General features: G+C 48.2%; 3 protein-coding genes and 11 non-coding genes across 14 annotated transcripts; 2 read left to right on the forward strand and 12 right to left on the reverse strand.

Annotated features, from left to right (window-relative positions):
* Nucleotides 1-2274: 2274 nt before the first annotated feature.
* LOC109765323 (probable esterase PIR7A) lies at nt 2275-3549 on the reverse strand. The gene is made up of 3 exons (XM_020324121.3): nt 2995-3549; nt 2756-2893; nt 2275-2678 (listed from the first exon to the last, which is right to left on the reverse strand). The coding sequence occupies exons 1-3, from the start codon at nt 3364-3366 to the stop codon at nt 2391-2393; spliced, it is 798 nt and encodes a 265-aa protein (XP_020179710.1). The 5' UTR covers nt 3367-3549; the 3' UTR covers nt 2275-2390.
* A 14123-nt stretch (nt 3550-17672) lies between these two features.
* On the reverse strand, nt 17673-17759 carry LOC120962256 (small nucleolar RNA SNOR75). The gene has a single exon (XR_005753097.1). It is a non-coding gene; the product is annotated as a small nucleolar RNA SNOR75 (small nucleolar RNA).
* Nucleotides 17760-17826: 67 nt separating this feature from the next.
* LOC120962257 (small nucleolar RNA SNOR75) lies at nt 17827-17913 on the reverse strand. The gene has a single exon (XR_005753098.1). It is a non-coding gene; the product is annotated as a small nucleolar RNA SNOR75 (small nucleolar RNA).
* A 527-nt stretch (nt 17914-18440) lies between these two features.
* Nucleotides 18441-18537, reverse strand: LOC120962188 (small nucleolar RNA Z103). Its single transcript, XR_005753036.1, has one exon. It is a non-coding gene; the product is annotated as a small nucleolar RNA Z103 (small nucleolar RNA).
* A 136-nt stretch (nt 18538-18673) lies between these two features.
* Nucleotides 18674-18760, reverse strand: LOC120962179 (small nucleolar RNA Z195/SNORD33/SNORD32 family). Its single transcript, XR_005753027.1, has one exon. It is a non-coding gene; the product is annotated as a small nucleolar RNA Z195/SNORD33/SNORD32 family (small nucleolar RNA).
* A 76-nt stretch (nt 18761-18836) lies between these two features.
* Nucleotides 18837-18903, reverse strand: LOC120962183 (small nucleolar RNA Z105). Its single transcript, XR_005753031.1, has one exon. It is a non-coding gene; the product is annotated as a small nucleolar RNA Z105 (small nucleolar RNA).
* Nucleotides 18904-18958: 55 nt separating this feature from the next.
* On the reverse strand, nt 18959-19045 carry LOC120962255 (small nucleolar RNA SNOR75). The gene has a single exon (XR_005753096.1). It is a non-coding gene; the product is annotated as a small nucleolar RNA SNOR75 (small nucleolar RNA).
* Nucleotides 19046-19176: 131 nt separating this feature from the next.
* LOC120962238 (small nucleolar RNA F1/F2/snoR5a) lies at nt 19177-19322 on the reverse strand. Its single transcript, XR_005753079.2, has one exon. It is a non-coding gene; the product is annotated as a small nucleolar RNA F1/F2/snoR5a (small nucleolar RNA).
* A 634-nt stretch (nt 19323-19956) lies between these two features.
* LOC120962242 (small nucleolar RNA snoR100) lies at nt 19957-20068 on the reverse strand. The gene has a single exon (XR_005753083.1). It is a non-coding gene; the product is annotated as a small nucleolar RNA snoR100 (small nucleolar RNA).
* A 113-nt stretch (nt 20069-20181) lies between these two features.
* On the reverse strand, nt 20182-20260 carry LOC120962225 (small nucleolar RNA Z155). Its single transcript, XR_005753067.1, has one exon. It is a non-coding gene; the product is annotated as a small nucleolar RNA Z155 (small nucleolar RNA).
* A 70-nt stretch (nt 20261-20330) lies between these two features.
* LOC120962224 (small nucleolar RNA Z155) lies at nt 20331-20410 on the reverse strand. Its single transcript, XR_005753066.1, has one exon. It is a non-coding gene; the product is annotated as a small nucleolar RNA Z155 (small nucleolar RNA).
* Nucleotides 20411-20496: 86 nt separating this feature from the next.
* On the reverse strand, nt 20497-20585 carry LOC120962199 (small nucleolar RNA R41). Its single transcript, XR_005753042.1, has one exon. It is a non-coding gene; the product is annotated as a small nucleolar RNA R41 (small nucleolar RNA).
* Nucleotides 20586-25618: 5033 nt separating this feature from the next.
* On the forward strand, nt 25619-27044 carry LOC109765322 (probable esterase PIR7A). Its single transcript, XM_020324120.4, has 3 exons — nt 25619-26152; nt 26222-26359; nt 26449-27044. The coding sequence occupies exons 1-3, from the start codon at nt 25775-25777 to the stop codon at nt 26734-26736; spliced, it is 804 nt and encodes a 267-aa protein (XP_020179709.1). The 5' UTR covers nt 25619-25774; the 3' UTR covers nt 26737-27044.
* Nucleotides 27045-35635: 8591 nt separating this feature from the next.
* Nucleotides 35636-39027, forward strand: LOC109765321 (uncharacterized). Its single transcript, XM_020324119.4, has 2 exons — nt 35636-36952; nt 38559-39027. The coding sequence occupies exons 1-2, from the start codon at nt 35685-35687 to the stop codon at nt 38569-38571; spliced, it is 1281 nt and encodes a 426-aa protein (XP_020179708.3). The 5' UTR covers nt 35636-35684; the 3' UTR covers nt 38572-39027.
* Nucleotides 39028-70298: the final 31271 nt, after the last annotated feature.

Below are 70298 nucleotides of genomic sequence, written 5' to 3' on the forward strand. Positions count from 1 at the left end.
CATTCTTGCTGAAAACACAGGGGTCCAAAGGCTTCAGGTGGCTTCGGACTGTCTCTCGGTGATTAAGAAAGTCCAACAACAAAGCATGGATAGATCCCTGATTGGTGCTATTGTTTTTTATATTAAGAGTAGAGCTACAAAATTTGCATCCCGTACTTTTAGACATGTTGTTCGTACTTGTAATGAGGCTGCTCATGTTCTTGCCAAATCGGCAGAACACGACTCTGGTTCATGTTGGCTGAATGAGTGTCCTGAGATGATTATGTCCATTATCTGTAATGAACAACTATGATATGAATGAAAAGGAGCTGCCCATTTCTCAAAAAAAACTTTGTTGTGACTGGCATGTGGGCCCCACAACAAGTTCACCCACACTTTAGTCGTACAAAGTTAGGTGAGTTTCTGTTAGTCAACTTTTATTTAAGGATTCCATGTACGTTCAAATAACAAGAGTAAAACTGGCCATACATGCAACATTTTAGGACATGTGTAACAGGACAATTACATAAGAAAATACCACCCAAAGTAAACAAAATACAGTGTAATCCTTAGATTTTCCTACCATTTTCACCTTCCTGCAAAGAATGCATGTTATGTGGAAGTTAGTAACTCCCATCGTAGAGCTCACTATAACTCGTTGGCTATGGATCTCGGTGGGATCACTTGCCAACAAATGCCAATCGCTCCATACAAATTTTGTTGCTAGATCTTTTGAATTGTCAGGGCTCTTTTTGCCCATTGCGAGATATAACTAGTTATCGCCTATTGTTAGGCCGGCCCAGTACTGTGGCCCATCTAGCTTGAGTTATTTTTCCTTTTATACTTTGTATTTTTCTTATCTTTTTCTGTTTTTTCAGCGTTTCTTCGCCGGTATTCTATGGCCTTTTCCTACTTCTTTTTCTGCTTCACTACACATGTCTACTTTTTTTCAATACACATTGTACATTTTTCGTATAGATGTGGAACATTTTTCCGACACACTTTGAACATTTTTTAAATAACAATTTACATTTTTTTCCAAATACTTGATTTGGGCATTCTTTCAAATACATGATAAAAAATTCAAATACACGTTGAACATATTCTAATGGCAATACCAGAACATGTTTTACATTGTATGCACTTTTTTGAAAAATATTATGAACATTTTTAAAACTTGTGATTATATTTATTTAATATATCATGTATATTTTATTCAATGGTGCTTAACATTTTTCTTCTACACTGCAGATAATTATTTACATCATATAAAAAAATAATAGAATGATAAAAAAATTAAACATGTGAAGACTTTTTGAAATGCCACGTACATTTTCTGAATTATGTGAACATTTTTTGTGACATTGTATAAACATTTTCTTTGATGTCACGAACAATTTTTCTAATGCTATGGACTTTTTTTACATTGCATGGACATTTTATAAATGAGTAGTTAACCTTTTTAAGATTTAAATAAATTACGTATCCATTTCAGAAATAAAAATAAAAGTAATAAACCCAAAAACGTGCGCTAGGAGCCAGCCCTCCCTCCTATGTCAAGGGGTTCTATCATCTCGCCATAAGCGAGACAAAGCCCCTACCCTTTTCAAATTCCTTTTCTTTTTGCATGTGTTGGAAACAAATTGCTGACCCGTTAAGATGTGTAGGATGAAACCGAGCCTTGCAAGGATCGTGACAAGGGATCGACTGGCAGAAATCCAACAGAGATGAAGAAATGTTCTCTGTCGACACAGCTTTTGAATCCGGTCTGCATGTAACGCAGGGAACCGGATCCTCTAACATTGAGAAGGAATGTCACGGTGCTACAGTGTTAGCCTAGTGTAAAATGAAGAAGGAAAGTTAGGGACTGTTAGTAGATAGTTAATAGGTTGTTTAGTGTTGGTATTTACTGTAGATATAAATAATTTAATTTTAATTTTATTTTACCATCAATTTGTTTGCATGTAATTACTATAAATATACACAGTAGATCATCAATTTGCAAATTAATTTATATCATTTTAGCCATAATCATATGAATAGAAAGAAGAAAAGTTAGGGTACTGTAGCTTCTCTAACATTCCTTCTCAATGTTAGAGGATCCGGTTCCGTAACGCAGACCTTTATAGATAAAGAACGGCGAATGGCTGTTTACGACAAACCTTGCGGCCAGAAGTGCACAACCACAATGCATCGCCTACTAACAAAAGAAGTGCTCCCTCCATTCTATATTGTAAGACGTTTTTTTTATTAGTATAGAGTCAAAAAATATCTTAAATTATGGGACGGAGGGAGTAGGAACAAACAGCAAAGTTTTTCTTAAACGGTGACAACGAACTCAACTCTCAGCGAACGAGAAATTCATGGGAAGATATTACGTTGTACAAGTCTCAACGGTGTGGACAATCAATTCATTCATACTTGTCGGCGATCCGGAGCAGGACACCACAGAGCTCCCTGGGTTTGGAGCACATGGCCATGTGGTCGGCTCCGGCGATCTCTTCGGCCTCCGTGCCGGGGCTCAGGTCGACCATCCAGCGCTGCATCTCCTCGGAGTTTGAAGCGTCAGCCATGGCCACCACGTACACCTTGTTCACCGACCCGTAGTTGGCGTCGGTGAGCATAGCCTCGTCCTTCATCGTCGGGTCATCCAAGAACTGGCAGCCCGGTCTCACCAGCATCGTAGCCAGCGTCTGATCCTGCATGCCGTACGTAAAAGCACTGTCAGCATCGTAAATAACATTTGTGACGGGAAAGAATGGACTCCTGCTATTACCTCAGCTGAGCTTCGATCGTACAGTTTTGCTGCCAGTAATTTTGGGCCAAACACGAGTGCAGGTCGAGGGCCCTGGCTCGTGTTCAGAACCATCCTCTTCATGTCCATGAAGAAATCGGGCTTGATCCGTCTCATGATCTAGCGAGAATCGATGGAAATCAGAGTCGTCACCATGATCGATCGCAGCTCCTCTGACTTCTGAGGTGTGTAAAATTTACTAGCACGGAGTAATTACCCACCTCCTCCGTGGTGACGCCCATGTGCCTGCCGACGCACGGCATGCACGCGGCCAGGAACACGGCCGCGGCGACCTTGCGCGGGAACCTCTCCATGGCGAGCGCGATGTTGAGCCCGCCGAGGCTGTGCCCGACCAGGACCAGCCTCTCGCCGGCCGGTGCCGCGGCCACGGCGTCGAGCAGCGGCCGCGAGTAGTCCTCGAAGGACGGCACCTCGTCCATGCGCGCCGGGTGCGCGCCGGACGCGGCCATGTCGAGCGCGGTGACCCGGTGCCCCGCGGCCCGGAGCATCGGCACCAGCTTGTACCAGCACCACGCGCCGTGGCCGAGGCCGTGGACGAGCATGAAGTGCTTGCCGCTGCTGCTCCCCTCCATCGGGTTTCACCTCAGGCAAGAGTTCGACTGGCTATGCCGCCGGCGGCGAGCGGCCTGCAGATATCTTTGCCGAGGGTATCTCACCAGCATCAGCATGGGCACATGGCAATCAGTTTCAGTCAAAGCGAAAGCAGATTTGGATACGGCAGCCGATGGAGTCATCAGTCCACCTTACAATTCTCTCCGCATTTCCTTCAAAAAATACTCCACTTTGTTTATAGATTGGCACGTGATGATGTTGTGGTGGCCTTTTTACGATCTTTTGCTTGAGAATATTTTGAAACTTTATGCTAAATGAATGCGCGAGTTTCAGAATTCGAGGTGTTTTCTTTACTCCTATAAAAATACGAGTTGGTGATGATGGTGTATCTGCCTTCGGGCTATATATACTGTCCGATTTGGAATATAAGGTTGAGATTGAGACTGAGACGTATTGTGCCCAACCAACCTCCAAAACACGAATACTCTAGAGGTTTCTCCTTTTCTCCGGGGAAACAGATTATTCTAGAACCCCTCCAAACCTCTAGACTATTCATGATATGTGCAATTATATACTGATTCATTGCAAGCGTGAGATTATTGACATTAACAATTTAACATGTATATATATGGACGTATTAAAAGGAGGAAATTCTAGAGTCACCGCCCTCCCACTTCTCAGGAAGATGACAGTTTTAAGTCACCGCCTTATTATGTCACAGTGGCTCAACTCAGTGACATCCATGACCGACACAAGAGGAGGGGGCTCGAAGTCCGGTGTTTGCTCCGTAATGAAGCATCAGTGACTAGATTATGCATACACCGTGCAACGTACGGGCTCTTTTGCTAGTCAATCCAAATGCAACAAATATGAAAGTGGGCCTTCCTTTGTCAATCTTCTCAAAATGGAAGCAAACGATTTGTCTCAGCCCGTTGAATCAAGATTGAATCACTGACATAACCACATAAACACAAACTTTTTTTTTGCGGGTGAAAAAATTGTATTGCTTACTCACAATGTCCTTACAATCCTCAATCACCAAGTAGATGACCATAGAAGGGCCTGAACCGATCCACGCTATGGTTCTGCCTTCAGTTCTATAAAAACTAGTCAGATAATCACTAGCCTTATTCTAACTACGATTTACATCAGTAATACAAGTTTTTCATAGACTTAACAAATACTTGATTTCCTTCACCAGAGATGCATAGACGGTTATGTCTTCTTCACGCTTCTGTATCATGCCAGCCGCCGTTAGCGAGTCCATCTCGATAATAATTGGTAAGTCACTTCTCTATACAGCAAGGGGTAGGCCTTCCATGCATGCACAAAGTTCCGCCTCCAACGCAAACAACTGTCTACATCCAGAAAAGATAACGACTCCTGCTTCATTACGGAAGATCATACCCGCGCCAGCTGAACCATCTTCTGTAAATGAGCCATCTGTATTCAGCTTGACCCAGCCGCGTCCCGGTGGAGTCCATGCAAGGGTGAGACCATAGGGCCAGCTCGACGCACCTTTGGTTCATATTGCAGAATCGACTTCCCTTTCCTAGGGTCAGTATGCATGTTTGACTTAATTCTAATGAGAGAGTCCAAGTAGCTCTGCAAGAACCTACATGATAAATCCATTGGTGGGATAGGTTTCATGTGCACAACTTCATTCCGGATGTACCAGCACCTCCAGAAAGTCATTAGTACCATACAAACTTGACACGCGCAACCAACAAAAGGCTCCAACGGAGCCGTCCAAACGTGCCACCAAATATCACCCCAACAATGCTAGGCTTACGGACTTTTGCTACGGACTATACTTAATTATCGACTCAATTCAAGTCATCGAGGATGACTTGTTAGAGTCGTGTCGAATGTTACTGTACAGGATAGGCTATAGTTGGGTTTGGAGTCATACGGTGTGTAGACAGAATATGGAATCGACACCGACACGCAGGGGAGCCGGTGGCCAGGGTGCGGTATTCCCCGGAGATGTAGTCATATCAAGCCGTAGTCAAGCCCCGGAGATGTAGTCATATCGGTGAACCTCGTTAACAAATCTCGGTGTCCTGGCTCATGTGATTGCTTGGTCCTCGATAGATCAATTATGCGCCTCAGATTTATTCTAACAAATGGTATCTAACATGACTAATAGTAGGGCCAGACAACACAGACGGCAGTTCCTGCCCTTTCTTTGAACACCAGTGAGGCGGAGATCTGGCCTTGGCCTCTTCCTCACCACGACAACATCCGATCCGACGACGGCGCTGAGCCGTTGATCTCGTCTGTGTTGGAAATATGCCCTAGAGGCAATAATAAATGGTTATTATTATATTTCTTTGTTCATGGTAATTGTCTATTATTCATGCTATAATTGTATTGTCCGGAAATCGTAATACATGTGTGAATACATAGACCACAACGTGTCCCTAGTAAGCCTCTAGTTGACTAGCTCGTTGATCAACAGATAGTCATGGTTTCCTGACTATGGACATTGGATGTCATTGATAACGGGATCACATTATTAGGAGAATGATGTGATGGACAAGACCCAATCCTAAGCATAGCATAAAAGATCGTGTAGTTTCGTTTGCTAGAGCTTTTCCAATGTCAAGTATCTTTTCCTTAGACCATGAGATCGTGCAACTCCCGGATACCGTAGGAGTGCTTTGGGTGTGCCAAACGTCACAACGTAACTGGGTGACTATAAAGGTGCACTACGGGTATCTCCGAAAGTGTCTGTTGGGTTGGCACGGTTCGAGACTGGGATTTGTCACTCCGTGTGACGGAGAGGTATCTCTGGGCCCACTCGGTAATGCATCATCATAATGAGCTCAATGTGACTAAGGCGTTGGTCACGGGATCATGCATTGCGGTACGAGTAAAGAGACTTGCCGGTAACGAGATTGAACAAGGTATTGGGATACCGACGATCGAATCTCGGGCAAGTAACATACCGATTGACAAAGGGAATTGCATACGGGATTGATTGAATCCTCGACACCGTGGTTCATCCGATGATATCATCGTGGAACATGTGGGAGCCAACATGGGTATCCAGATCCCGCTGTTGGTTATTGACCGGAGAGGCGTCTCGGTCATGTCTGCATGTCTCCCGAACCCGTAGGGTCTACACACTTAAGGTTCGGTGACGCTAGGGTTGTAGAGATATGTGTATGCGAAAACCCGAAAGTTGTTCGGAGTCCCGGATGAGATCCCGGACGTCAAGAGAAGTTCCGGAATGGTCCGGAGGTGAAAAATTATATATAGGAAGTCCAGTTTCGGCCACCGGGAAAGTTTCGGGGGTTACCGGTATTGTACCGGGACCACCGGAAGGGTCCCGGGGGTCCACCGGGTGGGGCCACCTATCCCGGAGGGCCCCGTGGGCTGAAAGTGGAAGGGAACCAGCCCTTAGTGGGCTGGGGCGCCCCCCTTGGGCCTTCCCCCATGCGCCTAGGGTTGGGAACCCTAGGGGGAGCTTCCCCCTTGCCTTGGGGGGCAAGGCACCCCTTTCCCCCCTTTGGCCGCCGCCCCCCCTTGGAGATCCCATCTCCCAGGGCCGGCGCCCCCCCAGGGGCCTATATAAAGGGGGGGAGGGAGGGCAGCACGCTACAGCCTTGGGCGCCTCCCTCCTCCCCTGCAACACCTCTCTCTCTCTCTCGCAGAAGCTCGGCGAAGCCCTGCCGGAGACCCGCTACATCCACCACCACGCCGTCGTGCTGTTGGATCTCCATCAACCTCTCCTTCCCCTTGCTGGATCAAGAAGGAGGAGACGTCGCTGCACCGTACGTGTGTTGAACGCGGAGGTGCCGTCCGTTCGGCACTCGGTCATCGGTGATTTGGATCACGGCGAGTACGACTCCGTCATCCACGTTCATTGGAACGCTTCCGCTCGCGATCTACAAGGGTATGTAGATGCACTCCTTTCCCCTCGTTGCTAGTAGACTCCATAGATGCATCTTGGTGAGCGTAGGAAAATTTTAAATTATGCTACGATTCCCAACAGTGGCATCATGAGCCAGGCCTATGCGTAGTTACTATGCACGAGTAGAACACAAAGTAGTTGTGGGCGTTGAGTTTGCCAATTCTTCTTGCCGCTACTAGTCTTTTCTTGTTTCGGCGGCATTGTAGGATGAAGCGGCCCGGACCGACCTTACACGTACTCTTACGTGAGACAGGTTCCACCGACTGACATGCACTAGTTGCATAAGGTGGCTAGCGGGTGTCTGTCTCTCCTACTTTAGTCGGAACGGATTCGATGAAAAGGGTCCTTATGAAGGGTAAATAGAAATTGGCAAATCACGTTGTGGTCATACGTAGGTAAGAAACGTTCTTGCTAGAAACCTACAAACCACGTAAAAACTTGCAACAACAATTAGAGGGCGTCTAACTTGTTTCTGCAGCAAGTGCTATGTGATGTGATATGGCCAGAAGATGTGATGAATGATATATGTGATGTATGAGATTGATCATATTCTTGTAATAGGAATCACGACTTGCATGTCGATGAGTATGACAACCGGCAGGAGCCATAGGAGTTGTCTTTATTATTTTGTATGACCTGCGTGTCATTGAATAACGCCATGTAATTTACTTTACTTTGTTGCTAAACGCGTTAGCCATAGAAGTAGAAGTAATCGTTGGCGTGACGACTTCATGAAGACACAATGATGGAGATCATGGTGTCATGCCGGTGACGAAGATGATCATGGTGCCCCGAAGATGGAGATCAAAGGAGCATAATGATACTGGCCATATCATGTCACTATTTGATTGCATGTGATGTTTACCATGTTTTTGCATCTTATTTGCTTAGAACAACGGTAGTAAGTAAGATGATCCCTTATAATAATTTCAAGAAAGTGTTCACCCTAACTGTGCACCGTTGTGAAGGTTCGTTGTTTCGAAGCACCACGTGATGATCGGGTGTGATAGATTCTAACGTTCGAATACAACGGGTGTTGACGAGCCTAGCATGTACAGACATGGCCTCGGAACACACGCAATACACTTAGGTTGACTTGACGAGCCTAGCATGTACAGACATGGCCTCGGAACACGGAGGACCGAAAGGTCGAGCATGAGTCGTATAGAAGATACGATCAACATGGAGATGTTCACCGATCTTGACTAGTCCGTCTCACGTGATGATCGGACACGGCCTAGTTAAACTCGGATCATGTTTCACTTAGACGACTAGAGGGATGTCTATCTGAGTGGGAGTTCATTGAATAATTTGATTAGATGAACTTAATTATCATGAACTTAGTCTAAAATCTTTACACTATAGATTGTAGATCAAATGGCCAACGTTGTCCTCAATTTCAACGCGTTCCTAGAGAAAACCAAGCTGAAAGATGATGGCAGCAACTATACGGACTGGGTCCGGAACCTGAGGCTCATCCTCATAGTAGCCAATAAAGATTATGTCTTAGAAGCACCGCTAGGTGAAGCACCAATCCCACAGAACCAAGACGTTATGAACGCTTGGCAGCAGCGTGCTGATGATTACTCCCTCGTTCAGTGCGGCATGCTTTACAGCTTAGAACCGGGTCTCCAAAAGCGTTTTGAGAAACATGGAGCATATGAGATGTTCGAGGAGCTGAAATTGGTTTTCCAAGCTCATGCCCGGGTCGAGAGATATGATGTCTCCGACAAGTTCTTCAGCTGTAAAATGGAGGAGAACAGTTCTGTTAGTGAGCACATACTCAGAATGTCTGGGTTGCATAACCGCTTGTCTCAGCTGGGAGTTAATCTTCCGGATGACGCGGTCATTGACAGAATCCTCCAGTCGCTTCCACCAAGCTACAAGAGCTTTGTGATGAACTACAATATGCAGGGGATGGAAAAGACCATTCCCGAGGTATATTCAATGCTGAAATCAGCGGAAGGGGAGATCAGAAAAGAACATCAAGTGTTGATGGTGAATAAAACCACTAAGTTCAAGAAGGGCAAGGGTAAGAAGAACTTCAAGAAGGACGGCAAGGGAGTTGCCGCGCCCGGTAAACCAGTTACTGGGAAGAAGTCAAAGAATGGACCCAAGCCCGGGACTGAGTGCTTTTATTGCAAGGGAAGTGGTCACTGGAAGCGGAACTGCCCCAAATATTTAGCGGACAAGAAGAAGGCCGGCGACACCAAAGGTATATGTGATATACATGTAATTGATGTGTACCTTACCAGTACTCGTAGTAGCTCCTGGGTATTTGATACCGGTGCGGTTGCTCATATTTGTAACTCAAAGCAGGAACTGCGGAATAAACGGAGACTGGCGAAGGACGAGGTGACGATGCGTGTCGGGAATGGTTCCAAGGTCGATGTGATCGCCGTCGGCACGCTACCTCTGCATCTACCCATGGGATTAGTTTTAAACCTCAATAATTGTTATTTAGTGCCAGCTTTGAGCATGAACATTGTATCTGGATCTCGTTTAATTCGAGATGGCTACTCATTTAAATCCGAGAATAATGGTTGTTCTATTTATTTGAGAGATATGTTTTATGGTCATGCCCCGCTGGTCAATGGTTTATTCTTGATGAATCTCGAACGTGATGTTACACATGTTCATAGTGTGAATACCAAAAGATGTAAAGTTGATAACGATAGTCCCACATATCTGTGGCACTGCCGCCTTGGTCACATTGGTGTCAAGCGCATGAAGAAGCTCCATGTAGATGGACTTTTGGAGTCTCTTGATTACGAATCATTTGACACGTGCGAACCATGCCTCATGGGTAAGATGACCAAGACTCCGTTCTCCGGAACAATGGAGCGAGCAACCAACTTATTGGAAATCATACATACCGATGTGTGTGGTCCAATGAGTGTTGAGGCTCGCGGAGGATATCGTTATGTTCTCACTCTCACTGATGATTTAAGTAGATATGGGTATGTCTACCTAATGAAACACAAGTCTGAAACCTTTGAAAAGTTCAAGGAATTTCAGAGTGAGGTTGAGAATCAACGTGACAGGAGAATAAAATTCTTACGATCAGATCGTGGTGGAGAATATTTAAGTCACGAGTTTGGTGCACACTTAAGGAAATGTGGAATAGTTTCACAACTCACGCCGCCTGGAACACCTCAGAGAAATGGTGTGTCCGAACGTCGTAATCGCACTCTATTGGATATGGTGCGATCTATGATGTCTCTTACCGATTTACCGCTCTCATTTTGGGGCTATGCTTTAGAGACTGCCGCATTCACTTTAAATAGGGCTCCATCGAAATCCGTTGAGACGACACCGTATGAATTATGGTTTGGGAAGAAACCTAAGCTGTCGTTTCTAAAAGTTTGGGGATGCGATGCTTATGTCAAGAAACTTCAACCTGAAAAGCTCGAACCCAAGTCGGAAAAATGCGTCTTCGTAGGATACCCTAAGGAAACTATTGGGTATACCTTCTACCTCAGATCCGAAGGAAAGATCTTCGTTGCCAAGAACGGGTCCTTTCTGGAGAAGGAGTTTCTCTCGAAAGAATTGAGTGGGAGGAAAGTGGAACTTGATGAGGTGATAGTCACCCCTTCCGAACCGGAAAGTAGCGCAGCGCGGGAAAATGTTCCTGTGGTGCCTACACCGACTGGGGAGGAAGTTAATGATGATGATCATGAAGCTTCAGATCAAGTTACTGAACTTCGTAGGTCCACAAGGACACGTTCCGCACCAGAGTGGTACGGCAACCCTGTCCTGGAAATCATGTTGTTAGACAACGGTGAACCTTCGAACTATGAAGAAGCGATGGCGGGCCCGGATTCCAATAAATGGCTAGAAGCCATGAAATCCGAGATAGAATCCATGTATGAAAACAAAGTATGGACTTTGACTGACTTGCCCGATGAGCGGCGAGCCATAGAAAACAAATGGATCTTTAAGAAGAAGACGGACGCGGATGGTAATGTGACCATCTACAAAGCTCGATTGTCGCTAAGGGTTATCGACAAGTTCAAGGGGTTGACTACGATGAGACTTTCTCACCCGTAGCAAAGCTGAAGTCCGTCCGAATCATGTCAGCAATTGCCGCATACTATGATTATGAGATATGGCAGATGGACGTCAAAACGGCATTCCTTAACGGCTTCCTTAAGGAAGAGTTGTATATGATGCAGCCGGAAGGTTTTGTCGATCGTAAGAATGCTAACAAAGTATGCAAGCTCCAACGCTCAATCTATGGGCTGGTGCAAGCATCTCGGAGTTCGAACATTCGCTTTGATGAGATGATCAAAGCGTTTGGGTTTACACAGACTTATGGAGAAGCCTGTGTTTACAAGAAAGTGAGTGGGAGCTCTGTAGCATTTCTCATATTATATGTGGATGACATACTATTGATGGGAAATGATATAGAATTCTTGGAAAATATAAAGGCCTATTTGAATAAGTGTTTTTCAATGAAGGACCTTGGAGAAGCTGCTTATATATTAGGCATCAAGATCTATAGAGATAGATCAAGATGCCTCATTGGTCTTTCACAGAGTACATACCTTGACAAGATATTGAAGAAGTTCAGTATGGATCAGTCCAAGAAGGGGTTCTTGCCTGTATTGCAAGGTGTGCAATTGAGCACGGCTCAATGCCCGACCACGGCGGAAGATATAGAAAAGATGAGTGTCATCCCCTATGCCTCGGCCATAGGGTATATAATGTATGCCATGTTGTGTACCAGACCTGATGTAAACCTTGCGTAAGTTTGGTAGGAAGGTACCAAAGTAATCCCGGCATGGAACACTGGACAGCGGTCAAGAATATCCTAAAGTACCTGAAAAGGACTAAGGATATGTTTCTCGTTTATGGAGGTGACGAAGAGCTCGTCGTAAAGGGTTACGTCGACGCTAGCTTCGACACAGATCTGGATGACTCGAAGTCACAGACCGGATACGTGTATATTTTGAATGGAGGAGCAGTAAGCTGGTGCAGTTGCAAGCAAAGCGTCGTGATGGGATCTACATGTGAAGCGGAGTACATGGCAGCCTCGGAGGCAGCACAGGAAGCAGTCTGGATGAAGGAGTTCATTACCGACCTAGGGGTGATTCCCAATGCGTCGGGCCCGATGACTCTCTTCTGTGACAACACTGGAGCTATTCCCCTTGCGAAGGAGCCCAGGTTTCACAGGAAGACCAGGCATATCAAGCGTCGCTTCAACTCCATTCGTGAAAGTGTTCAAAATGGAGACATAGATATTTGTAAAGTACATACGGACCTAAATGTAGCAGATCCGTTGACTAAACCTCTCCCTAGGGCAAAACATGATCAACACCAGGACGCAATGGGTGTTCGATTCATCACAATGTAACTAGATTATTGACTCTAGTGCAAGTGGGAGACTGTTGGAAATATGCCCTAGAGGCAATAATAAATGGTTATTGTTATATTTCTTTTTCATGGTAATTGTCTATTATTCATGCTATAATTGTATTGTCCGGAAATCGTAATACATGTGTGAATACATAGACCACAACGTGTCCCTAGTAAGCCTCTAGTTGACTAGCTCGTTGATCAACAGATAGTCATGGTTTCCTGACTATGGACATTGGATGTCATTGATAACGGGATCACATTATTAGGAGAATGATGTGATGGACAAGACCCAATCCTAAGCATAGCATAAAAGATCGTGTAGTTTCGTTTGCTAGAGCTTTTCCAATGTCAAGTATCTTTTCCTTAGACCATGAGATCGTGCAACTCCCGGATACCGTAGGAGTGCTTTGGGATTTGTCACTCCGTGTGACGGAGAGGTATCTCTGGGCCCACTCGGTAATGCATCATCATAATGAGCTCAATGTGACTAAGGCGTTGGTCACGGGATCATGCATTGCGGTACGAGTAAAGAGACTTGCCGGTAACGAGATTGAACAAGGTATTGGGATACCGACGATCGAATCTCGGGCAAGTAACATACCGATTGACAAAGGGAATTGCATACGGGATTGATTGAATCCTCGACACCGTGGTTCATCCGATGATATCATCGTGGAACATGTGGGAGCCAACATGGGTATCCAGATCCCGCTGTTGGTTATTGACCGAGAGGCGTCTCGGTCATGTCTGCATGTCTCCCGAACCCGTAGGGTCTACACACTTAAGGTTCGGTGACGCTAGGGTTGTAGAGATATGTGTATGCGGAAACCCGAAAGTTTTTCGGAGTCCCGGATGAGATCCCGGACGTCACGAGAGGTTCCGGAATGGTCCGGAGGTGAAAAATTATATATAGGAAGTCCAGTTTCGGCCACCGGGAAAGTTTCGGGGGTTACCGGTATTGTACCGGGACCACCGGAAGGGTCCCGGGGGTCCACCGGGTGGGGCCACCTATCCCGAAGGGCCCCGTGGGCTGAAAGTGGAAGGGAACCAGCCCTTAGTGGGCTGGGGCGCCCCCCTTGGGCCTTCCCCCATGCGCCTAGGGTTGGGAACCCTAGGGGGAGCTTCCCCCTTGCATTGGGGGGCAAGGCACCCCTTTCCCCCCTTTGGCCGCCGCCCCCCCTTGGAGATCCCATCTCCCAGGGCCGGCGCCCCCCCCCCCCAGGGGCCTATATAAAGGGGGAGGGAGGGCAGCACGCTACAGCCTTGGGCGCCTCCCTCCTCCCCTGCAACACCTCTCTCTCTCTCGCAGAAGCTCGGCGAAGCCCTGCCGAAGACCCGCTACATCCACCACCACGCCGTCGTGCTGTTGGATCTCCATCAACCTCTCCTTCCCCTTGCTGGATCAAGAAGGAGGAGACGTCGCCGCACCGTACGTGTGTTGAACGCGGAGGTGCCGTCCGTTCGGCACTCGGTCATCGGTGATTTGGATCACGGCGAGTACGACTCCGTCATCCACGTTCATTGGAACGCTTTCGCTCGCGATCTACAAGGGTATGTAGATGCACTCATTTCCCTTCGTTGCTAGTAGACTCCATAGATGCATCTTGGTGAGCGTAGGAAAATTTTAAATTATGCTACGATTCCCAACAGTCTGCTTGCCTTTTGTTCAGACCGATAGGCCCATGGGCTATGTTTCTTGTGTACGACGGTTGTCGTCTCTCATGGCGACACTGACAAGTGGGGCAAATTGATGTTGGCACCATGCTGCAAATTTGGCGTTCTTCCCCAGCAACGATGGCAGAATGGTGTTATTCCCCAGAAAAATATTGGTAGTTCTATTTGCTTCCGATCCAAAATAATCTCAACAAGTTTAGTTTCAAAGATCAATGAGCGTTAGAGATATATAATTAATCTTAACATGTAGAATAACATGGAGATATATAACATCATAGTTTATTCTAGAATACAAGGTACTCTACAGATGTACATTACTAATGTAATGAATAATAATGGTGTTGCAAACTTGATCCTCAAGTGAAAAACTTGAATTGTATAGAGCTCAAATTAAATGAGATCTTGTATCAAATTGCAAGATAATTTAGCGAAGTGAATTAATATTTTGCGAGAGAAAATTGATCTCAACCGCAATTATTTTGCGAGAAAAAAAATATTCTCAATCGCAAATCAATATTGTTGTGCGAGAAAACTTAATCTCAATCGCAATGCAGAACATGTTATAGGAACTGCTAGAGAGCAAATACGATGAACATGTCCCATTTTCACAGAGTATATCTGAAATCATCATTTACATATTGTAAAGGTGATATGGAGATATCTGACGGTCTCCAATGCACAGCCTGTGGCCTGATTTGATGGTCAATGCAAACACATAGCCACTTGTGCGGGGTTAGTGCATAACCAGAGGGCTACAATGAAAAAAAACTTCAAAGAGATAAGGTTTCCCATCGTTGTCCTGTGTGTGGCCTGTAAATCGTACACAAATCAATCGATTCAGTTAGCCACCGCCGCCGCTTCCGGGAGATCCAGCCATCGATGCCTTCGCCTCGCGCGCGGTGCTGAGTTGCCTCGCGCCGGAGTTCGTCGGCGTACGCTAAACGACGCCACGGGCACCGCGCCGCGTGCCGTGGGGGTCCGCGTCAACCTAGGCCGAGGGCCATGGCTACGCGAGGAGGACCGGGCCGAGGCCGTACTCGACGTCCCGCTCCGCGTAGCCGCGCACCAGCCGGCCGGAGGAACGAGCGCAGGTCGAGGGTCGCCACCGCCGTAGTCTGGCGGTGGAAACGACACCGTTCGCGCACACAGTCAGCTAAAGGGAGAGCCCGCTCCATCTTCGCCACGGGCAGGACCGTGGCTGCAGGAACTCCACGCGGATGCCAGGAGCCGCGTCGGGCGCTGGCTGCCTCGCCTCCATCACCCGTCTTCGTCGTCGCCAGGACGTAGAAGATGCGGGTGCGCCGCTGTCGAGGATCCGCTGTGGGCTCCGCGTGCCGGGAGGTCGAGGCCGGGTTGATTCCCGCTATAGGCGCCGAGTCTCCGGTCGGGAGGCGCTTGCCACGCCGCCGTGCCTTGCGTAGCAGGCCGGGGTCGCAGATGCGCTGCGGTCGGCCGTGACGGAGAGGGCCGCTTATGCGGCCACTGTGGACGGCGTCTGGGAGAAGGGGAAGGAGAGGGTGAGACCAAACCATGCGCTGGAGGATGCCGCGGTCGAGCGCCGGCACCTGGGCTCCATCGCCTCGTCACCGGAAGATGTCTCGCCGCGAGCGCTCAATGGAACGATTCCGGTTCCTGCTTCCGCTTACGGTTGCATCGCCTGCCTGTAGCCATCGGCGACGAAAATAACATCCGTAACCGCCGGGATGGCCTAATCTCTCGTGGCCTTCTGCTCTCGCCAGAGCGTGCTGATAACGTGTTTTGAATGAATCAACCATCTTCTTTATTACTCCCTCCGTTCCTAAATATTTGTCTTTCTATAAATTTCAAATGGTCACCACATACGAATGTATATAGACATATTTTAGAATGTAGATTCACTCATTTTGTTTCATATGTAGTCATCATTTGAAACTTCTAAAAAGACAAATATTTAGGAATGGAGGGAGTAGATGCCATCTGCTATTTATACAAGGGAAAAGACACCACTGAAAAAGGTGCCTGTTCAGAGGAGGTGCCTGTTCGGAGGGAACCGACGCGGCAGTTTTACAACGGCTGCGGTTAGTACAAGCAGCAGGGATTAATCCCATAATTAACACATGGTTAATTAATTCTAACATTATTATCTAGGAATAGAGGTTCATCAGCACAATGGTGGGATTGATCTCTGTCAGGCTGGTTATGCTGCTAAGATACTTGACAGAGCTGACATGACTGGTTGCAACTCCTGCCCTGTGCCTATGGAGCCCAGATTTGAGCAAGATCAGTTCTGCACAACCAGTTGATACAACTGAATTGAGAAGCCTAGTGCTGCGTTACCTCATTCACACAAGGCCGGATCTCACATTCTCAGTTGGGTTTGTGTCAAGGTTGATGGAGGCACCTACCATGGAACACTTGGCAACAGTGAAGCATATCCTGCGCTATATTGCAGGAACTCTGAATTGGGGAGTGCACTATTCCCGTGGCGCGGTTGATGCTCCCTTTGACAGCGATCTTGGTGGATGCATTGATACGCGCAGAAGCACCACAGGCCTCATGTTCTTCTTTGAAAGCAACCTTGTGAGCTGGCAATCAAAGAAGCAAATCATTGTGACCCTCTACTCGTGTGAGGCTGAATATGTTGCTGCAACAACAGCAGCCTGTCAAGGTGTGTGGCAGGCACGCCTCCTCAATGAGATCAAGGTAGAAGCAGTGAGAAAAGTGGTGCTCAATATGGACAACAAATCGGCAATGTCACTTTGCAAGAACCCTGTTTTCCACAAGCGAAGCAAACACATTGAGAACTGAAGAGCAGATGGCTGACTTGCTTACCAAAGCCCGTGGCAGACTCCAGGAGCAGTGAGCAAAGATCGGTATGGTGGAGGTTACAAAGATGCACAAGTCTTAGGGAGTGAATGTTGAATAATCCTTGTGCATTTTTTTCTATTTTCTAGTCGCTTATCTCTGTATTCTGCACTGTAGCTCGTCATGCTGTTATCGTTGACAGTTGCAAGTTGGTTCAGTTTTTTTTGGTAGACAGTTTTAGATAAGATTAGTATTCCTGGTCATCGCCTAACAATCCAGGACCGATTCCTGTGGACACACGATGCCGCTCGTGGATTGGCGCGAGACTCACGGATCATGGGGCTTCACACGTTTGCTTGTAATTCTGAATAAGAGAAGAGAACAATGAGAAAAGTTGCAGACAGTACGCAACGCAAAAAACACTGTGTCATCGTCATCGTCTCTGTGTTCATCCATTGATCGCGTGTGTGATTCAGATCCTGTGATAACACGATGTACCACCACCACAGACTAATACCACACAATCCCTGCAGGACACCGATGTAACAACATCACAAAGTAAAATAAATCGGAAAAAAATAGCACATGTTCTCCCAGACAAATGCCTCGATTGTCCACATGGTCTACTAGAATGGATTACATCAGACTCGTCATCTGTTTTCATCATCACAGAGAACAAAGACCCTAGAATTCAGAAAGGCAGAAGAGTGAAAGAAAAAGTGTTAGAATAAATCGTAACATGTTCTCTCAGACAAATGCCTCATTTTGTCCCCATGGTTTAATGGAATGGAATGAATCGGTCATCTAATCAGTGTGGTCATCACTGAGAACAAAAGAAGCAAATGATTGATGTAAACGGGGGTATAGTAACAGGAAGCTCCTGGTATAAGAGCAGCCAGTGTCGCAAAAACCCGTTTCCTTCTCACTGTCTGCCAATCTAACGAGAAACAAGGCCATGAAACAGATACCTCATGGCATCCCTAATACCCCTATCCAAACAAAATTCACTTCACTGCTAAGATATGTATGGACAAGTTGAATGCAAAAGCCATCTCCAAGAATGGCTTGTGCCAGAATCTTAGCCCAAAGATACCTTTCGGCAACGTACAGCGCTGAATTACACTATTAAACAGTGCACCAGAGACTCTAATTTATTGCCTTCAGAAGTTTCAGATTGAAAATGAAAAACAAGAAACAGAAACTACAGAGCATTATTTATTTGGAGAAGTGAAACCTGCCTGGCATTCAAAATAATACTAACTGGATTTGTGGCGTCGATTGGAGTAATTCTTCAATAGTGCATGGCATTCAAAATATTCACCAGAAGACAACAATAAAATATCAAATGGCGAAACCATGGATCAGATTTCTGGCTTGGAATCCTGAGATGGGATTACATTTGCGCATAGTATAATCATAGTCGATCATTTGGGGAAAGGATCCTCACATCCAATTACGTTCTGAAAATTGAAACAAATAGAACCAGGGAGATAAAACACAAGGAAAAAAGCAATGTGGACTTCTGGCTAAATGCTACCAGAGCTGAAAGTTTAATCATATAAAAATAACTAACCTACGGAAATAACAAAGGGCGATCAGATGGTAGTGCATGATGTAAATTGATCATCACAGTGAATGCAGAAATGTGGTATGGTTATGATATCATCACTTCACCCATTAAGTCAAATATAGCAAACAAAAATGGTAATAGTTTTTTTAGACATGACAGAATGCACTATGCACATTAGACATTCAGAATGAGTAGGAGGAATTTATCATCAAATAGATCAGACACCAATTGTCTTCCTCATAATGTCAGCAATAATCATTTTAAAAGAAAAAAAAAAGAAAAAACAACAAACAAAGTAATTAAGATCTCTCAGACAAATGCCTCGATTGTCCACATGGTTTAATAGAATGGATTACATCAGACTCGTCATCTGTTTTCATCATCACAGAGAACCAAGAATTACAAAAAAGAATAGTGAGTAGACAAACAAAAACAAGAGTGCAGATGCAGAACTAACAAGTGTTGATCATCACTGATGGACAAAACACTGAAGCCAGCTGCAGAAAGAACAACCCAGTTGATAGGTGTAAACGGGGGTATAGTAACAGAAAGCTCCTGGTACTAGAGCAGCCAGTGTCGCAAAAACCCGTTTCCTTCTCACCGTCTGCCAATCTAACGAGAAACAAGTCCATGAAAAAAGACCAAGCATCAGATACCTCATGGCATCACTAATACACCTATACAAACAAAATTCATTTCGTTGCTAAGATATGTATGGACAAGTTGAATGCAAGAGCCACCTAGAAAAATGGCTTCCGCCAGAATCGTGGCCCAAGTTTACTATCGGCAACGTACAGCGCTGAATTACGCTAAGAGAAGCGCACCAGAGACTCTAATTTATTGCCTTACTAAGTTCTAAATTGAATATTGAATCTAATAAAAAAACAAGAATCCTGCAACTAGATTGATGCTAAGTTGAAGATATCGTCCTACTGTAACTACATCTGTACTGTCAAGTGGAGTAATTCTTCAGTTATGGCATTGTGAGTTGATGTACCAAAAAAGTGAGCACAAGAAAGAGGCATTACTACAATTGGCACAACAAACCAAGTCAATATAGGTGGGCTTACTGACCATTCACACAGAGATTGCTGCCATGGCGGTGGCTGCGGTGTGTAACTGGCTAATTAGCCACCGAGCCAAGGCGTACAGAGGTCACTTGACAAACAGTTTGGGCCATTGACGAGGCCTATCTATCTACAGAGGTAATTAACCAAATCCAACAGACTACTGAGAAATCAACTACCGACAGATTAATCAAGGTAATTACTGACAACTAAACGAAGTTTGTGGGGTAAATGGTAGTGTGGGTCAAATCCAGGCCCGCGAGATCAAAGCCCGAAGGCGTCAGGGCGAGCAGACATGCAGACCAATTCAGTCGATCTCCGTGCACATTACCATGCTTCCTTCCTTTTCTCATCCAGAGCATCGGCTTGTTGTGCACGGATGCAAGAAAGTAACCAGAGAAGTTCAACCTAAGGAGAAAAGATCGAGAGAAACGAAATAACAGATCGATTGAGATTCTAGAGTTGATCAGATAATTGTAGTCTGTAATTTGGTCAACACTAAATGTGATTTTCTGTGAAAGATTATCATCACATCAACATTTAAATCTACTTTTCCCAATCCGCCACGAAAAACAGAAGATGAAACGCAGAAACCAAGATAATCAGGTGAGTTGATCAGATAATTGTAGTCTGTAATTTTGGTCAACACTAAAAACGATTTTCTAACAAAGATTATCATCCCATCAACTTGAATCTGGTTTTCCAGAATACCTCGCAAAATAAGATGGAACGCAAAAATCAAGAAATAGAAACGGAGAAGAAACTGCGCAGATCTTGGAAGGCTCAGAAGTTTGAATTGGTTTCTCTGCAGGGGGGTCGAGATCCCTCAGAAAATGGGTAGGTGTTTTGATCATCACAGCCTAGGAACAGATCAAGCAAAAACCAGAAATGAGAGGAAGAACGGAAGATTTCAGATCGGACAAACGCCGGCGAACCAGCCGCCGATTGGCGAACAAACCTGGGAGCTGGAGGCGGAGGTAGGGGAAACGGGGGCGTGCGGTATATAAGGGGGTCCGACGGCTAGGGTTTCGGGAAGCAGGATAACCTCGGCTTGTTGGGTTCATTGGGCCGGACTGGTTATTGTACTGGGCCAGCGAAGTTCGGGAATAGGGCCAGGCCATTGAATAGACTGGACCAAATAGGACCGCTTGCCCACTAACCATTGTCCTCTCTTTTCTTTTTTGATGATGCAAAAAAAGAGTCTTTTCTTTGCATACAGGTCGGTTCACCCCTCAAATGCCCGCATGTCATCGTGAGTAAATGATACTCCCTCTGTTTTTATTTACTCTGCATATTATAGTTGACTGAAGTTAAATGACCAAGTTTATAGAAGAGAATATAAATATTTATCATTACAAATTTATATGATGTGAAAGTAATAAGTTCAATAATGAATCTAATGGTATTGATTTGTTATTGTACATGTTAATATTTTTGTCAATAAACTTCGCCAAAGTTTACAAAGCTTGACTTTGATCAAAGCTAATATGCGAAGTAAATAAAAACAGAGGGAGTATGTTAGTTGCACTAAGGCACACAGCACTCCGTAGCGCTCGAAGATGAGTATGAGTCAAGGAGGATTTGCTCGCTCCCAGAGTTGTAGGGTTCGGATATGGCACTATCCTTCTCCTCCTCCATATGACGGGCACGCCGATCGTTTGTCGCAGTCTGGCCGCTGCACCTAGGGCATCCGATGCATCCGAGGCGGTGCACAGTGTCGTCATTGACTTTGTACTCGAAGTCGGACGTCGTCGGGACGAGGACCCACTACAGGAGTTCCACACCGGCCTAGGAACGTACGGGGCATAGCGTATGTACCGCCAGCCACTACTCGCGAGCTCCGGGAGCCACCACGGTCGAGCACCTTGAGCCGTCATCTCCTACTTGGGCGGGCACAATGGACTCCCAGCAGAACGACTCGGACGACAGAGCTCGGACGATTTCCTCCCGAAACAAGCGGAGAGCTAGGTGGACGACAAACCCATCCTCATCCCCGCACGTGACGAGGTCCCAGACGACGGATCCAGAGTTGTTGGACTCGGATTTCATTGCCCCCCATGCTGAACAAGACTGAAGATCGAAGATGAGCTGTGATTGGATCGGAGCAGAGCGGACCGGACCGGCAGTGGAGTGGAGTAGCACGTGGTCGTGCCTGGGCCAGATCCAACGACGAGGTGGATGTGTCCGGGCGCGCCATGGCCTCCCCACATCCGCTCCAAATATGGGTAGGGTTTGTGGGGTGTCAGACAACCCATACGTATAGGAGTGGTTTGAGGTGTGCGGCTGGGTCGGGTTTCTATGATTGGACCGTCCACTCGGACGTGTAGGGGTGATTTGAGGGGTCCAATTGTAGATGCTCTAACCCGTGATGGATTGTGAGTCGGTAAGAGTCTTTATGTCCAAGAGTGCACGATACTCCCCTTTTTGTTTCAATGACATGTGATTAAGGACAAATTTCCTCTGAATCTGAAGTGCATGTTATATTGATATTCATCAAGGAACATAGCAGACATGTGATTAAGGACGCCGAATATGAAGTTCATGTCATATTTGATATTCATCAAGGAAAACATTAGTCGAAGCTTGTAGATCCATTCCAATAAGACAGATATAACGATCGATATATCATTTCTGAGGTCTACCAATATAGATATAATATATCATTTTCACACACACCATCAGCTGTAGAAAGTAATATTGACCAATATGGCCGATATTTGACCAGATGTCCATTGATATAGTCTGATAAGTAGATGACAATCATTATTTTTCGAGTAGATGCAAAAATAAGATTATCATTTACAACTTTATCATAGTATCAAAAGTTGTGCATCATGTTTTTTATAAACACATATCTAATGTATTGATTTTAAATCTAAGATTAAGAATTCAGTGGATCTTCCTTAAAAAGTTTATTAATTATTAACAAGTTAATAAACTTGAAATCTATTTTTTTACGATGGAGCATTGGCATGATGCATTTTTTAACTAGAAGGGTGTGCTTTTAACAAGAGTAACGGAAAAAACGGATATGTTTTCTCTTATATAACTACATATCATTTGATATATCACCCTATATCCGACATCCAATATGTCGAAACCGAACCGGCGCGAACCTAATATCCAATTTTTGACCCTTGCACTACTCCAAGGAAACTAAAATGATATGTTTTTAACAAGAGTAATGGAAAGTTGCATGAGTGCATGTTTTCTCCATCATTATTTGTGACCCAATTGTCATGACCAAACAAATGTCGAAGAGAGATGTCGCTAATAGATATGCACTATGTTGAATCTAACATTTCATCACTGATTTGTGATATTATTTTATTGCTATCATTGTATCTTCTCTGTGGATTTGAGCACTCAAATCTGTTTGTAATATTTGTCAAAACGTACGTTGCACATGTATGCTAACTAGCTGACATAAAGTTGTCTTGTTGCATGTGGCTGGCTTGGATTAGCGTGGGCTTGTAGTAGCTGTAATATTGATGTCACATGTGGACAGCTCCATAATGGAGCTTTTTCTTGGTGGTGTGTGTTGACTCTGTCTTGCCATGAAAATATGTCGAGTTAGTGGTGTCTTTGGTATTTGGTTGCAATCTTCATTTTCTTGTAGCTGTTCTTCCAAGTTTTCCCTTCAGTTGGGTGACAATCGATTTAATGGGCAAGACACCATACATAGGAAAGTGGGAAAAGTCTATATTTGTGCAGAAGCGGGACTCATGATTTTAATCTAAGAGTAAGAATTTTCTGCATCTTTTTAAATAGTTTATTAATTAACAAGTTAATAATCTTTAAATCCTTTTTTTCATGATGGAGCATTGGCATGATGCATGTTTTAAACTAAACAATAGGATATGTTTTTTATCAAGACTAATGAAAAGAATCCAGATATGTTTTATATCCTATCATATATCACCTGATATCCAACATCCAGAATGTTGAAACCAAACCGATATGAACCTTCTCTCCGATATTTTGAACCTTATAGTAGTCGGTACAAATGAACGACAACTTTACATAAATGAGTCTTAAATATAAAACACACTGGACCTTTTTAGTGATCTTCCTCCTTGCATAAAGTCGCCTTGTTGCGTTTGGCTGGCTTAGATTCCGTGGGCTTGTGGTAGACACATAATAGTGATGGCACATGTGGACAGCTCCATGGAGTTTTTTTCTTGGTGGTGTGTGTCTACTCTGTCTTGCCATGGAAATATGTCGAGTGAGTGCTGTTTTTGGTGTTCGGTTGCAATCTTCATTTTCTTGTAGTTTTTCTTCTAAGTTTTATCTTCAGTTAGTTGACAATGGATTTAATGGCCAAGACACCCTACATACAAACGAAAGTGGGAACAGTCTATATTTGTACTGTAGTGGTTCTCATTACTTTAGTCTAAGAGTAAGAATTTTCTGCATCTTTTTTAATTAGTTTATTAATTAATGAGTTAATAATCTTTAAATCCATTTCTTTATGATGGATCATTGACATGATGCATGTTTTTAACTAAACAACAAGATATGTTTTTTATCAAGAGTAATGAAAAGAATCTAGATATGTTTTATATCCTATCATATATCGCCCGATATCCAACATCTAGTATGTTTAAACCAAACCGATACAAACCTCATTTCGGATAGTTTGAACCTTGTAGTAGCCGGTACAAATGAATGACACTTTTACATAAATGAGTTATAAATTTATAAAACACACCGGATCTTTTTAGCGATCTTCCTTCATGCATAAAGTAGCCTTGTTGCGGCTTGGATTCCGTGGGCCTGTGGTAGACACATAATAGTGATGGCACATGTGGACAACTCCATGGAGTTTTTTCTTGGTCGTGTGTGTCTACTCTGTCTTGCCATGGAAATATGTGAGTGAGTGGTGTTTTTGGTGTTCGGTTGCAATCTTTCATTTTCTTGTAGTTTTTTCTTATAAGTTTTACCTTCAGTTAGTTGACAATAGATTTAATGGGCAAGACACCATACATACATACGAAAGTGGGAACAATCTATATTTGTACTGTAGTGGTTCTCATTACTTTAGTCTAAGAGTAAGAATTTTCAGCATCTTTTTAATTAGTTTATTAATTAACACATTAATAATCTTTAAATCCATTTTTTATGATGGAGCATTGGCATGATGCATGTTTTTAACTAAACAACAGGATATTTTTTATATCAAGAGTAATGAAAAGAATCCAGATATGTTTTATATCCTATCATATATCACCCGATATCCAACATCTAGTATGCTGAAACCAAACCGATACAAACCTTATTTCGGATAGTTTGAACCTTGTAGTAGTCGATACAAATGAATGACACTTTTACATAAATGAGTTTTAAATTTATAAAACACACTGGACCATTTTAGTGATCTTCCTCCTTGCATAAAGTCGCCTTGTTGCGTGTGGCTGGCTTGGATTCCGTGGACTTGTGGTACACACATGATATTGATGGCGCATGTGGACAGCTCCATCGAGCTTTTTCTTGGTGGTGTGTGTCTACTCTGTCTTGCCATGGGAATATGTCGAGTGAGTGGCGTCTTTGGTGTTCGGTTGTAATCTTCCGTTTCTTATAGTTTTTCTTCTAAGTTTTTCCTTCAGTTGGTTGACAATAGATTTAATGGGCAAGACAAATCGCTTGCCGCGGTTTGAAATGAAAAATGCCGGATAAAGTTACGCGTTCATATTTTTGCAGTTGGTTGAAAACACCTCAAATTCTGAAAACATCACAAGAAGACAATTGTATTATCATGTGTCAGTTTATAAAAAGAAAATACTCCGTTTCTTTCAAGGGATATGATCAAAATTGTGAGGTGGACATGAGCGGGGCTGACCACTGATGTCCACTACTCACTGCTGTCCACTTAAACCTGCTTGGACTTTTACTGGAAAGACGACGCTTCACTCAGGTTGGCATGACACGAAACCACTATTGGCACGTGCCCGTGCCAGTGAGATACTAGTACACGAAGCCGCAGCCACGAGCCGCACAGCGGACAGCGCCGGCAACGTAGCGGTCTCTCTCGTTCTCATCGGAGGTGAAATCCAATGGAGGGGAGCGGCGGCGGAGGCGGCGATCACTTCATCCTCGTCCACGGCCTCGGCCACGGCGCGTGGTGCTGGTACAAGCTGGTGCCGATGCTGCGCGCCGCGGGGCACCGCGTCACCGCGCTGGACATGGCGGCGTCGGGCGCGCACCCGGCGCGCATGGACGAGGTGCCGTCCTTCGAGGAGTACTCGCGGCCGCTGCTCGACGCCGTGGCTGCGGCGCCCGTCGGCGAGAGGCTGGTCCTGGTCGGGCACAGCCTCGGCGGGCTCAACATCGCGCTCGCCATGGAGAGGCTCCCGCGCAAGGTCGCCGCGGCCGTGTTCCTCGACGCGTGCATGCCGTGCGTCGGCCGGCACATGGGCGTCACCATGGAGGAGGTAAGCAAACCTCGAGTTGTTTCATGGACACCAATCGACACCTGGCTAATTTCTGGTGACTCTTCCCAGTTCTCCAGAAGAACCACGCCGGATTTTTTCATGGACAGCGAGAGGATGGTTCTGGAGACGAGTGAGGGACCTCGACCTGCACTCGTGTTCGGCCCCAAATTATTGGCAGCAAAACTGTACGATCGAAGCTCAGCTGAGGTAACAACAAGAACTCAATCATTTTCGTCATTATGTTCAAGCCTTGTACTACGACGCTGACACTGGTTTTGTGGCCGGCCGGCACGCAGGACCTGACACTGGCTACGATGCTGGTGAGGCCCGGCCGCCAGTTCGTGGACGACCCGATGGTGAAGGACGAGACGCTGCTCACCGACGCCAACTACGGGTCGGTGAAGAAGGTGTACGTGGTGGCCATGGAGGACGCTGTCTTCTCCGAGGAGATGCAGCGCTGGATGGTCGACCTGAGCCCCGGCACGGAGGCCGAGGAGATCGCCGGAGCTGATCACATGGCCATGTTCTCCAAGCCCAGGGAGCTCTGCGATGTTCTGCTCAGGATCGCCAGCAAGCATGCCTGAGAATCAACGAGTACTCAAGAATCAACTGACGGGCACATAATCAATCAATAATCGTGACAGACAATTCGTGTGTTGTGGTAGTGTGCAACTGTATATCCAGCCTTGAGGCTTGCGTGTGTCTGACCGAATTTCAAGGGAAAAGTTCAGGCTACAACCTGTTCCGCAACTCCGCCGGCGAGTCCGGTCCGAGGTTGCGGAGCGAGGGCGAGCGTCGTAGACGAAGTAGTCGAAAACACGCGAAAGTAAATGACACAGAGAGATGGAGGAGACCAGCTTTTTTTAATCAATGATCAGGGATTACAATGATAGCTCCTCGTTGCTTTATATATGGACCAGGGGTCAAGGGATAAGTACCCACTTAACAGAAAAGAGGGGAAACGGGAGGGCCAGCCCGTGCGTTTTGCACGCGGCCGCCGCCACCGCCCGGTTTCCCAACACTCCCCCTTGGGTAATTATCCGTATATCCATGCCTCAAAACTCCGAAAAACCCAGTGGGAAAAAAAGTGGAGAAAGAGCACACAGTATACGTTGTTGTATTGCACGAATTGCCTCGTCAAAAACCTCGTGTGAGAAACATCAGGAAAACTCACTCAAGGGAAAAAGAGTACAATCCACTCAACCATCAAGTTGAGTACTCGACCATCAGGATTGAGATTTTAGCGACGAGTTTGTGAAGTTTCTCCCCCTGAACCTTGCATCTCTCTAAGTCTCATCATACCGATTCCACGCACACACCTCTCTAAGGTTGATGCCGGTAATGATTTAGTGAACATATCAGCAAGATTGTCACATGACTTAGTATGCAAAACTCTCACCTCGTTCAATTGTTGCAGCTCATGTGCATAGAAGAACTTGGGACTAATATGCTTTGTGAGGTTACTCTTCACATAACCCATCTGGACTTGTGCAACACAAGCAGCATTATCTTCATAGATAATGGTAGGGGTTTGTACGGTGTTCAGCCCACATGTCTGCTGAATGTGGCCGATCATCCGCCGAAGCGATACACACTCTTTTGACGCTTCGAATAGTGCCATGATTTCCGAGTGGTTCGTGGAAGTCGACACAAGTGTTTGCTTGGACGATTTCCAGGAAAACGCAGTTCCACCACAAAGGAAAACATATCCAGTCTGCGATTTGCAATCATGCGGGTCCGACAGGTACCCAGCATCGGCATAGCCTATAATAGATAGGTCTTGATTCCTCTTATAAAATAGACCAAGATCTTTGGTCCCTTGCAGGTAACGGAAGACGTCCTTGACACCTTTCCAATGTCTTTTGGTAGGTTCAGAACTGTACCGAGCAAGCAAACTGACGACGAACGCAATGTCTGGCCGTGTACAATTTGCGAGGTACATGAGTGCTCCAACTGCACTCAGGTAAGGAACCTCTGGTCCCAGAGTTTCCTCCCCCTCTTCCTTTGGCCTGAACGGGTCCTTGTCTGGCTGTAAAGATCTTCCGACCATCGGGGTCTTAGAAGGATATGCCTTATCAAATCCAAATCTTACCAACACCTTCTGGGTGTAGGCCGACTGGTGCACTAGAATCCCATCAGGGGAATGTTCAAGTTGCAGACCTAGACAGAACTTGGTTTTACCCAAATCCTTCATCTCGAATTCCGACATCAGGTAGGAACTCGCTTCCTCAATATCCTCTGGTGTACCGATTATGTTTAAATCGTCCACGTACACCGAGATTATACAGAATCCATCTTGGGATCGCCGTATAAAAACACATGGGCAATCTTTATTGCTCGTGTAGCCCTTCTCATGAAGGAAATCACTTAAGCGATTGTACCACATTCTACCAGACTGTCTGAGTCCGTACAGTGCCTTTTGAAGTTGAACACTGTATAGACCCCTATTTGCTCTATCATGGTTCGGAAGAGGGATACCTTCTGGAACCTTCATGTATATGTTCGAATCCAAGTTACCATATAGGTAAGCAGTGACAACATCCATTAGTTTCATTTTCAAGCCCATGTTTACTGCCATCGAGATCAAGTATCTAAAGGTAACTCCATCCATGACTGGGGAATAAGTCTCCTCAAAATCGACACCTGGTCGTTGAGTGAACCCTTGAGCAACGGGCCTTGTTTTTCACCGTACTACCTTATTATTTTCATCTCTCTTTCGAACAAAAACCCACCTATGGCCATCAGGGCGAATGTGGGGAGGAGTTCGACAAACTGGTCCGAACACCTTCCTTTTGTTGAGAGATAATAATTCGGCAGTAATTGCCTGCTGCCAATCTTTCCAATCCGACCTTTTCTTGCAATCAGCGAGCGTGTTAGGCTCAGGGTTAAGATCTATGATTGAGGCAATTTTCGTAGCAAAGTTGATGTCGACAATCACCGTTGCTCGGTTCAGGGACTCCCCCGTATAAATATAATTTATGGCCATTTCGTCATGGAGCGCATCTGGCGCAAACACTTGCTCTACCAAATTTCCCATTATGGGAGCAAGGTCCTTTAGATTTCCCGCGCCGATGTGTGCGCTCACATCTCCGCTGGGTGTTTCCCCTATGGGAAAGTTTAAGTCCGGAATTTCGTGCACTGAATTTTCCGTACTTGTGCCAGGTCTCGACTGGCTCCCCGTTTCAATTTGGGGTACTTTGGCGACAGGCTGTGATAAATCTCTCTTATCCTTTTTCGTCGGGCGTCCCCGAGTACTTGGGATTTGAGAAGCCGGATTTCTCGTCCTTTTAGGCCTTTGGACGGGAGCGGGCATACCATCATTTTTCTTCGGTATTTCAACCCTTTCCGGTGCATTGCGCGCGTGCACATGCGATTTTGTCACAGTCTTTAAGTCACTAAAGTGGTCGGGCAATTGATTTGCTAAAGACTGCAAATCTATTATCTTTTGGACTTCTCTCTCAGTCTCAGCAGTGCGCGGGTCATGAGCGTGGATCCCCGTGGCTTGCCACGTGATTTCTCGACTTTTAGCATCAAGGGGTTGATTCTCTCCCCCTAAAGTCGGGAAAAGATCCTCGTCAAAAATGCAATCAGCAAAACGAGCCGTGTGACAGTCACCTGTCATGGGGTCCAGATACCTGATTATGGACACAGTCTCATAACCAACGTATATCCCCGACTTACGGAGCGGGCCCATCGCCGATCGCTGAGGGGGTGGTATTGGTACATATACCTGGCAACCGAACCTACGAAGGTGGGAAATTTTCGGTGCCGACCCTTGCGCAAGTTGAATAGGAGAGTGGATGTTGTAGGCCGACGGTCGAAAGTTGATGAGATTAGCCGCGTGTAACACCGCGTGGCCCCAACATGTAGTTGGTAAATTACAACCCTGAAGGAGCGGTCTGGCAATGAATTTAATTCTTTTAATCAATGCCTCGGCAAGTCCATTTTGTGTATGAACATGTGGTACCGAGTGCTCAACTTTGATTCCCATTGCCATGCAATAATCATCGAACGCCTTTGAGGTAAATTCTCCGGCGTTGTCCATTCGAATAGACTTTATACGATAATCCGGGAAATTATTCCTCATTTGTATGATCTGTGAGATCAATTTTGCAAAGGCATGGTTCCTTGTTGACAGCAGGCAAACATTGGACCATTTAGAGGAAGCATCAATGAGCACCATGAAGTACCGAAACGGCCCCGTGAGGGGCTGAATTGGACCGCATATGTCCCCTTGGATACGTTCCAAGAACGCGGGGATTTCATCCCTCACCTTGAGGGGCGATGGCCTAATGACTAACTTCCCCTTAGCGCATGCGGAGCACACGAAATCATCAGGATTCGGGAAGTTCTTCACGTCAACATTATGGCCATGCGAGTTGTTAATTATATTTCTCATCATCCTAAGTCCGGGGTGGCCTAACCTATCGTGCCAGAGGCAGAAGAGTTCAGAGCTTCTAAAGACGGTCTTGAGGGTAGTGTACACGGGCGGTGCTACTATCTTAGTGTAGTATAGCCCTGTGTCAAACGAAGGAAGCCTTTCGATAACATGTTTACCACCTGCATCCCGCTTTGTGATGAGTAGGCACTCCTTGCCGTTTTCATCATCGGTCTCAACATGGAAACCATTAGCGCGGATGTCTCTAAAGCTCAAAAGAGTACGAGTCGACTCCGGGTACAACAACGCATCATTAATGATCAAAGTTGTTCCCATGGGGAGTATAATAGTGGCTCGTCCGGAGCCAACTATGTGAGAACCGCAGCCGGCGATTGTCATAATACTTCCCGGAGATTTTTTAATGGACTCAAAGTACTTAGTTTCTCGTAAAATGATATGAGTGGTGGCGCTATCGGCAAGGCACGTTTCCTCCATTCGGGCGCCACACGCGTTCTAAAATATGACATCTAATTAATGTAATGAGGAAGAAAATACATTAAAAATAAATGCACACATCTCAGAACATAACATGCTATCATGTATAAATAATGGAATAAATGAATAAATGTCATCCAATCGCCAAAGTAAAGAATAAGTTTATGCTCTCATAGAGCTTACAACCAAATCGAATTTATTCAATTTTATTGTATCAAAGCACGGAATCATGATAACCAAAAGAGGTATGCTAAGTGGACTCGGTGAAGAAGCCATTCACTTCCGCCGCAATCTCCATACTAGTGAGCTGATCCTCCTCAGAAATCATCTTGGAGGCAGCATCAATGTCTAGTGGCGGCGCCGCCGAGGCGGCCATGTGGTCAACCTCCATGGCGACTTGGGCGTCGGTAGAGACTGCCAAAGCTGCCGCGATGGGCACCACGGGGGTCGCCTCTATGGGCGCAGCAGGGGCAGTAGCAATCATCACGAGTGCCGCCATGGGCGCCGGTGGAGCTCCCTCCTGAACCAAGGCGAGGTGCGTCTCACGCGCCTTCCGAGCCTTATATGCATCAACGACCTCCTGTGGTGCGCGACACTGGCGGGAGAAATGCTCCACCGAGCCACAACGGAAGCAGTCCTGAGGCCTTTGCCCTCCCTTGCCCAGCTTGTTCTGCTTAGCCGGGGCGGGGGGTGAGGGCCCTTCTTCTTGCCCTTCCGGCCCCTCTTCTTCTGTTGAGGCTTGCGGACTTTGAGAGCGTTCACCTCCTGGCGAGAACTCCCCCCAAGTGGTTGCGCGACAAAGTTCTTTTTGAGAACCTCGTCCTGCGCCTCCGCCACCTGGAGGACGTCAATCAACTCTGAATACCTCGTGTAGTTCCCCTGGCGGTAGTTCCATGAGGACTGGACCGCGTCGGGGTGGAAGGTGGATAGGGTTTTCTCAATCTTCTGGGAGTCGGTAATCTCAGTACCACACAACCGAAGAGTCGTACAAATCCGGTGCAGAGCCGAATTGTACTCCCCAACCGTCTTGAAGTCCGCAAACCTCAGACGGATCCACTCTGCCTCTGCACGTGGCTTCACAGTGTACTTCAGCCGCTCAAACCGCTGCTTAAGAGCGGTCCAAAGGCCAGAAGCACTGCGCTCAGCCATATACTCATCTTTCAGAGTAGGTGACAGGTGATGACGGAGAAAGTGCAGAGCCTGCGCATTCTCAGTTTCGAACTTGGGATCAGTGACGGCTAGCTGGGCCCCCTTACCGATCGCCCTCAGGAGGGTTTTGCCCTGGAGAAAGATCTCGCAGTCCGAGGACCATGACAGGTAGTTCAGGCCTGTCTGGGCCAACTCAGGAAACTCCTTGTGGACAATTCCGGCCATCTGCGATTTATGCAAAAATCATGAGATTACAGCGGGTAATCTTTTGCACAAAGCGATGTTGATAAACTTATGCAATAAAATGACGTTCCAATATTTAAAACATGCTATTATATGACTTACTAAATGATTAAGACTGCTAAACAATTAATCTACAGCAGTAAAATCATACAATAATATCATGTTACAAAAGATAGCATGTTAAGCGCATCTAGTATGTGAAAACTAGCCCAAAAAAATGAATTCCCGAGGTATTTTTAAGCCCAAATACGCATTTTCAGCGAAAACAGACAGTTCCAGGGACTTATACGCAAAATATTACAGCAGGAATATAGTCGCATAAATTTACGGTACTGCGGGGGCTAAAATATAAATAACCGCGCGCGCGCTCTCTGGCCTGGTCCTAGTTCGGCTGCAGGCCGAAAAATGGGCCGTCGGCCCGTGTAGCCAGCCCCACCGCCCTCCTCTTTTTTTTTCTTTTTTTATGGAGGAAATGTGAGGCCCGTTGCACATAGCCCGCTGGGCCGGCCCGCTTGCCAGCTCAGGGTCGCTAGGGTTTCCAACCCTAGCGCCCGAGCGGCGGCGGCCTCGACAGGGCCCGTGCGACGGCGGCCTCGATAGGGCGCGTGCGACGGCGGCCTCGACAGGGCCCGTGCGACGGCGGCCTCGACGGGGCACGTGCGACGGCGGCCTCGACAGGCCCGAGCTGCGGTGGCCTTGATGGGGCGGGGCGGCGTGGCCCGGCCAGTGGCGCGGCGCGGCCACGACGCGGGGCGCGCGGCGGCGCGGTCAGCGGGACGCGCGGCCTCGGCGCGGCCAGCGGGGCGCGGCCAGGGCGCGGCCGGCACGGCACGGCCAGCACGGCGCGGCTACGGCCACGGGCTCGCAGCGCGCGCGACCACGGCCACGGCGGGCGGTGCGCTGCCACGGCTACGGCCAGCACGGCGGCGCCGGCGACCAGCGGGGTCGCGGCCAGCAGGGCGGCGCGTGCAGCAGGCACGCGGGCGCGGCGACGGCAGTCGAGCGCTTGGCGACGGGGACGTCGTCATCTGCCTCGGGATGGCAAGATCGTGCGTCTTCGGGACGTCACGACGCGTGTACGTCGGGTACAACGCGGCGGTACCATGATCATCTGGATCACGATCTGTACCGACTCCCGTATAGTGTAGTCAACAAGTCTCTCGTGAGCCAAAAACATCGACATTGGTCGGCGACGTGTTCGTCCGCTCGGTTTTTGGGAGAGAAATCCACACCATAGGTAGATGTATCCGAAAAATAATCTAATCGCAAAAACGGAATCGTAGTAATGAGAGGAATCCATTTTTGCAAAGAGTGGGGATCGGATCTTATACCTCCGCGGGATCGACGAAAGCCTGCGTGATGCAGGCTTGACGCAGGCTTGACGGAGAGTTGATGGAGCGAAGCGTGCTGATAACGTGTTCCGCAACTCCGCCGGCGAGTCCGGTCCGAGGTTGCGGAGCGAGGGCGAGCGTTGTAGACGAAGTAGTCGAAAACACGCGAAAGTAAATGACATAGAGAGATGGAGGAGACCAGCTTTTTTTAATCAATGATCAGGGATTACAATGATAGCTCCTCGTTGCTTTATATATGGACCAGGGGTCAAGGGATAAGTACCCACTTAACAGAAAAGAGGGGAAACGGGAGGGGCCAGCCCGTGCGTTTTGCACGCGGCCGCCGCCACCCCTCCGGGTGGCCCGGTTTCCCAACACTCCCCCTTGGGTAATTATCCGTATATCCATGCCTCAAAACTCCGAAAAACCCAGTGGGAAAAAAAGTGGAGAAAGAGCACACAGTATACGTTGTTGTATTGCACGAATTGCCATGGATTTTGATAGAATGGGGATAGAGGCTGGTCGATGGAGAGGGGGGGATGGATGATTTGGCCCACTTTCAAGGGGTTGGATGATTTGCATTTTGATTGTCTCAATGACAGTGGCCCCGGGCCCCATCCGGTAGCCTCTCAGGAGGCAAATGATCCAATGGAGAAGTAAAGTGGGGCAAAAGTGCTCTCGACTCACGAGGCGTGTGTGTCCAAGGTGCTCGTCCACTCCTCGTGAGTCAAGAGCACTAACCTGTCTAGCAGACCCTCACCGCGCGCAGTGTTTGATTTGAGACTAAGCTTGACTAAGTTTGTCATATCTAAGGCTGGGCAAGTTTGATCAGTAAAGGGCAAGAGTGTTAGTTCAGGGACCGTACCCCCTTCACGCCACCTCCCCAGGGCGATGCCGGGGGTAAAACCCTCGCAGCGTTGGCCGAGGTGGCGGCGGGCCCGGTGCCGCAGGGGCTCGGGCGGGCGGTTCGCGGTGGGTTCTCCAGGGCGGCAGCCTTGGCTATGCGGCGGCGGCCCTCGCCTCCATGGCCGGCAGGGTGTGTGCTCCGGTGTGCGTCCCGTCCAGATTTGTCACAGCGTAGCCGTTGGCCGGCCGGTGGCACGTGGAGGGGCCGGTGAGGGCTGGCTGTAGGCCCTATATTAGCGTTCCATAGATAACATATGTCTTCATGGCGTGCTTCGCACGGATCCAAACAAATTGTGGGGCCAAGGTGGCATGACTACCAGTGAAAATCATGTCGAGTTCGGTCATGATGACGTCTTTGACATCATTTCCTTGTTGAGGCATCGTCGTTGCAGTCTGCGTCACCTCGCTCGGGTTGTTCTGAGGGAAACCCTAGATCTGGGTCTGCCGGATCGAACGATGACATCGCCTTTGGTGAGGTTCTTGCTCCTAGAGGCATCATTTTGGAGCAGGTGTTGCCTTGAGGGACAAGAGATGGGGCGGTGTTGCATCTAACGCATCTACGACGACATGTCTCGATGGCGTGGCGTAGTGGGGTCACAACGATGTACTCGTGTTGATGGGCGCACTAGAGCGTGGCGATGTCTGGCCTCGTGGTGGGTTTGACGATAGAAGGGTCTGCCAAGGTTAATGCATTGATCTCTCCTGAAGATGGGCGATGGAAGATGGCGGCGGCGGTTTTAAAAGCATGCACATACTGCGCGCGGTGAGGGTCTGCTAGACAGGTTAGTGCTCTTGACTCACGAGGAGTGGACGAGCACCTGGGACACGCACGCCTCGTGAGTCGAGAGCACTTTTGCCCCACTTTACTTCTCCATTGGATCATTTGCCTCCTGAGAGGCTACCGGATGGGGCCCGGGGCCACTGTCATTGAGACAATCAAAATGCAAATCATCCAACCCCTTGAAAGTGGGCCAAATCATCCACCCCCCCTCTCCATCGACCAGCCTCTATCCCCATTCTATCAAAATCCATGGAAACCTCCACGCAGAATGTAAGGAGCGGCGGAACAATGGAGGGCGAGGCGCAGCCGCCGCCGGCGTGCGTGTCCAAGGTGCTCGACGAGGACAACCTCCTCCGAGAGATCATCGTCCGCGTCGGCTTCCCCACCAGCCTCGTCCGCGCCGCCGGCGTCTGCACGCGCTGGCTCAGCCACGCCTCCGACCGCGCGCTCCTGCGCCGTTTCCGCGAGCTCCACCCGCCCAGGCTCCTCGGCTTCTACCTCGCGAAGAGGGAGCGTCCGGGCGGCGCGCGCTTCTTCCCGGTGCTGCCCCTGCCCCCGGATCTCGCCGCCGTCGTCCGCCGCGCAAGCTTCAGCCTTGACGCCCACGAGGGCGCACGCCGCTCCGCAGGCTTCAGCCCCGACACCCACTCGGACGGACGGTCCGATGTGGTGGGCTGCTGGAACGGCAGCGTCCTCACCAGCTCGCAGGGGCAGAATTACGCCCACGGCCGATCCGAGATTATGTTTCAAGTGCACAGCCCGCTATGCTCCGGCTCTGAGAAAGGTGCGGCCATCATCCCAGCATTACACCTCAAAGTCCAGGATGGAATCTGCAGGCTTATTAGACAACTCTTCTTCAGAGAAGAAGGGGATGGCTTGTCCTACTTTTATGTCACCGTGGAGTGTACCAGGTATCATGAAGATTCTAAGGTGCATGTGTATATGCTGCAAAATGGTGATGATGCCTGGCGCAAGCATCTTACCTTGGCCTCCGACCTCCTTCTGTATCCACGCAAAAGCCCTAAAGGCGTGCTTGTTGACAGCAAAATCTATCTGCCGACCGACAATGAAATTGTTGTCCTGGATTTGATGTCCTCAAGCTTATCGACAATTCAGCTCCCACAAGGGGTGGGTTTTAGTCCAATAGGCACCACCATGTTGTCACGGGCTGATGATGCTTCTGGTGTCTATCTCATCCATATCAAGGACCTTCAACTTAGCATCTGGCTCCACAATGGGGACAACTGGTTGCTGGTGGACAAAATGTGCTTGTGTGAAATATCTGATAATTTGCTTGACGATGAGCCTACTGATGATATCCTGATAAACCATGTGGGGGACTATAATGAGTTTGTGTTCTTGGAGATGGGTCGATGCGCACTCTACTTGGATGTCAAACGCAGGACGCTGCGTAAAGTGTACGAGATGACAACAGAGGAGCAACAATTGGGTGATATCTATCCTCTTATGATGAGCTGGCTTCCCAGTTTCCCTGCGCTCATGGATAATCCTACAAGGTTTGCCTTTTGCGCTCTTCATGATCTATATATAGTGTCCTTGTAGAGTTTACTCAATTTTGCAATTCGCATCGTGCATCTCACTGTTTGGTACTTACTATAGTTGTGGGATGGTGATACATATGTGATTGATTCCTTAGGCCTTTTTTAGCAATACTAGTCACGCAGCGTTAGAGAATGCTTGTTTTTAGATGGTTTAAAATCACTTCCTTATTAATTTCTTGGCCCATCTAACAATACTAGAGGCGACACTAGTGAAAGCTTGCTGTAAGATGATCTGGAATCACATGTGTACTGAGGATCATTACAAGGTGTCTACTTGTGGTTAACTGGTCATAGTAGGAGACCGTTGCGTGTGGACGGCAGTGCGTAATGGGCTGGTTGTGAAGGCTACGGTGGATAGGTAAGATAAATGAGAGAAGTAGAACTTATGGATGGATGCATATTTTATTTCCTTTTTAAGTCGCTAAAAGATTATTGAATATTTCTCTTGGGTACAAGCTCAGTTGCATTTTACTTCCCTATTACTACTACCACTTGGATTACTATATATATCCAAATCCAACTATCACCCAATATATTGTCATCCTTAGTTGGTTTTAATGAAACTAGTAACATTTCTGTGGGCTCTATATTAAAGTATTGTTATTGTTTGCTGGACATATACTAAAGTATCAGACTACGACAAACCACTCCATGGAATACTTGCTTTTGTTAAACCTTGTGTTGGCATCAAACATCATGCTTCCAACTTGGTCTTCCCTTTATAGTCTCATAATAGCAATTTGTAGTGGTGCTAAAAAGTGACTTGTTTGTTGTTTTTCTCATGGATCTCTCATTCTGTTTGTATAATTCTATCACAGTTTTCTGAACTATCCGTGCAAAGTTGCAAATTGGACCTACCAAAGTATGAAACATCATGTATAAGAGGATTAAAAGCTGAAAGATTCCTAGCCTTGGTAATCTGTTATCATGTTGACCACTGTTTTCTTGCCCATAAATAGTGATAAGCCCATCAAGCCTGATATGCTAGCTTCCAATTTCTTAAATATAATCATGGTGTAACTTTTTACACCCTATCAATTTTGAACCTCAAGCTATGTATGAGCTTGATAATACTTTTTTTTTTGCAATGTTGCCTAGTGGACCATATATTCTTTTACTCGAATACAAGTGGTAGATTTGACACACGTACTCTTCGTCTTGTTTATGATTGATTCAGATATACAGTGGAATTTCCTTTTATATGACATTGCTGGTCCAAGATAAAATTGGCTACTTTATGTTTATGTGGCACTCCTCCTTCTATAATCAGAGTTTTGGTTTGTTGGAATACACACTATAAAATGGAAACATGTCAGGTTGGGATATTAAAAGCATTTAACCTCTATTGCTGTAGCTTTTGGAAATAAAAAGTAAAAAACTATATCGCTTTACCAAATTTATCGCCTTAAATTTCTGAATGCACTTAACATTTAACTGTCGTTGAGGTAGCCACTTGTCTTGTTAGTCCATGGGATATTGTGATGCTTAAGGTGGCAAACCAAATGTATCCTGGTGCTTAATTACCTCCATCTGGATCCTTGCTCTGTTTTCTCTGAAACAGGAATGCAACGTGAAGAACAAGGATATAAGGATGCTTTTGGATGGCCTGTGACAAGTTCGCCATCAATGAAGAGCACAGTGCTGCATTTCCACGGCAGCAGTTCTAACTGTGTTCATTTTATCGCCATCAACGAAGAGCACAGTGCTGCATTTCCTCGTAGCAGTTCCTACTGTGTTCATTTCCTGCATCGCCTGGTCTGTTTGTGTTGTTGGTGTCTTCTGTGGTTCCACTGCTTACTGCTCATGGCAGCCTTGTGTGGTTATGCTGCTTGCAACTTATGCCATCTGCAGAAATTGTGTAGTTCTACTGCTGTAAAAATCTTTCGGGCAAGTGTCAGTCTTCTTTTGTATGTTGAGCAGCTGAGCATCTGGTTAAGTGTCTTATTTTACACCATTGCAGAATTTGTTTCAGTTATCGATGTGTACCTTACTCTGTCGTATTACTGGAAGACAAACATGTTGGTGGGGGATCTTACATTGCATCACTGGAATCAATATTATTACAAATTATATTTCGTTATGAACTACTCCCTCCGTTCCTAAATATAAGTCTTTGTAGAGATTCCACTAGGTGGACTACATACGGAGCAAAATGAATGAATCTCCACTTAAAATGCATCTATATGCATCCGTATGTGGTTCATAGTGGAAGCTCTACAAAGACTTACATTTAGGAATGGAGGGAGTAGTTGATTCAGAGCTGGTGTCTCCAAAGGATTTCAGCAATAACATGACAAGCAATCGGCTGCAATCTGCGATGAGCCAAAAATTATATGAAAAAATGGAAATAAAAAATAGTCACAAAAGTATCCAAAAAAAAGATGGTTTTAAATATATATTTTTTGTATTGTTACTCTTTTTTCGAGAAAACGCAAAGATCTTTGCGTTTCATTGCATTGAAGAGAAGGGATAGTACAATCCTCCTAGGAGGCTGGGGTTACAAAGATTGTGCTCTCGATCAGTGGACGTCCCAGGATGTGGGCAGGACTACCCTGAGCCCCTTTGCCCCGGCTTGTGCCCAGCATTTGGCTTCCGTTTTAATCCTATCCACTAATGCTTCTATCAATGGCCGCGTGTTTTCGAAGACGCATTCATTGCGCTGCTTCCAGATCATCCAAGGGACTAGCATGGCTATGGATTGCAGTCCTTTGCGCAGCGCGTGCGGTGTCTCTCCCTTCGTTCGCTGCCACCAGTCTGTAAGTGATGGCTCATTGTGTGGTGGCTGTACTGGGATGCGCGTCCAGTCCAGGGTGGCGTGCCAGGCTTGCTGCGCGAAAGGGCAGGTCAGGAGCAGGTGCTGGATGGTCTCCGGCTCTTGATCGCAGAGGAGGCATCTGGGGTGGTGTTGCAGGCCGCGACGGGCCAGCCGCTCTGCTGTCCAGCACCGGTCCTGGCTGGCTAGCCAATGGAAGAATCTGACTCTGGGTGGTGCCCAGCTCTTCCATGTCAGCTTCCATGAGGGGCATCTTGTGGATCCATGAAAGGTCGCAGCGTAGCAGGACTGCGCCGTGTAAGTGCCGCTGGCCGTCCACCTCCAGAGCATTTGGTCAGGTACATTCGTGAGAGTGATGCGCTGCACGGCCTGCCAAAGCCTCAGGTATTGCCCAATTTCATGTATCCCAAGCACCCCCTGGATGTCGCGTGCCCAAGCATTGTCTGTTAGGGCCTCCGCCACCGTTCTCGCTTTGCGCCTCCGTTTGGGTATGCACTGGTAAAGCGCAGGGGCGATCTCGCGGATGGCTTGCCCCTGGAGCCAGCGGTCGTCCCAGAACCGGGCCGTCCATCCGTCACCGAGGATCATGGTGGTGGAGGCAAAGAACAGCGCGCGCTCCTCTGGGGTGAACTGCAAGTCAAGCCCTTGCCATGCGCGGTTGTCGTCCGTGCGAGTGTACCATAGCCATCGCAACCTCAGAGCCAGGCCAGCGCGCTCCAGCTCCCGTATCCCAGGCCGCCATATTCCAGTGGACGACAAACATGGCGCCAGTTAACATGGCAGTGCCCACCGTTGGCAGTTGCGCGTCCGGCCCATAGGAAGCCCCATTGTATCTTCTCCAGCTGCCTCAGGGTCTTCTTGGGGGGGGGGGGGGGGGGGGGGGGGGGGGCGAATGCGAGCAGTTGGTGAACCGGGATGGCCTCGAGTACCGCTTTGACCAATACGAGCCGTCCAGCCTTGTTCATGAGCCATGCTTTCCAAGTTGGAAGACTGGCTGCCACCGAATCTACGAGGGGTTGTAGTTGGGCGGCCGTGGGACGACGCAACATGAGCGGGATGCCGAGGTAAGTGATGGGCAGGTCGGCCGTCCTGCATTCGACATGGGCGATCGCCGCGGCCGCGTCGGGGTCGCCATGGAGGATGGTGGCCGAGCTCTTGGGGTAGTTCACCCGGAGGCCGCTAGCTTCACCAAAGAGTGTAAGTATGCCCTTGACGGCCTCCATGTCTCCAGGTGTGGCGTGACAGAAGAGCATCACATCGTCGGCGTATAAGGAGATGGCCGGAATGGCTCGTCGGGGGTGCAGCTGTTGCAGGATGCCGGACTCGTGTGCGCGGCGGATGAGGTGTCCGAGGGTGTCCACGGCGAGCACGAAGAGTTGTGGCGACACGGGGTCGCCCTGTCTCAGTCTGCATCGGTGCCAAATCGGCGGCCCTGGCTCGCCGTTTAGCATGATCCTGGTGCTCGAGGTCGAGAGCAGTATCGCAAGGCACTCCCGGAACCGAGGCCCAAACCCATACCGGTCAAGCACTTCGAAGAGGAAGGACCAAGATAGGGAGTCTGACCAGGACAAAATTGTCGTGGAGGCTCCGACCTGGGATGAATGCGTTCTGGTTGCAACTGACCAGGTCGCCCAACCATGGCGCGAGGCGTAGCGAGAGTACTTTCGTGAAGATTTTGGCCACGAGGTGTATCAGGCATATCGGCGCGGAGCTGACAGGCATCGGCGCGCTTCGGGAGCAGGGTCAACAGGGCCTGGTTAAGCTTGCTGAAGGCGCAGCAGAAAGAGTTGCTGGAAGACGTCCAGGAAGTCCTGTTTGACCGTACTCCAACATTCCCGCAAGAACTCAGCTGTGAATCCGTCGGGCCCAGGCGCCTTGCGTGGCGGGAGGCTTTTGACAGCGTTCCCTATCTCGTCAGGGCTGAATGGGGCGTCGAGGCTAGTCAGGTCGCAAGGCTCTATGAGCTGCGATAGATCCAGCGAGTGGCCACGGGTGAGGGCCGAGCCCAGCAGCTCGTCAAAATGAGAGAAAGCAGCCTGCGCCATCCCCTCCTGATCCGCGATCACGTGCCCATCCACGGTGAGGCTGTGGATGTGGTTCTTCTGCCAGTGGAAAGAGCACTGTCGATGGAAGAATGTCGTGTTGGCGTCTCCATCCTTGAGTGTGGTGATACGTGCCCGCTGCCTCGCAATCATGCGCTCCAACGACGCTAGCCCAAGGTATGATATTTTCAGCTGCCTCCGCAACCAGTCCTCGGGGGGCGAGAGCACCCGATCCTCCTGGGCCTTGTCAAATCGCGAGATCAGCTCACGGGATATGGCCATCTTGTCGCGAATGTTCCCCTTTGACCTCGCGCTCCAGCTGGTCAGCTTGCGGGCAGTGGCCTGGAGGCGGAGAACCAAGCGCCGGAAAGGATCCGGGTCTTGCACCGATCCCCAGGCCGTAACCACCGTATAGTGGAACCCTTCCAACCACAGCCAAAAATCCTCGAAGTGGAAGCGTCGGTGAGAGGCGTGCGTGGGCGAGCAGTCGAGGAGGAGGGGCCAGTGGTCCGACACGACTGCGGCAAGGCAGCGCAGGTGGCAATCGCCGTGCGCGTCTTCCCAGTCCGATGTGCAAAACACACGATCTAGGTGCACGAGGGTGGGCGGGGACTGCTCATTGGACCAAGTGAATCGTCGTCCATTGAGGTACATCTCCTTCAGCGCGAGGTCGTTGACGAGGCGACGGAATCTGCCCATCATGCGGCGGCACAGGTTGCCATTGTTCTTGTCTTCGTCGCGCAGAATTAAGTTGAAGTCGCCGCATAGCATCCAGGGCCCGGGGCAGTCTATGCCTATCTCGCATAGTTCTTGCATGAAGGAGATCTTGTCAGCGTCTTCTTGGGGGCCATAGACAACCGTTAGCCACCACGGCGCGCCGGTGGCCGTGGTCACCTTGGCCGTTATGGCGTTCGTGGTCGACCAGGGCCGCAATGGCCGAGAGCACCGGGCACGGGATTGGAGCCGCGAACAGATCGTCGTAAGCCTTCATCTCGGCGGCAGTGATCCGCTGGTTAGTTCCAACTATCCCGAGGGTGCGCAAGATCTGCACCTGGGCCCTCCTCTCCGCTGTGGGTGGAGCCGCCGGCGGGGATGCAGTCGCGGCTGAGCGGCCACGTCTTGGGGCGAAGTTGAGCGGACGGCGCGGCCTCTTCCCGGGCGTTGGCAGGGCAGCATGGATGTGCTTGGTGGCGGCTGCGAGGAATTCGCCCAGCGTCCAGGTCGTCGGCACGGCGGCGCGGCTACGTGCTCTGCGTGGTGTGATCGGGGGCGAGGCGAATCGCCCTGGCGTAGCACGACCGGAGCCATGCTGGGCTCTTTTCGGCGTGGGTTGGGCAGTGGGCCTTGGCGTCTCAGGCTGGGCTTGTGGCCTGTGTAAGAGCGTCACATGCATGTTGGGTGCTGGCCCATGCAGCAGCGGGCTGGTGGGTGTGTTCGCGCCGCGAGCGGGGCTTTCCCCTCCCTCCACGGCGCGCGCGTGGGGCACGGAGGACTGGTCAGCGGCCTCATCCGCCACAGGTGCTGGCGTGGCGGGGGCTCGGCTTTGCCCCGACAAGGCAGCAGGCTGGCCAGGCTGCGCAGGCTGCGAGTCTGGTACTTCGCTCACCGCATCCGTATCCCGACAATGCATGGGATCAGGCGAGCCAGAAGTGGCCCCATCGCGATCGACCTCGGGCGCAGCGCGCGCAGACGAGCCAGAAGTGGCCCCTTCACAGTCGTCCTCGGGCGTAGCACGCACCATCTGATTTGGATCCCGAGCCAGCTCGTGGGAGTTCGCCGCGAGTGAGGGGCCAGCGCTCGGCGCTTGGAGCGGGTCAGTGGCCTCGGCCGGATCCGTTGCAGCCAAAGTGGCGTTGCCAACTGGCGCTGTCCTCACGGTCCTGGCGGCAGGCCCCTTATCCACAGCTTTGGCTGTAGGGCCCCTTGCAAAGCCTGTCTCTGTCTCCCCCCACCTTTTCCTTTTCTGGCATGGCGACAAGGAGGGTGGGCTCTTTGCTGACAAGGCCATGGCGCCATGCCGCGCCCATCGCGTTGTACGGGCGGCGTGGTTTTCTCACCGGCCGGAGTAGGCCACACAGATGCCACAGCCACCCAATCGGAGCGGACAGCGTGGTCGTTGGCCCGCCAGAGCGAGTCGTCCATGGCCATGCCGTCTGCCCGGCCAGGAGGCGGCGCATCCGTGCGCCGGCGCTTGCGGCCCCGGCGGCGTGCCCGTCCCGGGCCAGGTCCGGGCGCGCGGTTGTTGCGGTTGTCTTCGCGCGCATCGTCTCCGCCCCGCTCTCTGCCGTTCTGGGCGCGGGTGGGTGGGGCTCCACGTGCCACGACGCACGCCACAGCGATGGCGATCGGGAACGTGAGGATCTGTATGGTGGGTGCGTCAGAGCTCAGGCGTGCCGGAATCTGCTCGACGATTTCCAGGACGGCGGCACAGCGAATGGTGTCTGGGTGGTGCGTGCGCGCCGCCAGCCTGAACGTGGCCAGGTCTTCACGGGAACGCGTGTTGGGGTGGAGGCGCTTAATCCAGCAGCTGGTTCCCAGGATGTGCTCCGCCGTGGAGAGGTGCCAGGCTTGGGTGGGGACGCCGCGAAGCTCCAGCTCGACGCAGAACTCGAAGTCGCCGGAGCCGGCGTGGGCGAGCTTGGTCCAGGGCCGGATGGAGAGCGAGAATCGCGACGAGTTGATGAAGTGGTCTCCATCAAGGCGGCGCTTTGTGGAATGGGAGCTGAATAGGATCAGAAAATCCTCGGGGTGATGCGCATGCACGGTGAAGTCGCCGTCGCAGAGCTCGAAGGTGTTCAGCAACACATCGGCGACCTCGGCGGCAGATACGCGAGGCCTGTTGCCGGTGACGGAGGCGACCATCGCGCGGCTCAGGACAGCCTCCGCCTCCTCCATCTCTACTGAGTGCGCCATGATCACCCGCACGGGCTCGGGCTCGCGCGGTGCGGGCACGGCCACCGCGGGGGCGATGGCTGGGGGAGGCGGCGGCGGGAGCGCGACCTGGTGTGGGTGGTGCTCTCGGGCAGCAGGGCCCGTGCGGTCGACCTGGGCGTGCTCTACGGCGACGGGGTGCCTTGAATCGCAGGAGCGCGAGTCGTGGCCAGACTCGAGGCACCGGCGGCATCAGATGTCATTGGTGCAGTCCCGGACCCGGTGGCGAGGGTCGAGGCAACGGAAGCAGAGCCCCGCGACTTCCTCAGGAGACGGGCTGCGCCGGCGCATCGGTGGTGGGCTTGGCTCGACCGGCTGGTGCGGATGGCGCTGGCGATGCCGGCGGCGCGGCTGCTGGTAGCCCTCAGCGTCGACCTGGACGCCGCCGGAGATGCGGTGCACCTCAGAGCGGGGGCCGAGGCGGGCAGAGGCTGGTAGCCGAGCGGGTGCCGCGGCTCTTGGGGCAGGGGCGCCGCCGGCGCCGCAGGAGGCGGTGTGCGGGCGACCTCGCTGTACGAGCGCGTCGAGGACTCGCTCTCCGAGTCGAACAAGCGGTCGCCGGAGGACACGCGGTCATCGGAGAGGGTCTCTCGGTGCTCGACAGGGTCGGCGCTGGCGGAAGCCATGGCAGGGGAAGGGGTTGGGGGAGGGGAGGAGGGCCGCCGGCGGGGATTCGACGGCAGCGGGGCTAGCTAGTGGGAGGCGGCGGGGAGGGCTAGCTAGTGGGAGGCGGCGGGGAGGGCTAGGAGAGGCAGGGAGGCGAGGGAGCCATGGCAAGCATTGACAAATCGTCCCTCGTATTGTTACTCTCAGTCATTGTTTTCTACAAATTCTATATGTTAGATGGTGTTTACTGAGAGTAAGAAATTCTTGACTGCACCTTGGAGTCTTCATAAAAGAAAGAATGATACAAGTCAGTTCATAAATAGTGAATCCAAATGTTACGTGCTAGGCTATTATCTGTTCTCTTTAAAGGCTTCTTTCGTTCTTTCCCATTTGCATCATGACACCGTTTAAGTATAGTAACTAAAAATATGTAGATTGATGGCCTCTGTCAAACTCATGCTAACCTGACCTGAAGCACACCGTTCTCTAATCTTTGACATGTTTTATGGTACTGAAACTGTAGTTCATACTTTACTGTCAATACAAGTGAAGGAAAGGAAAAAAGAAAAACCACCTCTCTCTGAAAAACGGCGCGACAAGGCTTGCATCACCCACTAGTACATTATCATTTTTCCTGTTACCACTATGTAGCAACCATTAAATAATCTCATTTGCTCATGGTGAGCGTTGCTAGCCATCTATTTTTGATCTAAAATCATCTTGTCTTGAATAAGAAAGAACATGGCAAGCAGATATAAAAGTGTTTGTATTCACGAACACATAGGTATAAAAAATTAGAGATAAATGAAAGGGAGATTTTTTTTGAAACCACTCTGTAGCAACCATCAAATTGATATATTTTTAGCTCCGTATACTGTTGGGATATTACCATTGGGCGTAAACCGGTCAGGAGAGGCCGGGTTAACCCCATCAGTAGTTCATTATATCTGAATCCCATGAAGACAGACGATGACGCTTTATGAAGGCCCAGGGCCCAAAGCCGGTTTAAGGCCTGTAGACATAAACCGGTATTGATATGTAAACTTGTGTTGTAAGATAGAAAGAGCAGAGACCAAGCCGGACACGTTTATGAGCCGGCCTCAGGATTCTGTAAACCGACGGGCGTCAACCCATGTATATAAGGGGACGACCCGGCGGCGGTTCAGGGACAACAAACAACAACTGGAGACTCAGGCAAAGCGTATTCGCTCCCTGGTCATCGAAACCCAAGCAATCCCACAATAACTGGATCGTAGGCTTTTACCTTCACCGTAAGGGGCCGAACCAGTATAAACTTTCTTGCGTCCCTTGTCTGCTTTAACCCCTTTAAGTTAACCCGTAGCGATGGCTCCACGACTAAGTCCTTTCCCTAGGACATCTGCCATGACAAAACCACGACAGTTGGCGCCCACCGTGGGGCTATCGTACGATGGTTTCGAGTTCTTAGAAGGCAGCTTCGAAGGACTCAAGGGCTACACTGTGGGCCGGATGGCCAAGAGTCGTGGTGGCAAGCTCTACATCGACGATGCAGGCTGGGGCCCCGAGGCCGGCTCAATCGAGTACGGGTACCGGGTCCCCTTCGGCGACATACACATTTTCATTGGCAAGATCGGCGAACCGGGCCTTGAGCCGGACACCTGCACCGACCTCGTCGAAACGGCTCAGCGTGCGAGACCTGCCCGGGTTAAGCCTGTCATGAAGCGTGCCTTCGTGGGAGTCATCCACGGAGGGGAATATGAGGATAGATCGGAATCTGGTGGTGAAACCGTCGTTTATTCCGGCGACGAGTCATTGACCGGAGAGACCGAGTCGTTATATCAGTTGCAAGATGGCCGGATTGGGGGCTGTTCCGATGGCGACAGTATTCCGGACCCCTTTGATCTGCCAAACCGGGTTGCGATCTTCATGGTCGGTACGCAACCAGCGCTCCACTCTTCGACCGCAGCGGCGATGATTTCTGGATCGGCAGCAGCGACAGCGGCCAGGGCAGGAGGCCCTGTGCGACTGCCGGCTCAGGTTCTATCTGATTTGTTTGACGCGTTGGCAACGCTGATGGCGGAGGTTAACCCGGCGGATCAGGATGCGCACAATGCGAAAATCACGAAGGTGAAAGATCAGATCACCCAGGCCAAAGCCGACTTGGCAGCTGAGGATACCAGGATGGCCGCGGAGCGGGCCGCATTGGATGCACAGGCTTATCGGATTATGCTGGATCAGAGTGCGTCGAACGAAGTCCTCAAGAGGAGGTATCGATCTCGCCCGCCGCCGGTTTATGACGCTAGAAACCTCTTTAACACCCCAGGAGTAGGGACTAGTAATCCGCCGGTGGTAAACCGGGCGGAGGCACCTGGAGCGGGGGCGCCGGTTCAGCCACGTTTGGTGGATCCGCCTCGTCAGAACAACATTGTAACACAGCATGTCCCAACACCACCGGGTCATTACTCTAACCCGATGGACAACATTGTCGCTGCCGCTTCACGGCTGGCGGCCATCCCGATCGAAGGCGAGTCTCCGGCGGCGGTCGAGACGCGTCGGTTAGGGAGCTTGTTCAGACAGCCTTGGTTCAGCAGGAGGCTTATTCATATAGTCGCGATCGGATCCATTCCACTCCCCGCCCAAGCCGGAGTTACAGCAGGCGTATGGATGAACCGGCAGTGTCAAGCAACGCGCGGAACCATGATCCGCCCCGTGGCAATAACCCGGCGGGTGGTGCTGGTGATGCTCAGGAGGTGGTGGACCGGGCTCGGGCACGTAGAAAGGCCGAGTTAGCGGCGCAGCATGATGCCCGTCAGCTTACTCCGGTTCGTCCAACCACGTCGGTGGAACCAGGGGTTACTTCTAGCTCTTTGGGGGTACCGTGTCTCGTCCCAGCGCTGTGCAACGTGCCTCTGCCCAAGGATTTCAAGGGCCTGCGCAAAGTGCCGAATTACACCGCCGATTTATCCCCTGAGACATGGGTCGAAAGCTATGAGATGGCCATGGAGATGCTGTATGTGGATGATGCGGCGTGTGCGAAGTACTTCACCATGATGCTAGAGGGGACGACCCACACTTGGCTGAAGAGCTTACCAGCTAATTCTATCAGGTCATGGGCCGAATTGAGAGCCCGGTTTATCCAGAATGTCAAGGATACGTGCAAGCAGCCCATGTCAATTGTGGACTTAGCTGCCTGTGTCCAGGAGGAAGGAGACTCAACAACACGTTGGGTGCGCCGGGTTTCAGAGATTTTGCATTCATCGGACTGCATCAACGCTGATACCGCAGTTTTAACATTGGAAGGCAATTGCCGGTTTGAACCCCTGAAGTTGAAGTTGGGACGGCTCAAACGTCATTGTCATAACATGGGAACCCTCATGGCCGCTCTGGTGAAGTATGCCGACTCTGATAGTACCAAGGATCCCGAGTCTGACGATGATAAGACAGGGAAGGGAAAAAGGAGCGGCAACGCCAAGGGGCAGCACCACAACCCGGTGGGTCATGGAAACGGCGGCAAGCGTAAGGCGGACCACAGCTTAGACTTTGTGGCTAATACCAACACACATGACAAGGGCCAGCGGCGTAAGGGTAAACCGCCCCAGCACGATGGAGGGCCAAGTCCTAACCCGGACCGCCTGTCTTATCTATTGAACCAGCCTTGCCCAAAGCATGGGACGAAGGAGAACCCGTCCACGCACCTCTGGAAAGATTGTTACATCATGCAAGAGTTCAAAAATTCGGATTCTTTTCGGTATGATCATGGACCGGGTGGCGGTTCGGGCCCCGGGTCTCATGGGCCGGGTTATGGTGGAGGCAGTTCCGGTTCAGGTTTTCACGGTAACCAGAGCGGGAATGGCAATCAAGGCAATCAGGGCAACCAAGGTGGTTATAACAATCAGGGGAATCAGCAACAGCAGCAGCAGCAGTCGGGTTACCAGAGTAACCCGAAGCAGTTAAATAGCGGACAGTATCATGTCTTCACCACTAGCCTGGACAAGCGCGATCAGAAGCTTCATAAAAGGGTAGTGAATGCCGTTGAACCGGCGGTGCCCCATTATTTGCGCTGGTCCGAGCAGCCGATCGTGTGGAGTAGAGAAGATCATCCGCCCTGGGTTGACAATCCGGGTCATCTGGCATTGGTGGTGGCCTCTCATGTGGGAGATTATAAGTTCACTAAGGTACTCATGGATGGAGGGAGTAGTATCAATATCCTTTATTATGAAACTTTCCGTCGCATGGGGTTAACAGATAAAAATCTTAAACCGTCCAATACGGTGTTCCATGGTGTGGTGCCTGCTAATTGGCATATCCTATCAGTAAGATAGCTCTGGAGGTGGCTTTTGGAGATGAGCATGACTCGAGATCGGAAACTTTGACCTTTGAAGTGGTGAAAATCAAAAGCCCATATCATGCCCTGTTTGGACGGCCAGCTTATGCTAAGTTTATGGCACGACCTTGTTATGTCTATCTGCAGCTCAAGATGCCGGGTCACAAGGGAACTATAACAGTGCATGGGAGCCGCAAGATCGCTCTGGAGTGTGAAGAAGGTGATGCGGCTTATGCTGAGTCGGTTTGTGCAATAGAAGAGTTGAAGTTTTACAAAGACAATGTTGATCCGGCAGATATGACTTCATTGAAGAAACCAACTACAGAGCATGATCCGGCCCTGAAGTTTAAATCAGCTGATGAGACTAAGCTTGTTGACTTCGTGCCCGGCGATTCATCCAAGCAGTTTAGCATCAGCGCTAACTTGGATCCGAAATAGGAAAGCGCGCTCATCGAGTTCATCCGTGAGAATCGGGACATCTTTGCATGGAAGCCTTCTGACATGCCAGGTGTACCGAGAGAACTCGCTGAGCACACTCTCAATGTTGATCCCAAGTATAAACCGGTCAAGCAATTTCTCCGCCGGTTCAATGAAGAAAGACGCAAGGCTATTGGAGAAGAAGTAGCCAGGCTCTTGGCGACTGGATTTATCATCGAAGTATTTCATCCTGAGTGGTTGGCTAATCCGGTGCTGGTCCTTAAGAAGAACCGCACTTGGCGTATGTGTGTGGACTACACAAATCTCAACAAAGCTTGTCCAGCAGATCCTTTTGCCCTCCCCCGTATTGATCAAATTATTGATGCTACGGCGGGTTGCGAGCGTTTAAGCTTTTTGGATGCATATTCTGGTTATCGTCAGATCAAAATGGCAGTTAAGGACCAGGAGAAGACAACCTTCATAACTCCCTTTAGAGCCTTCTGCTATGTGTCCATGCCCTTTGGGCTCAAGAGTGCCTAGGCGACTTATCAACGGTGTGTGCAGAATTGTCTTCATAAACAGATCGACCGCAATGTTCACGCCTATGTGGATGATATTGTGGTGAAATCAAGGAAGAATGAGACATTGATTGATGACTTGAAGGAAACCTTTGATAACCTGCGGGTTTACAAAATGATGCTTAATCCGGCCAAGTGCGTCTTTGGTGTACCTGCAGGCAAGCTCTTGGGCTTTTTGGTGTCTAACAGGGGCATTGAAGCTAATCCGGAAAAGATCAAAGCCATCACCTCCTTGGCCAAACCGAAGTGTATCAATGATGTTCAACGCCTGGCAGGCCGGTTTGCCGGGTTGAGCCGGTTTATCAGTCGCCTTGGCGAGAAGGCCATCCCTTTATATCAGATGCTGAAGAAAACGGATAACTTCGTCTGGAGTGATGCCGCTAATGAAGCGTTTGAGGACTTAAAGCGGCAACTGGCTAATCTGCCGGTTCTGGCTGCTCCGGTTGACAAAGAGCCATTGTTGCTATATGTGGCAGCTAACGCTCGGGTTGTTAGTGTGGCTATTGTGGTGGAGCGCAAGGAGGCAGGAAAGGAATATCCGGTTCAGCGGCCGGTTTACTATATCAGTGAGGTACTTATCGAGTCCAAGCAGAGGTACCCGCATTGGCAAAAATTGGTGTATGGGGTTTTCATGGCAAGCCGGAAGCTTAAGCAATATTTTCAAGGTCATCCCATCACGGTGGTCAGCTCTGCTCCTTTGGGGGATATAATCCAGAACAGGGAAGCAACTGGCCGGATTGCTAAGTGGGCTATCGAGCTCGGGCCTCACGGGTTGAAATACATACCCCGAACGGCGATCAAATCTCAGGCACTTGTGGATTTCATCAATGATTGGACAGAACTACAAGCGCCAGAAGAGAAGCCGGATCACACTTATTGGACTATTCATTTTGATGGGTCCAGGCAATTGGAGGGCTCGGGGGCTGGAGTCGTATTAACTTCCCCACGAGGTGATAAGTTTTGTTATGTTCTCCGTTTAATGTTCCCTTGCACTAACAATGCAACTGAATATGAGGCTTTACTCCATGGTCTTCGGATGGCTAAGGAGATGAACCTAAGCCGAGTTAAGTGCTTCGGTGACTCGGATCTGGTGGCTCAACAAGTGTTCGGCACTTGGTATTCGAAGGACCCACTCATGGCAGCATATCGTCATGAGGTGGATATTGTTGCAGGTCACTTTAAAGGTTATCAGGTGGATCATGTGGACCGGCGGAAGAATGAAGCGGCGGACGCTTTAAGCCGCCTGGGTTCCCAACGTAAACCGGTTCCACCTAATGTCTTCCTGGATGTTCTGCATAATCCGTCCGTCAAGCTCCCTGGTGAAGAGGATTTGGCTATTCCTGATCCGGAAGCTCAGTTGGTGGCGGCTCTTCATGTTATCCCGCATTGGACGGTTCCATATCTGGCGTATATGAACCGGGGCGAGTTACCAGAGGATGAAACTTTGGCCAGGCGGATAATCCGGCGGTCCAAGTCCATGACTATTATCAATGGAGAGTTACATCATTGCAGTGTGACAGGGGCGTTTCAACGCTGTGTGTCTCCTGAAGAAGGCCGTGAAATTTTGCATGAGATCCACGAAGGAGATTGTGGTCACCACGCCGGTTCAAAGTCTTTGGTGGCCAAGGCGTTTCGTCATGGTTTCTATTGGTTGACAGCTCATGCTGATGCCGAGGACTTGGTCAAAAGATGTGATGGCTGTCAGAAATTCTCAAGGCGCGCTCATGTACCGGCTCAAGAATTGAGGATGATTCCAATCACCTGGCCGTTTGCAACTTGGGGACTGGATATGGTTGGGCCTTTCAAGAGATCCAAGGACAAGAAGACCCACCTTTTGGTGGCGGTTGATAAGTTTACTAAATGGGTGGAAGCAGAGCTAGTTAGTAAGTGTGATGCAGCTACGGCGGTTCAATTCATCAAGAAGGTGGTCTTCCGGTTTGGTTTTCCACACAGCATCATAACTGACAATGGTACCAATTTGTCCAAAGGTGCTATGAAGGAGTTCTGTCAACGTGAGCACATCCGGCTTGACGTGTCATCAGTGGCTCACCCCCAGTCCAATGGTCAAGCGGAGAGGGCCAATCAAGAGATCTTGAAAGGTATCAAACCCCGGCTTATGGTTCCTTTGCAACGGACGACGGGTTGTTGGGTTGAGGAGTTACCTTCTGTGTTATGGAGCATCAATACCACACCCAACAGATCGACGGGATACACGCCTTTCTTCATGGTTTATGGTGCAGAGGCGGTTCTTCCTAGTGATATCCGTCATGATTCACCTCGGGTAGCGGCATATGTTGAAGCTGACAACGAGAAGGCACGGCAGGAAGCTCTTGACCTATTAGATGAGGAGCGTGACATAGCAGCAGCCCGTTCGGCGATTTATCAGCAAGATCTGCGCCGTTATCACAGCCGCCGGGTTAGAACCAGAACCTTTCAAGAAGGCAATTTGGTGCTTCGACTCATCCAGGATCAGACGGATATGCACAAGCTACCCCCCCTTGGGAAGGACCCTTTGTGGTAAGCAAGAATCTACACAACGGGTCATACTACCTAATCGATGTTCGAGAGCGCAAAGACTCACGTAAGTCGGAGGAGGAGACCAACCGGCCGTGGAACATTGCTCATCTTCTGCCCTACTATACTTGAGCCATAGGCTCTGCTTATGTACATATTATGACAATGTATATATTATGATCAATATAATAAACCGGAACCTCAGCTAAAGCGGGGTATCTGTTGTTTTTCTTACATCATGTGTGGTTACATGGAGCTTCTGTTTATAAAGCGGCGTTCGGTTTACCCCTTGATTCAGCTTCTCAAAGCTTTATGTTACATCACTTGGGGGCTTGGTCGTATCCAAACCATAGCTAAACCTCTTGATTGGCACAATGCCACAACATCACTTGGGGGCTTGGTCGTATTCAAACCATAGTCACACCTCTTGATCGGCTCAAAGCCAAATCAATCTGGGGCCAAAGAGAGTGTTGGAAAGCAACAACTCAAACATAGGCACCCACTGAGCACAGCTCAAAATGTTACTTGGGGATTCTTTGCTGTCGAAATGAACTTGGAATCTACACTTGTAATAGGCTATCAAGCCATGGCTTGGAAGCCTGGTGTATACACCTAAAACCCCGGGTTAACCTGCCTATTTAAGTAAGTCACTCCACCCAGGTAAACCTGGTATGACCCTTCGAACTTTGACAAGTTACTCTAAAATAAAGACCCTGAACTTGTCAAGTTAAAATGATGATTGGTTAAGGATTGAGGACCATCTTAAAAGGCTTTGCGAAAATGGTTTAACTCAGTGGCCTGGCAGCCCATGAAAAGCCTTGAATTTGGGGCCTGGCGGCCCGTGAAAAGCCTCGACTACAACGGTTTTTATTTGCCTTTTGCTAAGTTTTTCTTTCTTTTGATAAGATTTGTGATGTTCTCAAATTGGTGTTTATCAACTTGGTTAGGCTGTCAACTACAAGTTGTCAGTACGTGATCAAGTTATAATCCGGAGACTATCAACCCAGTTTGGTTTTGACTCAAAGTCACCAGTATGGAATAAACCGGTGTTTATCACAACCTGGAACGGTTTTATTGTAAACCAACATCATATAACAGGAGTTACTTATCCTCCAGAGTAGGGTTAAACCCTCACTACAAAGTTGGTCAGCCAACATTGTGCCTAAAGGTCACATGTATCATATATTTCCATATGTGGTTATCTTTTACAACCTCGGTTATAAACCTTGGTCATGTATATATTTGGGTATTGTGACCCGCCCGGTGGTAAACCGCCAGGGCGCTTTAAGCTTCTTATCTGCAGGGACAACTTGAATAAATGGCTATGGATTATGAACATTATATCTTAAACATGGCGGACTAGCAAGCATCAGTCGCAGATAAATATGCACGAAGGCATACCAGACCAAGTGTTTTAACTAGCCTATTACAAGGCGTTTCATTGACCAAAAGGATAATTGTTTTCTCAAAGACGTGTTGCAGCGTGTGGAAGACTAAACCGGCCTCCGGATCATGATTCGTCACCAGCTTGGCCTACGGCTGCGGATCATCTCGCACCGGTTCAACTCCCTCCTCTCTACCCAGTGGCTGGAAGTCAACAGTTGCCCAGTCGATCCCAGTTAGGGCTTGGAATACAGCTTCATCGCTTATAAGCGTGGACGGTTCAATGTCAGGGGCATAAGTGTGCTTACGGATTGGTGGGATAAGATTTTGCGCTTCTGGAATTGGTGCAGCAACCCGTCTGTTCTTGTCATCATAACTCGCCTAATAGTACGAGAGATCCGCCTCTTCAACCAGTTGACAAGCCAATGGGCGTACTTCCCGGTTTATGATTCGGAGATCATCATTGCCAAATTCTGTTCCGTCTTCTTTCAAGCTGGGATAGCCTTGGGCCGCTTCCACTGGATCAAAGTCAGGTACCCATGCTTTTGCCCGGGTTAGTGCGGTCAGAGCGCCCGTTCTTGCGGCAGATTTTTTTAGCTCTTCTACCCGGGCAGGAAGCATAGATAACCTTTCTAAGGTGTCCTTGATCAAGGAGGGAGGAGGATTATTGTGTGAAGCAGTATAGATGATCCGCTGCGCGCCGGTGTACAATTGCTCTATCAGAGTGTAGGCAGCCTTCAACTTCTTCTGTACATCAGAGCCCAGATGGCTAATGCGAGTTCCTGCACCATTGTACACATCAGTAAACCGACAACACATGGGAAGACATGTTGAAAGTATAAGGAAAAGATGTTTACCGCACAGCAGCAGTCATGGCATGAATCTGCCGCTTTACACCGGTCAGTTCATCAACTACCGGTTTAAGAGCTGCTTCTATGTCTTCAGCCCTTTTTTGCAAAGCAGATTTTTCTGTCTCCCAATCCGCCCGCTCCTTGTTGAAGCCCTCTTTCAGTTTCTCCATAGCGCCTAGAGCGCTGGTCAACTCTTCCTTGGCTTTGGAGGTTTCGGCTTGCTGGGATTTGAGGTTTTCTTGCAGATCAGTGATTTGGCTTTCCTTCTTGCTCAGCTCAGCCTATAAAGAGAATAGATATATAAGGAACTGACAGTACATATTTGAAGTACCAAGCACATAACAAGTTATGCCCTTGGTACTTGGGGGCTAATGCATATTTGCTCCTTATCAGAAATTTCTACAAGTCCCAAGCACAATACAAGTATTAATCTTGGCACTTGGGGGCTAATGTGTGTTTGCTCATAATTGCTGATATGGGAATTCTTCTACAATCCCGGTTCATCTTTATAAAGTTAAACCGGCCCTTGGGGACTATACCAGTGCAAAAAGATGTAGTGTTGCAAATATAAAGATTGTTACTAAGTCCCGGTTTAGATTGATATCATATACCGTCACTTGGGGGCTACTGGAGTTGATATTTGGAATTTACAAAGAGAGACAGTTAAGCAGAGTTGAGTATTAATTACCTCATATCGCTCTTTCATCAAATTTACCAAACCGGCTTCATAGTCACGGCTAGTGTACAGACGGTTCAAGAAGCCGGAGTGAAGGTCTTGAGCATTGAGATGGGCATAGTTTGACAAATCGGCGTTCCATTTGCCTTTGCCAATAGCAGAGAGCTCGTCCTTGGCAGTATGCTTTGATAAAGCGACATGATTGCCAGGAGTGGTGTGGCCAGTGCCAGTAATCATAATATCATCCTCTTTATCATCAGCAGCTTTTACTGGAGTTGGCGGTTTGTCAGTATCCTTAACTGGACTAACCGGTTTGTCATCAAGTCGGACAGGGCTGGTTGGCTGGTCAGCATGGCTTGTGGTGTCAACTTCCACTTGTTCAGCAACGAAGTCATGGTCCTGAGGCGGCGGATCATTAAGTGTGGCATCAGTATTAGCTTCTTCGAAATCTGGAGTCTTCTCCGGTTCAACATCCGCGTTATCATCAGTCGGTTTATTCAACCGAGCTTTCTTGCTGGGTCTGGGCTTGGCGCTGAGGAAAATAAACATGAGGATCAGTACAGTATATAACAATAACAGATCAAGGATAAAAACAAGTATATAGCTCACCCAAGAACTGTTTTGAGGGGTGGAAGTTTTGTGGCCGACGACTCGCCAGAAGATGAGTGAGAAGTGCCCTGATAATTTGAATCAGATGGGTTAAGAGGCTGGCGGAAACAACCTGCTTTGGGGCATGAAGTATCAAGGAGATAAGAGACCTCTGATCGGCGTTTCCGAACCGGGCTGTTCGGTAAACCGGCGGAGGTAACTACCTGGCCGCTGTGCCGGGTTGTGCGGCGAGCCTCGTGCTGCTGCGTCTTCAAAAGAAAGTTTGGGTCCAAGTAAGCAAGGGGGTGAGAAAATTTTACTTTCCGGTTTGCTCGACGGATTTTTGATGTTGGCAGAGGATCTGAATCGGAGGAAAGAACGGTTACCTCTACATCATCAGCGTGACTGCCTTCAGCGTCGTCCTGATAATAATCATTGTCAATGAGGTGTATGAAAAATGAACCAAGAGAGTTAAGTTCTACCTCTGATTCCGGGTTACCCACATCATCATCAGCATTTAGCTCGGAGGATGCAGTGGTCCTTTTCTTGGCAGGTTTTTTAATAACCTTGGTCTTTGGGCGAAGTGGCTTGGCCGTTTTGTCTTGTGGCTTTGCTGGTTTTTCTTGTGGCTTCTTGTTCCAGAACGGATCATTACCCTGTCAGAAAATAGTCAAACTTTCAGAGGATAATTTGACAGAAGAAATTTAAGATTAAAAAAAGAGGAGAGTTATATCATTCTTACAGCTGGCGGTTTGTTGAAGATGCAGAAAGGGAGTAGTCCGGTCTGGCCACAGACAGCCTCCGGTTCATTCAGCATCTTTTTTACAGCCTCAGTAACTTCTGCATCTGTAAGCTGAATATCAATGTGTCGTTGAGCATCCTTCAAACTCCCTGTGTACTCACACATCAAACCGGAGCGCCGGCTTAAGGGCAGAATACTCCAGCTTATCCAACAACGGGCAAGGTCAACTCCTGTCAAACCGTTCACCATGAAGACTCTAAGCTTTGATAGTTGAGGGGCATAGTTGGCCCTTTCTTTTGCAGTCAACCTCTGAGGAAAAGGATGTGTATTACTAAGGCGGTGAGGGCGGTAATCCGGCAAGGGGTTTTCATCGGTCGGTGATGTATCTTTGCAGTAAAACCAAGTCTGGTTCCACTCTTTGGGGTGACTGTGGAGCTTGGGATGAGGGAAAGTAACTTCCTTCCTTTTTTGAACCGCCGTTCCACCCAATTCTGTATTGGGTCCATCTGTGAATTCTGTGCGACGGTTTAAGTGAAAGAAATCCCTAAACAGTTCGACTGTAGGTTCCTCTTGTAGATAAGCTTCACAGAAAACTTGGAAGTGGCAGATGTTGGTCACATAATTTGGACCGATGTCTTGAGGGTGCAGCTGAAAATTGGCCAGTACATCCCGGAAAAAATTCTGAGCCGGGAGGGCTAAAACCTCGTCCCAGGTGATCAGCAAACACGACTACCTCGCCGTCCTTGGGCGTAGGAGGATTTTCCGGGCCAGGGACCCTCCAGTGGATGACATCTTTTTTGGCTAAAGCGCCCGTTCTAACACAGTTGTTTAACTGCTCTTCGGTTACTCGAGAAGGAGCCCAATTGCATTCATAGACTTGCTTGGCCATGGCAATGAAAATCTGAAACATGATTATTGCCGGTTTAAGATTTATAGTGGACAACTATAAGGCGGTATAAGGATGTAAGCATATTGTTAAACCGGAGTTGGTTATTCATAAACCGGAGTGTGAAAATGGACACAGTACAATGATGAATGCATTGGCGGTTCAACAGGGGACTAATGGTATCTACTAGGTCATCATTTTTCTATGAAGTTAAACCGCCTAATCTGGTATTAAAGGTATAAGTCTAAAGATGTATAAGTGAAGGAAAAACAAGTTTCACAATTTTGCATGGGAATTTCAGATCTGCCGTGCGTTGGATAATCAAAATATATTCTGGTCTAATCTCAAGCACTCAAAAAGTTCAGTAAGTTCAGATGAGTTTGATATCAAGCAGATGCCTTAACAAGAAGAAAGGAGTTTAAACTATAAAAGGCGCTGAAAGCAATCAGATTTAACTGGCCATTGGTATTACTGAAGGAGGAACAACTTCAAGCTATGAAGAACACCGAACCCTAATGGCGGATCTGGGGTGAGGAGAAGAGGAACTTACTGGTGCAGGAGGAAGCAGCGGAGGATCACCGCGTTTCTCTCATACGGTCAGGTTGATGCAGCGGCCTTTGTCGAAGCAGAGGTGAAGGACGACGGCGGCGGCAGAGCCCGAGGGTCGGTCGACGCGAGGAAGACGACGACGCGAAGAGGCACGAGGGGGAAAAGTGAAAGTGACCCCTCGGCCTTATTTATAAGATGAATGGATAAAAGGCAGGCGCGAGAATCGAGGAGCCCAAAAAATGGGGTGTGTGACAGCTCTGTTGCCTCGATCCTCGGAGGCCCATTAATGAAGGTGGGTTATACACAGTTTTAAATAACAGATGACGTCATGGCGGTTTACCATGGTCCTGGAAGGTGATGTCACAGCGGTTTACAAGATTATGTGAAGATGTTGAAGAAGAAATTTTCTTAAGTATTGAGGATTGACATGAACCAGTTCAAATCAATCTGGGGCCTAATGTTGGGGATATTACCACTGGGCGTAAACCGTCCAGGAGAGGCCGGGTTAACCCCATAAGTAGTTCATTATATCTGAAGCCCATGAAGATAGACGATGACGCTTTATGAAGGCCCAGGGCCCAAAGCCGGTTTAAGGCCTGTAGACATAAACCGGTATTGATATGTAAACTTGTGTTGTAAGATAGAAAGAGCAGAGACCGAGCCGGACACGTTTATGAGCCGGCCTCGAGATTCTGTAAACCGACGGGCGTCAACCCATGTATATAAGGGGACGACCCGGCGGCGGTTCAGGGACAACAGACAACAACTGGAGACTCAGGCAAAGCGTATTCACTCCCTGGTCATTGAAACCCAAGCAATCCCACAACAACTGGATCGTAGGCTTTTACCTTCACCGTAAGGGGCCGAACCAGTATAAACTTTCTTGCGTCCCTTGTCCGCTTTAACCCCTTTAAGTTAACCCGTAGCGATGGCTCCACGACTAAGTCCTTTCCCTAGGACATCTGCCGTGACAAAACCACGACATATACTAAACTTCACTCTGCAGGCCGTGCCGTGCCAGACACGATTATGCCGGGCCGAGCCGGCCCATTTGGCCAGCTCTTCATCGATCTGCCTCTCACTAGTGAGGCCATAGACATCGGCTCTTCTTCACTCACTCCATCGACCGACCTGCCTCGATCCCCCTTCTTACCCAACGCACCGCGGCTGGCCGTTGTCGCACTCAAGAACGTCCGCCATGAGGTCCCGCTGGCTATCAGCTAGGTCTATACCTGGCTATGGGCAGCCCGGCCGGCCCGACCCGACCTTGCCCCCGGGCCGGGTCTGGGCCTAGATTTTGAGCCCGACGCTCGGGCCGGGCCTGGGCCTGTCATACTCGCAATTTAAGGAAGAGGCCCAAGGCCCGGCGGGCTTTTTACATGATGGCCCGAGCTTGGGCCTGATTTTTAGGCTCGACGACTGGGCCGGGCTCGGGCCTAGATTTTTTGCGTCGGGCTTTGGTAGGCCCGGCCCGGCAGATGGCTAGGTATAGCTAGGTCAAGTCAGTGTGCGCGGCGTCTACCGTACGACGTAAAACAACAAACTTATAGAGAAACACAACTTTCTTTAAAAAAGACGAAAACACCCACAAAACAGACAGACTCGGCATACACCGAGCCGGGAGCATGTGCATGTGTGGCTCAAACATAGCAACACCCCAGCTTACGCGAGCGAACTACCTCATCAGAGGACCTCATGCGCGAGGTAGCGTCGCATGCGCACCGTCCGGATAGATCAAACAACATAGACAGCCCCTGCGGCACATCACCATAAAACGAACTAGTGGTTGGGGCGCCACTGGAGAGAAAGTTGTGCGCATATTTTCATTTAACAAAAATAGATGAAGTCCTCGCCTCCATCTAGAAAAATATTAAAAAATACCCACCTCCATCTAGAAAAAGAAGTAAAAAAGAAAAGAAAAAATTATCAACACAACCTATCAATGAGCGCCACTTTGCGTAGCCCTTCATGTAAAAAAATGTGTGGGGTCATCACCTCCATCTAAAAAGGAAAAAGACATTTAAAAAAAAATCCTCACCTACATCTAAAAATAATATCCCAACAACTTTTTCACCGCGGCCAACCAGCTTGCGCCAAATGGCATAGCTCGTTGGCCGCCCTTCACGCGACGTTTAATGGGTTTAATAATGGCGCAAAGAACACCCTCGTCCGCGAGGCCCCACAAGGAGGCGGGTACAGACAATTAAAGAGGAAGTAATTAGCCACGTTCGGGCCGAAAATTGACTTCTGAGCACGGGTGCAACGGAGCACTTTATTTAGAAGTTCAAAGAACCACATTTAGCTTTCTTCTACTGTTAGAGCAACTCCAATGCGCCGACCCAAATGGACGGCGCTTTTGTCCGCCTTTTGTCCGTTTGAGCCGGCCGCCCGCCTAGCGTCCGCTTGGTTTGAGATTTGGGTCGGCAGTGTGCCCAACACGCCGACCCATATGTGCCGGCGTGGCCGGTTGGCCGCCCTCTTTCATCATATAGCACAAATTTTGCATTATTTCACACACAACTTTTGCATTATTTCACATAGTCCACAACCAAATAAATAGCATAGTTTCAACCAAATAAATAGCATAGTTTTACAAGCTGAATAAAAGTAAAAATGTCTCACATAGTTTTGCAAGCCGAATAAAAAAGATACATCTATTGGTTGCCAACATGATGCCATATATGCTCAACCAAATCATTTTGCAGTTGCGTGTGAGTTTCCCAATCACGCATGTCATGATAAAATTGGGTGAACTGTTCAAACGTTGCCGCTCCTCCATTCTCAGGCACAACATTCTGACCCTGAAACTGAAACCCTTGATCGTACGGACGTTCCGGGCGCTTATCTTCTACGATCATATTGTGCATGATCACACAAGCAGTCATCACCTCCCACAGTTTCTGTGTGCTCCAAGTATTAGCAGGATACCGAACGATGCCCCATCGAGATTGCAAAACACCAAAGGCACACTCGATGTCCTTCCTAGCACTCTCTTGCTCTTGGGAAAATCTTTTCCTCTTCTCTCCGACAGGGTTGGGGATTGTCTTTGTTGGGGAACGTAGTAATTTCAAAATTTTCCTACACACACGCAAGATCATGTTGATGCATAGCAACGAGAGGGGAGAGTGTTGTCCACGTACCCTCGTAGACCGAAAGCGGAAGCGTTAGCACAACGCGGTTGATGTAGTCGTACGTCTTCACGATCCGACCAATCCAAGTACCGAACGTACGACACCTCCGACTTCAGCACACGTTCAGCTCGACGACGTCCCCCGAACTCCGATCCAGCAGAGCTTGATGATGTTGCTACAGACGCAGGGCTTCGCCTAAGCACCGCTACGATATGATCGAGGTGGAATATGGTGGAGGGGGGCACCGCACACGGGTAAGAGATCAAGAGATCAATTGTTGTGTCTCCAAGGGGTGCCCCCTCCCCGTATATAAAGGAGTGGAGGAGGGGGAGGGCCGGCCCTCTCTATGGCGCGCCCTAGGGGAGTCCTACTCCCACCGGGAGTAGGATTCCCCCTTTCCTAGTATAACTAGGAGCCCTTCCAAGTAGTAGGAGTAGGAGAGAAGGAAAGGGAAAAGAGAAGAGAAGGAAGGAGGGGGCGCCGCCCCTCCCCCTAGTCTAATTCGGACTAAGCCTTGGGGGGGGGGGCGCAGCCTCCCCTCTCTCTTTCCCCTAAAGCCCAATAAGGCCCATATACTCCCCGGCGAATTCCCGTAACTCTCCGGTACTCCGAAAAATACCCGAATCACTCGGAACCTTTCCGATGTCCGAATATAGTCGTCCAATATATCGATCTTTACATCTCGACCATTTCAAGACTCCTCATCATGTCTCCGATCTCATCCGGGACTCCGAACTACCTTCGGTACATCAAACCACATAAACTCATAATACCGATCATCACCGAACTTTAAGCGTGCGGACCCTACGGGTTCGAGAACTATGTAGACATGACCGAGACACGTCTCCGGTCAATAACCAATAGCAGAACATGGATGCTCATATTGGCTCCCACATATTCTACGAAGATCTTTATCGGTCAAACCGCATAACAACATACATTGTTCCCTTTGTCATCGGTATGTTACTTGCCCGAGATTCGATCGTCGGTATCTCAATACCTAGTTCAATCTCGTTACCGGCAAGTCTCTTTACTCGTTACGTAATGCATCATCCCGCAACTAACTCATTAGTCACATTGCTTGCAAGGCTTATAGTGATGTGCATTACCGAGAGGGCCCAGAGATACCTCTTCGACAATCGGAGTGACAAATCCTAATCTCGAAATACGCCAACTCAACAAGTACCTTCGGAGACACCTGTAGAGCACCTTTATAATCACCCAGTTATGTTGTGACGTTCGGTAGCACACAAAGTGTTCCTCTGGTAAACGGGAGTTGCATAATCTCATAGTCATAGGAACATGTATAAGTCATGAAGAAAGCAATAGCAACATACTAAACGATCAAGTGCTAAGCTAACGGAATGGGTCAAGTCAATCACATCATTCTCCTAATGATGTGATCCCGTTAATCAAATGACAACTCATGTCCATGGTTAGGAAACTTAAACATCTTTGATAAACGAGCTAGTCAAGTAGAGGCATACTAGTGACACTCTGTTTGTCTATGTATTTACACATGTATTATGTTTCCGGTTAATACAATTCTAGCATGAATAATAAACATTTATCATGATATAAGGAAATAAATAATAACTTTATTATTGCCTCTAGGGCATATTTCCTTCAGTCTCCCACTTGCACTAGAGTCAATAATCTAGATCACATCGCCATGTGATTTAACATCAATAGTTCACATCACCATGTGATTAACACCCATAGTTCACATCGTCATGTGACCAACACCCAAAGGGTTTACTAGAGTCAGCAATCTAGTTCACATCGCCATGTGATTAACACCCAAAGAGTACAAAGGTGTGATCATGTTTTGCTTGTGAGAGAAGTTTAGTCACGGGTCTGCCAAATCCAGATCCGTATGTATTTTGCAAATTTCTATGTCAACAATGCTCTGCACGGAGCTACTCTAGCTAATTGCTCCCACTTTCAATATGTATCCAGATTGAGATTTAGAGTCATCCGGATCAGTGCCAAAACTTGCATCGACGTATCCCTTTACGATGAACTTTTTGTCACCTCCATAATCGAGAAACATATCCTTATTCCACTAAGGATAATTTTGACCGCTGTCTAGTGATCTATTCCTAGATCACTATTGTATTCCCTTGCCAAACTCAGTGTAGGGTATACAATAGATCTGGTACACAGCATGGCATACTCTATAGAATCTATGGCTGAGGCATAGGGAATGACTTTCATTCTCTTTCTATCTTCTGCCGTGATCGGGCTTTGAGTCTTACTCAATTTCACACCTTGCAACACAGGCAAGAACTCTTTCTTTGATTGTTCCATTTTGAACTACTTCAAAATCTTGTGAAGGTATGTACTCATTGAAAAAACTTATCAAGCGTCTTGATCTATCTCTATAGATCTTGATGCTCAATATGTAAGCAGCTTCACCGAGGTCTATCTTTGAAAAACTCCTTTCAAATACTCCTTTATGCTTTCCAGAAAGTTCTACATTATTTCCGATCAACAATATGTCATTCACATATATTTATTAGAAATGCTGTAGTTCTCCCACCCACTTTCTTGTAAATACAGGCTTTACCGCAAGTCTGTATAAAACTATATGCTTTGATCAACTCATCAAAGCGTATATTCCAACTCCGAGATGCTTGCACCAGTCCATAGATGGATCGCTGGAGCTTGCACATTTTGTTAGCACCTTTAGGATCGACAAAACCTTCTGGTTGCATCATATACAACTCTTCTTTAAGAAATCCATTAATGAATGTAGTTAAGACATCCATTTTCTAGATTTCATAAAATGTGGCAATTTGCTAACATGATTCGGACAGACTTAAGCATCGCTACGAGTGAGAAAATCTCATCGTAGTCAACACCTTGAACTTTGTCAAAACCATTTTCGACAAGTCTAGCTTTGTAGATAGTAACACTACTATCAGCGTCCGTCTTCCTCTTGAAGATCCATTTATTTTCTATGGCTTGCCGATCATCGGGCAAATCAACCAAAGTCCACACTTTGCTCTCATACATGGATTCTATCTCAGATTTCATGGCCTCCAACCATTTCGCGGAATCTGGGCTCATCATCGCTTCCTCATAGTTCGTAGGTTCGTCATGGTCTAGTAACATGACTTCCAGAACAGGATTACTATACCACTCTGGTGCGGATCTTACTCTGGTTGACCTATGAGGTTCGGTAGAAACTTGATCTGAAGTTTCATGATCATCATCATTAACTTCCTCACTAATTCGTGTAGGAGTCACAGGAACAGATTTCTGTGATGAACTACTTTCCAATAAGGGAGCAGGTACAATTACCTCATCAAGTTCTACTTTCCTCCCACTCACTTCTTTCGAGAGAAACTCCTTCTCTAGAAAGGATCCATTCTTAGCAACGAATGTCTTGTCTTCGGATCTTTGATAGAAGGTGTACCCAACATTTTCTTTTGGGTATCATATGAAGACACACTTCTCCGATTTGGGTTTGAGCTTATCAGGATGAAACTTTTTCACATAAGCATCGCAACCCCAAATTTTAAGAAACGACAACTTGGGTTTCTTGCCAAACCATAGTTCATAAGGTGTTGTCTCAACGGATTTAGATGGTGCCCTATTTAACGTGAATGCAGCTGCCTCTAATGCACAACCCCAAAACGATAGTGGTAAATCGGTAAAGACATCATAGATTGCACCATATCCAATAAAGTACGGTTATGACGTTCGGACACACCATTATGCTGTGGTGTTCCAGGTGGCATGAGTTTGTGAAACTATTCCACATTGTTTTAATTGAAGGTCAAACTCGTAACTCAAATATTTGCCTCTACGATCAGATCGTAGAAACTTTATTTTCTTGTTACGATGATTCTCTAGTTCACTCTGAAAATCTTTGTACTTTTCAAGTGTTTCAGACTTGTGTTTCATCAAGTAGATATACCCATATCTGCTCAAATCATCTGTGAAGGTCAGGAAATAACGATACCCGCCGCGAGCCTCAACACTCATCGGACCGCATACATCGGTATGTATTATTTCCAATAAGTCAGTAGCTCGCTCCATTGTTCCGGAGAACGGAGTCTTAGTCATCTTGCCCATGAGGCATGGTTCGCAAGCATCAACTGATTCATAATCAGGTGATTCCAAAAGCCCATCAGCATGGATTTTCTTCATGCGCTTTACACCAATATGACCTAAACGGCAGTGCCACAAATAAGTTGCACTATCATTATTAACTTGCATCTTTTGGCTTCAATATTATGAATATGTGTATCACTACGATCGAGATCCAACAAACCATTTCCATTGGGTGTATGACCATAGAAGGTTTTATTCATGTAAATAGAACAACAATTATTCTCTAACTTAAATGAATAACCGTATTGCAATAAACATGATCAAATCATATTCATGCTCAACGCAAACACCAAATAACACTTATTTAGGTTCAACACTAATCCCGAAAGTATAGGGAGTGTGCGATGATGATCATATCAATCTTGAAACTACTTCCAACACACATCGTCACTTCACCCTTAACTAGTCTCTGTTCATTCTGCAACTCCCGTTTCGAGTTATAATCTTAGCAACTGAACTAGTATCAAATACTGAGGGTTTGCTATAAACACTAGTAAAGTACACATCAATAACATGTATATCAAATATACCTTTGTTCACTATGCCATCCTTCTTATCCGCCAAGTATCTAGGGCAGTTCCACTTCTAGTGACCAGTCCCTTTGTAGTAGAAGCACTTAGTCTCAGGCTTAGGTCCAGACTTGGGCTTCTTCACTTGAGCAGCAACTCGCTTGCCGTTCTTCTTGAAGTTCCCCTTCTTCCCTTTGCCCTTTTCTTGAAACTAGTGGTCTTGTCAACCATCAACACTTGATGTTTTTCTTGATTTCTACCTTCGTCGATTTCAGCATCACGAAGAGCTTGGGAATCGTTTCCGTTATCCCTTGCATATTATAGTTCATCACGAAGTTCTAGTAACTTGGTGATAGTGACTAGAGAACTCTGCCAATCACTATCTTATCTGGAAGATTAACTCCCACTTGATTCAAGTGATTGTAGTACTCAGACATTCTGAGCACATGCTCACTAGCTGAGCAATTCTCCTCCATCTTGTAGGCAAAGTACTGTCAGAAGTCTCATACCTCTCGACACGGGCATGAGTATGAAATACTAATTTCAACTCTTGGAACATCTCATATGCTCCGTGGCGTTTCAAAAAATGTCTTTGAAGCCCCGATTATAAGCCGTAAAGCATGGTGCACTAAACTATCAAGTAGTCATCATATCGAGCTTGCCAAACGTTCATAACGTCTGCAGTTGCTCCTGCAATCGGTCTGTCACCTAGTGGTGCATCAAGGACTTAATTCTTCTGTGCAGCAATGAGGATAATCCTCAGATCACGGATCCAATCCGTATCATTGTTACTAACATCTTTCAACTTAGTTTTCTCTAGGAACATATCAAAAATAAAACAGGGGAGCTAAACGTGAGCAATTGATCTACAACATAGATATGCTAATACTACCAGGACTAAGTTCATGATAAATTAAAGTTCAATTAATCATATTACTTAAGAACTCGCACTTAGATAGACATCCCTCTAATCATCTAAGTGATCACGTGATCCAAATCAACTAAACCATGTTCGATCATCACGTAAGATGGAGTAGTTTTCAATGGTGAACATCACTATGTTGATCATATCTTCTATATGATTCACGCTCGACCTTTCGGTCTCCAGTGTTCCGAGGCCATATCTGCATATGCTAGGCTCGTCAAGTTTAACCCGAGTATTCTGCGTGTGCAAAACTAGCTTGTACCCGTTGTAGATGAACGTAGAGCTTATCACACCCGATCATCACGTGGTGTCTCGGCACGACGAACTTTGGCAACGGTGCATACTCAGGGAGAACACTTTTATCTTGAAATTTAGTGAGAGATCATCTTATAATGCTACCGTCAATCAAAGCAAAATAAGATGCATAAAAGATAAACATCACATGCAATCAATATAAGTGATATGATATGGCCATCATCATCTTGTGCTTGTGATCTCCATCTCCGAAGCACCGTCATGATCACCATCGTCACCGGCGCGACACCTTGATCTCCATCGTAGCATCGTTGTCGTCTCGCCAACTATTGCTTCTACGACTATCGCTACGGCTTAGTGATAAAGTAAAGCAATTACAGGGCGATTGCATTGCATACAATAAAGCGACAACCATATGGCTCCTGCCAGTTGCCGATAACTCGGTTACAAAACATGATCATCTCATACAATAAAATATAGCATCATGCCTTGACCATATCACATCACAACATGCCCTGCAAAAACAAGTTAGACGTCCTCTACTTTGTTGTTGCAAGTTTTACGTGGCTGCTACGGGCTGAGCAAGAACCGTTCTTACCTACGCATCAAAACCACAACGATAGTTCGTCAAGTTAGTGCTGTTTTAACCTTCTCAAGGACCGGGCGTAGCCACACTCGGTTCAACTAAAGTTGGAGAAACTGACACCCGCTAGTCACCTGTGTGCAAAGCACGGCGGTAAAACCAGTCTCGCGTAAGCGTACGCGTAATGTCGGTCCGGGCCGCTTCATCCAACAATACCGCCGAACCAAAGTATGACATGCTGATAAGCAGTATGACTTGTATCGCCCATAACTCACTTGTGTTCTACTCGTGCATATAACATCTACGCATAAACCTGGCTCGGATGCCACTGTTGGGGAACGTAGTAATTTCAAAATTTTCCTACGCACACGCAAGATCATGTTGATGCATAGCAATGAGAGGGGAGAGTGTTGTCCACGTACCCTCCTAGACCAAAAGCGGAAGCGTTAGCACAACGCGGTTGATGTAGTCGTACGTCTTCACGATCCGACCGATCCAAGTACCGAACGTACGACACCTCCGAGTTCATCACACATTCAGCTCGATGACGTCCCGCGAACTCCGATCCAGCAGAGCTTCACGGGAGAGTTCCGTCAGCACGACGGCGTGATGATGTTGCTAGCGACGTAGGGCTTCGCCTAAGCACCACTACGATAGGATCGAGGTGGAATATGGTGGAGGGGGGCACCACACACGGGTAAGAGATCGAGAGATCAATTGTTGTGTCTCCAAGGGGTGCCCCCTCCCCGTATATAAAGGAGTAGAGGAGGGGGAGGGCCGGCCCTCTCTATGGCGCGCCCTAGGGGAGTCCTACTCCCACCGGGAGTAGGATTCCCCCTTTCCTAGTAGAACTAGGAGCCCTTCCAAGTAGTAGGAGTAGGAGAGAAGGAAAGGGAAAAGAGAAGAGAAGGAAGGAGGGGGCGCCGGCCCTCCCCGTAGTCTAATTCGGACTAAGCCTTTGGGGGGGGGGGGCGCAGCCTCCCCTCTCTCTTTCCCCTAAAGCCCAATAAGGCCCATATACACCCCGGCGAATTCCCGTAACTCTCCGGTACTCCGAAAAATATCCAAATCACTCGGAACCTTTCCGATGTCCGAATATAGTCGTCCAATATATCGATCTTTACGCCTCGACCATTTCGAGACTCCTCGTCATGTCCCCGATCTCATCCGGGACTCCGAACTGCCCTCGGCACATCAAAACACATAAACTCATAATACCGATCGTCACCGAACTTTAAGCGTGCGGACCCTACGTGTTCGAGAACTATGTAGACATGACCGAGACACGTCTCCGGTCAGTAACCAATAGCGGGACCTGGATGCTCATATTGGCTCCCACATATTCTATGAAGATCTTTATCGGTCAAACCGCATAACAACATACGTTGTTCCCTTTGTCATCGGTATGTTACTTGCCCGAGATTCGATCGTCGGTATCTCAATACCTAGTTGAATCTCGTTATCGACAAGTCTCTTTACTCGTTCCGTAATACATCATCCCGCAACTAACTCATTAGTCACATTGCTTGCAAGGCTTATAATGATGTGCATTACCGAGAGGGCCCAGAGATACCTCTCCGACAATCGGAGTGACAAATCCTAATCTCGAAATACGCCAACTCAACAAGTACCTTCGGAGACACCTGTAGAGTACCTTTATAATCACCCAGTTACGTTGTGACGTTTGGTAGCACACAAAGTGTTCCTCCGGTAAACGGGAGTTGCGTAATCTCATAGTCATAGGAACATGTATAAGTCATGAAGAAAGCAATAGCAACATACTAAACGATCAAATGCTAAGCTAACGGAATGGGTCAAGTCAATCACATCATTCTCCTAATGATGTGATCCCGTTAATCAAATGACAACTCATGTCCATGGTTAGGAAACTTAACCATCTTTGATAAACGAGCTAGTCAAGTAGAGGCATACTAGTG

This window comes from Aegilops tauschii, chromosome 3 (assembly GCF_002575655.3).
Source record: "Aegilops tauschii subsp. strangulata cultivar AL8/78 chromosome 3, Aet v6.0, whole genome shotgun sequence".
NCBI lineage: Eukaryota > Viridiplantae > Streptophyta > Magnoliopsida > Poales > Poaceae > Aegilops > Aegilops tauschii.

Coding starts and splice junctions, on each gene's coding strand:
- LOC109765323 (XM_020324121.3), bottom strand. CDS start 3,366: ATGGAGGGGAGCAGCAGCGGCAAGCACTTCATGCTCGTCCACGGCCTC. Junction 2,894..2,994: donor TGGGCGTCACCACGGAGGAG/GTGGGTAATTAC, acceptor GATTCTCGCTAG/ATCATGAGACGGATCAAGCC. Junction 2,679..2,755: donor ACGATCGAAGCTCAGCTGAG/GTAATAGCAGGA, acceptor TACGGCATGCAG/GATCAGACGCTGGCTACGAT.
- LOC109765322 (XM_020324120.4), top strand. CDS start 25,775: ATGGAGGGGAGCGGCGGCGGAGGCGGCGATCACTTCATCCTCGTCCAC. Junction 26,153..26,221: donor TGGGCGTCACCATGGAGGAG/GTAAGCAAACCT, acceptor GACTCTTCCCAG/TTCTCCAGAAGAACCACGCC. Junction 26,360..26,448: donor ACGATCGAAGCTCAGCTGAG/GTAACAACAAGA, acceptor GCCGGCACGCAG/GACCTGACACTGGCTACGAT.
- LOC109765321 (XM_020324119.4), top strand. CDS start 35,685: ATGGAAACCTCCACGCAGAATGTAAGGAGCGGCGGAACAATGGAGGGC.